Raw genomic sequence first — 72089 nt, 5'->3', positions numbered from 1 at the left:
TTTGGTGGAGGATTCAGCCCTCTGGGTTTTTTTTTTTATCCCTATTATTTTTAATGTTTTTGTAATTTTTATGAATGTTTTTTTAAATTGTGCAAACAATAAAAATAGAAGAAAATAAAAAAAATTGGTTAACCCAAGGGCGACGTCAGTATAACGTGCCGGTGAGTCACGCTGACCTGAGGACAACGCCAGGGGGGCGTATAAACATCAGGGGACTGTGTAACATGACCCGAGGAAAACCTGGTGGCTGTATAACGCAACCGAGGGTAACACCAACCCGAGGACAATGTAGGGGGCTGTATCATGTGGTGGAGAAGAAGGCAGCCGATGGGGGTTAGATCAGTGTCAGATCAGCATAATTAAAAGGCAGGAACTGACAATACAAGTTAAGTTGGCAATGGGACCCAAATTATGACCACAAAGCCTATATAAAAATAACTGAACGAACCCAAATGAGTGCTAAATTGGGAGACGCAGAGGTACATAAATATATATATATATATATTTATATATATATATATATATATATATATTATACATATTATATATTCATTCATTCATCTTCAACCGCTTGTCCCTGTCGGGGTCGCGGGGGGCTGGAGCCCATCCCAGCTGACATCGGGCATGAGGCGGGGTACACCCTGGACAGGACGCCTGTCTATCACAGGGCACATAGAGACGTACAGAGACAGACAACCACTCACACCTACGGGCAATTTTAGAGTAATCAATTAAGCGATGGTGGTATAGTGGTGAGCATATTATTTATATAATATATATATTATATATTATTTATATAATATACTCTCTTTATTTGAGAGAGTTGTCACCAGTAGCCCTCATGTTGTTCCCTTTTGGTCTAATTTTATTGATAACCTGAACTGGGGAAATATCTGGAACCTTCCTTACAAATACCTCCTTACCAAAAAAGTAAGAGAAGTCTCTTTCAAAGTCATCCATAGGTATTACCCTGCTAAGCAATATCTTCTGAGGTTTAAGCTTGACATATGTGTTAATGTTACGCCCCTGAAAGTGGGGAGAAATAATCACGAGAGTGATGGTCTGCTTATTTCTCAGCAATAACTTTTAGTTGTGAGAAAAAGACCGCAAGTTCTCCTGGTATGTGGGCGGAGACAGAAGCAAACGATCTCCGGATCTCAGATTGAGACTGCCTTACAGATCACAGAGAACCTTTCACATCCTGGATAATACCATAACGAATAACAAATCTGACAATATAACAAGAAATACTTTTTAAATGTTTTAACCCTTTCAAGATGTGACAGTTTTTATGTATTTTATCCACTTTTGTGGTAGTTTATCATAATGAACTGTATATGATATTTTTACGATCCCATCACAGCATTTTAAACATTGCAGATCAAGAACTTATTTAATGTTTTTTTTCTGTGCAAATAATGTATAAACTTTCAAAAAAACTCCTACAAAGTCTACAATGACCTTGACACAGAGACTATCTGCTATAGACTGGTAGTAGGACAAATGTAGGAGATTAAGCCTACTATTATCATGGCTAAAATATATCATTCGCTGAATTAATTATGAATTAACTCGACTCATTAAAATTCAGGATTTATTTTACCTCGAAGTACCTGTTAGTAATTTAAAGTAATTATTGATGGTTTAAATTTTATCAATCTCGTCTTGAACGCGTTAATTCGTACCACAGCCTTATCAGGGACCAACACTTTCTGTACAGAACGGAAGACTCTCACAACGACGTATGGTTATAAATGCGTCCCGGTGTTTGGCGGACCTTAGTTCTGGTTCTGTAGACTGGGTCAGCTGCGCGGTTGGCTCGGCGGGCTCGTCTGCTCCAGTCCCGGCTCTTCAGGTGGCCTGCCTCTGGAGGTTGTTTTTGGGTTGACAAAAATGTTCTGACCGGTTCTGAACTAGAGTTTGATGCAATTTGTCGACCGGACAAAAGGGAAAAGACGGCACGAGGGGTTTTACTATACTTAGGAAAAATAAAAACTTTGCGCGGTAAAAATAGATTAATAAACGAAAATACTTAAGTAAGAAAACAACGTCTCTTGCTAACTTTGGGTTAACAAAGTTAGACAAAAGAACAAAGGGAATGAAGAGGGGAGAAGAGATAAGTGCAGGAGGTGAAGTAACAGAGGGGGTCAGAGGTGCGAAGAGAGAAGATGCAGAAGACAGTTAAGGACACCTCTGTCTGTTCCTTTATCTCACAGTTGAACGAAGAGGTGGGGTCTTGGCAAAACCCAACCCTTTGACTCTGAGCGAATCAACTGCTTTTTACGCTGAAATTCTAAAAGGGAAGATTAAACTATCTTTGGTTGATTTTCCATTATTAAGCTTTCTGAAATCCAATTTAACCAAAATCTTTAGGCAGACAGTTTTAACAGATACATATACTGAGTGACGGGCCTTTTATTAAAACACAAAATATTTCAGGAATTAGACAGACAGCAACAGCCAGTTGAGATGAAACATCGAACTTTAACTGTTTTCCAAACTTCTACACAAAGTTCTGTTGTGTAGATTTTATTACTGAAAGTCCCTCTGTCTCCCAACAGAGACTGTCCTCCGGTTCAAATTGCGGTCAGATTTGACGTTGATTTAGGTTAAAAGGGGTCCTTCATCCTGGAGTTCTGGTATTTTTATTACCCTAGGAGTGTTTGAGGTTGTAAACCACCTTATCTCTTATTGAAACAAGCATACAAATGTTTTATCTACCGTTGTCTTCCTGTGACGCTGAGCAGACAACCAGACACAAAAACTCCTTAAACAGCACTTCCTCATTAGGTCCTACACAAAGGTCAAAGGTCACAGTTCAGATACATTCAATAATCCAGTTTCACAGTCCATGGGCTGTTCCTGGGCCATGGTATCAACTGCCCATAACAGTCTTTTCACTTAGTCTTGTCTAAACATTCCATCACAACAGTATGTGAAAAGTCTTTTGATGGTCTGTCTAAACAGTCTGCAAGCTGTAAACTCAAGCTTGTTGAAGTCCATACATAAAAGGTGGCTGAAAGTAGTATTGTATTTATTTGTTCCTTTCATGAAAATGCCTGTTCATTACATTGTAAACACAATGATAAATTCAATTCACAATTAAATTTACGTACATTTAAACATTTACATGAATGGAAAGGAGCAGATAAGAAGAATACAATTCTTATATTTGTCTGCCCCTTTTCAACAGACACAAACATGTGAACCTCCCCTCATTTCCCCTACCCTCGCACAGTTATCACAAAATTAAACCTATAGAACAGTTTATACAATATGTGCATCAAGCTAGTCCTCAAGTTTATATGATTCAATATGTTTAGTTAAATACAATCTTTTGAATTGAAAAATATTCAGACAACTTTTTAATTCATCCTCCTGGGAATTCCACAGTTTTACACCTTTAACAGATAAGCACATTTGTTTTAATGTTGTTCGTGCACGCTGATGTTTAAAGTCAAACTTCCTCATATAATTTGCATTCTCTGATGTAAAAAAAAACTACTTTTGTATGTCTTTTGGTAGAATTCTGTTTCTAGCTTTAAACATTACCAATAACGTCTGCAATTCTATGATGTTTTTGAGTTTCAACAATCCTGACTTAATGAACAGTGCATTTGTTTGCTCTCCAAATGCAGCTTTGTGTTTTATTCTGCTCTTTTCTGTAATACTATTAATGGCTTTATGTTAGTTTCATAGGTGCTAACCCACACTTCAGTACAATAATTGAAATAAGGCAGTATCATTGAGCAATATAACATTTGCAATACATGGCCAGGTAAAATATATTTGGATTTGTTCAAAATGAATAAGTTCTTTGATACTTTGTGTTTCACATAAGTTATATGTGATTTCCATTTTAAATTTTTATCCAAAACTATACCTAGGAATTTTATTTCATTCACTCTTTCAATGTTTGTGTTGTTAATGGATAAAGTGACTTCAGTTTTTCTTTTATTGCCAAATATCATGAACTTTGTTTTTATTAAATGTAAAGATAATTTGTTGTAATCAAACCATTTTTTTTAAGTTTTATCATTTCTTTTTTTTAATATTTTAGGCCAACTCTTTTAGATCGTTTCCAGAACAGAAAAAGTTTGTTTCATCTGCAAACAACACAAGGGTCCAACAATTGAACCTTGAGGAATTCCACTACTCCTCTTATTCCATATGAATACAATTTAGAAAGTAGAATAGAATGATCTATAGTGTCAAAAAATAATAATAATAAATAAATCGACAAAAACTCCTATCATATATTTCTTTTTATTAATTGCTGTTGAGATTTCTTCTACAATTTTTGAAATTGTATTTGAATTGAATATGAACAATTTTGAAAATTGAGAAAGCATTGATACTGGCCTATAATTATTGAAGTCATGCTGGTCTCCAATTTTAAAGAGAGGAATTACTTTAGCCATTTTCATACTCTCTGGAAATATTCCCGTTATAAATGATAAATTCTAAAAATAATGTAGTGCTTTGAGAATACAATCTATAGTAATTTTAATTATTTTCATGTCAATACCATCACTGTCCTTTGATATCTTGTTTTAAATTTTGTGAACAACAGCTAATATTTCTTTTTCTGTAACATCGGCTAAATACATTGATTGTAGAGTATTATTTTCTCCATTACAGTCACCTTTAAATGTTTTATCACATGTAATTTTGTTAGCTAGACTGTTAGCTAGACTGGGACCTAAATTGACGAAAAATGAGTTAAGTTAATTTACAATTTCCTCATGCTTATCAATGACCATGTTATCTTTTATGAAGAATTTGGGAATTTCTGCGAATTGTGTCCTTTTTCCTTTTACCTTACTCAGAATATTCCAAGTGGCCTTGATGTTATGTTTATTTTCATACAGAATTGTGGAATAGTATTCCTTTTTAGCATGTTGCAATATGGTTGTTAACTTATTTTTGTAGTCCTTATAGCGTTTTTCAGCCATTGGTGTTTTTGTTTGGATAAAGTTCTTCTACAGTTTATTTTTCTTTTTGTAAGCCATTTGTAATCCAATGTATAATTATTTCTAGATCTACATGGGAACTCTCGACAATGTTTATTGTAGAGATGTCTCATCATTCAGTTTTCTTTTATATAGTTGAGAAAATACTGTTGACTTGTTTGGTAATTGAAGGTTAAATATTGCAAAAATAGGCAAATGGTCGCTTGTGTCATTAATTACTAAGCCACAATTTGTGTAATTTTCCAAACAATTAGTAAATAAATTATCAATCAGAGTTGCACTAGTTGTAGTTATTCTACTAGGCTTTGTGATCATTGGATAGAGCCCTTTACCATATAATGTGTCTAGAAAATCTGATGTTTGTGAATGTGAGTTACTTTTTAAAAGATCAATATTGAAATCTCCACAAATCACCAATGTTTTATTGTAGTTTAGATGACTTATGCCCTCAAAACTATCTCTAAAAGTTTCTATTTTGGATCCCGGCTTCCTGTACACACATGCAAAAACTCTGTTTCTGCTTTTTTCTAACTCTATTTCAACTGAAACACTTTCCATCAAACTATCAATTACTATGGTCATACGTTTAACTGGTTTACATTTTAAGCCATTGTCAACATAGAGCTACTCCACCTCCAATTGTCGCTGCTCTACTGTTGAAATATGAATCATATCCTTCAATATTCAAATCTACCTCCTTCCCTTTATTAATCCACGTCTCTGAAAGGGATCAACTTAAATTTGCCTTTAAATGTGTCCAAAAAGTGCTTAATTTTTGTGAAGTTCTTTGGCAGACTTCTACAATTAAAATGAATTAGAGAAAATGTATCTTGAGTTGGTATATCACTCAGTTGATCTTCAGTGTAATATATACAAGAATCCTTCAAATCCTTAAACAAATGAGACTCTGGGTCCACATCTTTATCAAAATCATATGTTCTTTGAAATCAAAATTTGAAAAAGATTCACTCACTAATGAATCATTATTGTGCAATAATAACATGTTCCACCCTAAATATACATATTTTATTTTAGTATAGTTCTGTTCTCCACCCATCTGTTTATACTGTTTATACTGTTCCCATCTGTCTATACTGTTCCCACCTGTTTATACCGTTCACATTATTAAATTGTTTATACTATATTGTGTGTTTATTGCTTATATTATACTTTGCTTATTGTTTTATTATATATTATTTTTGCTAAAAATGTACCAAGGGGGAGTAGCACTCGAATTTCGTTGTATGCAAATGCAATGACAATAAAGGCTATTCTATTCTATTCTATTAATTTGTAGTGTAGATTATGTCAAGACTTGTTCTGTCAGTATCCTCCTCTCTTCCTTTTTGTGTGAGTTTGTCTCCCTCTGTCTGTGTTTCCCTGCATGTGTTCTTCCCTCTTGTCTCTGTCACATAGGTCCGGTGGGCGTTCCCCCAAAGCTGCAGCCTGTTACGCTGATCACCTGAACCACGACATATACCTTTAGCTGACAGGCATGCAGCGCCGGACCGTTGTAGATCCTTTACTGGTAAAACTATTCCCCCCCCGGATTGGCATCCCCTTTCTTGTTAAATATACTAATCGTGTTTGTTTTCTGTTTCTCCGTAGTTTCCTGTGTTCCTCTTTTCCATCCGTCTCCCTGATCTTCCGTCGTCTCCTCGTTCCTGTTTTTCCCTCGACCGTCTTGTCATTTGAATTACCTGTTTAGTTTGTAGTGTTTTGCTTTTGTCTGTTTATTATCATTAAACATTTGTTTGTACTTTTACTTCGTGTCCGTGTCTGCATTGGGTCCACCATTTTTGTATGTTATTTCTGTACCATTCATGACAGATTATATGCCATGGAGAATCTCTCCAAGTCTTGTAGTTTTCTGACCACAGTCACTTTAGAATGTTCAGGTGGCCCATTTAGCCAAATGAACACCTTTCCGTTTCTTGTCCAAGTGGCTTGAATTGTAGTTTGCTTTTTCAGCACTCGGCTAGTTCAAGCAGTTTCTGCATTTTTTTGGTTAAGTGCTCATTTAGGTAAATCCCGGTGCCTTTAAGTTCCTTTAGGATTACCTCCTTTAGGATTTTCACCTTATGTTTTCGGTTCACAAATCTGACAATAATTGCTGGCTTTTTCTTTTTATCCTTGTTTGGAAGAGTATAACATGCTGAAATGTGTTGACTCTTCAGGTGAATAGCTTAGCTTTCCATGAATTTAATCACCTGTTGCTCGAGGGTCTGCAACTCCTCAGATGGTGCATCTTCACCTTGTTGGGCCAGCAGCCCGGGCATAGATCTTATGCCTGGTATCGAGCCCAGTTATCACAAGTTCTTCTGCTCTGGAATACTGCTCCAAATCATCCACCCTCTGTTCCAGGAGCTCAATCCTTTGGTCTTTTTGTCTGATGATAGCCTTAAGCTCCCGAATCTCCCCCATGAGGCATGCCAGTGCATTCTGTTGCTTTACCACTTCACTGATATCTCTTGACATAAAGTTTAGAGACTCTTTAATAACTGCCATTTCCCTTGCAAGTTGGGACGCGGACATCTTACTTTGGATATATATCAAGGGAAGAAACGTCACTGTAGCTTGTCCTTTTGTCACTCAATAGTTGACAGTTTTTTCAACAGTTGTGTCAACAATATCCATGAAAACAAATGCAGATAGGCAAAGCTCAAACTTTAATACCTTGATTTATGTTGTATATGTAACCATATTGTGGTGGTTTGATGGATTGTATCAGGCCTTTAGGCAGAGAAAAAAAGTATGGCTGTAATGGCGGCATCCAAGGGTTCAGTCCTGGGGCAGGGTAGACAGATAACAGCCGTGGTGGTGGATGGATGCTGTAGCATGAGGGGGTACCAAGTTGATCGTAGGTCTGTTCTGGCAATGTCCCTACACCATCACTTTTTGGAATGATCTGTCCTGTTACATTACTGATAAACATGTCTCGGATTTTTCATTGTTCTAGAAAGATGTACTGTTTGGATTCCATGACAAAAGTAAAAAACAAAAGGAAATATACCTAATTAATCTGTTGATCATGAAAATATATTCACAAAGCCAAATTTAGTAACTCTACACCCTCTTTTTATTGCTTTTGGTGAGGAAACTGAACAGTACATCAAAACCCTCTGACTCAAAAAAAAAAAATCTGCTAAAACCATTCAGACATGCTCTGTTTGATCTATTTATTTGAAATACTCCCTGGCTCTGCTCTTGATTAGTATAGATATATGTATTGAGTCCAAAATCATATGTAATGTCTCATATTTTAATTTCTAGTAGGCTTTTAATTTGAAACTGCACATCAGAATGTCTTGAAAACTTCCTGGGTGACGCTATGGGGGGCATGACCTATAACCCTGAAGTGGAATTAGTCTGATAACAGGGCGTTTCCTTTAAAATTGAAATACAAATACAAATGTACTATTTGTCATCATTTAAAAATTTGGTGGGCTTTTAATTTGAAACTACACATCAGAATGTCTTGAAACTTCCTGGGTGATCCGAGGGGGCCATGAACTATAATCCTGAAGGGAGATTAGTCAGTGATAACAGGACGTTTCCTTTATTATTGAACCCAAATTCATACGTAATGTCTCATATTTGAATTTCTAGTAGGCTTTTAATTTGTATCTGCACATCAGAATGTCTTGAAAACTTCCTGGGTGACGCTATGGGGGCCATGACCTATAACCCTGAAGTGGAATTAGTCTGTTAACAGTGCGTTTCCTTTAAAATTGAAATCCAAATACAAATGTACTATTTCTCATCATTTAAAAATTTGGTGGGCTTTTAATTTGAAACTACACATCAGAATGTCTTGAAACTTCCTGGGTGATCCGAGGGGGGCATGAACTATAATCCTGAAGGGAGATTAGTCAGTGATAACAAGGCGTTTCCTTTATTATTGAACCCAAATTCATACGTAATGTCTCATATTTTAATTTATGTAGGCTTTTAATTTGAAACTGGACATCAGAATGTCTTGAAACTTCCTGGGTGAAACTATGGGGTTAGGTTATATAGCCCTGATTTTGAATTATCGTCTGGAGGAAACATAGCATTGTCAGTGAAGTGCAGTGAGGGTTGGGGTTGGGGAGGCACTGACTCACAAGTCAGATTTACAAACATACAATAGGATGCCAACAGGATAGGATGCTGAAAACCATTTTAAAACACCAGTGCCACTGTATATTGCAGTATATCTTACCTTTACTTGTAAATGACTTCTTGCTTTGACTGAAAGTCCAGCTTTGAAAAATGTCTTAGTTTAGAAATCAAATCCTCCATTTTCAGGGGGAGAAATGACAGCTTGTCGCTAAGCTCTACAGCGTCGCACAGCACACTTGTGTTTACTTTTTGCACACAGGTCAGAGTTCACCGTGACCTGGCAGAAGCATAGACATATAAAGAGTAGACGCCGCATTGAACGTTGGGCCGCGAGAAATGCGGCCGCCATCTTGGACCGGTCATTCTCCCAGATCAGTTCTTTAGTGACTAGTTGAGCCTATGAGTTGAGCAGCAGAAGGAACAAGATGCCAGAGCACTGAGCAGCGTATTCCTGCTCTAATCTAATATTACAATATTACAATTCATAATCAGTACGGTACAGTACAATTTTAAACAATTATACATAAATCCATGCATTTTTTAATGTTATGGTGAGTCCCTCAGGCTGTGGCAGATAGATACATATTTAGCTGCCAGAGGAGCTGCTGTCCCTTATTTTATTATTATTATCTTGTCACAGTAGAGGCGTGGAGATTAGCCTCTGTGGGAATGTTAGTTAATTTACCCCCCGGCCAGATGTGTGTGTGCATGCCTGTGTAGATATGAAAGGAGAAGCAGGGAGGAGAGGGGTTGTCGTACATGTGGTCTAGTGTAAATGGATTGCACATTTCCAGCAGTAGGTCAGCGGAGGATGTGCTGTGGTTTCATGAGAGGAAGACACTTCAGAGACAGTTCATCTCAGGTCACCTCAGATATTCTCAGTTTTGTTTTTTTAAATCTTGAACATGACATTGAGATGAATTATGAGATCATTTTTCATGTCATATCACTTTTTTTTTTAAAGTTTAGACTATCAAAGTAGAAGTGGCAGAATCGGATCAATATCCTTTGCTGTTAAACTGTTTCATCAAACAGGAGCAACATGATGTGGGGTTTATTATAAAGAATGAATTAGAGATTTACGAGGCAAGCGTGAACATGTATTTCCACTCTGTGCCCGATATTCTCACAGCTGAACAAAATGTTCCATACATTTTGACTTGGTTCTCCACATCTCCACTTAAAGCAGGACGAACGTCACATGTTTGTAAAGCAGAACTGATGAGTCCAGGCTTTTTTAGTTCAGTTGTACCACAGAAGTTGAAACAGTCTGAAAAGAAAAAATCATAAATTTATTGAACTAAGGAAAAATCTTAAATCATTTGTATAATTTAAAATTGATATTACTGAACTATACTATGCCCCATGTTTTTGTTTGCACATTAAATACAATAACTACATAATTAAAATATGTAATAAAGAAGACATTCACATAATTAGACCTTGCCTAAAAACAAAGGACACAGTCATTTTAGATACTATACAAAGTACTCCTACAACATCACTGTCTTTACCAATTAGAGCTACACTCTAATTGGTAATTGTGCAAGAACAAAACAGTGTGAAAATGATCGATTTAACAAAATGTTATATATATTTTTATACCACACACACTCGCTCAAATGTGGACCCTCCCTCTCCTCTCCACTACCACGACTATTCGACTGGCAGAGCATGGATCATTTCTGAATATTTATAAACATATAGGGTTTGGCTCTTGTTTTTTTTAGTGCTTTAAATGAAAGTGTGTCTGTTTGATTTGTATTTAGATTTGTCCAAAATGTCATCTCTCTCTCTGACCTAATTGTATTGATACTCTTGATTTATATGTATTTTAATTTTCTCTGAGTGTGTGTGTGTGTGTGTGTGCGTGCGTGTGTGTGTGTGAGAGAAAGAGAGAGAGTGAGTGAGAGATTTATGTATTCATGTATAAAATATAGCCTATTAATACTCTATAAATGATTTCTATTGTTGTGTTTATATTTATAGTGTTTGTAAAACACCTATCATACATCACATATATCAGAATATTCTATTACTGTTAATCCCACTATGAATATTAAAATACGCTGAACCGTGTCCTGTCCTTACACTGAGTGGAGCGGGCGACCGGTCCAAGATGGCGGCCCCACCGCTCGTCAGCGCCAATAGGCCCAACGTTCGATGAGGCGTCTACTCTTTATGTCTATGGGCAGAAGGCTATCAGGCTGCTCACTATCGCCGCCTTCCTTGAGGCAGAGGTACTGTGGATTTATGTCATATCAATAAGATGTAAATATTACACACATACGTAAAATACATTACTGAACACCATGGAAAAGAAGACGTATACTTTTATTACATAAAAGTGTCCTCAACCATCATATTGGAAACATACACAGAAATGGGAACAAGCACGCGCCCTTTGCACGCGCTCAATCCAGTTTGTAAGTGATTGCGCAATCTGGAGGGAGGCACGGCTGTCCATGCCTCACCTCTCGTCTCCGAAGAGACTCCGTTTATTTAAGCAGGAAATACAAAAATTTCTGCGATTTTAACTATAGAAATGCTCAAAATACATTAAGAACCACACCAAAATCATAGTCCAGAGGACAAATATTAATACTTGTGTTATTTTATTATTTCGTTTCTTTTTCCTCTCATGATGACAGGGGAGGCACAGCCTCACCTGCCTCCCCTGACTGCACGTCACTGAGCATTGTTCAAAATTCAAATAAAGTCTATTGGCATTAGCTTACATTTGTCATTTAGTTGGGCTTTTATTTTGAAAGTACATAAAGTCCCCACATTTCCTTCAACAGTATTTTTTTTTAATGACCGTCTTTCGGTATGTTCCTGAGGAATGCTACAGCAAAAACCTGGACCGGCTGGCTTGACCCCAGTAGCCAGGAACTCTAGTAGTATTCCCCAACCTTCCAGCAGAAAAAAAAACTGGTGATGCTGGGCGCTTCGCGCTATTTCCATGCTCTCGCACTTGTAGAGCTCCCTTCAGGTGGTGTTAGCAGTTCACTGATGGTCTCTGGTATAGGCAACATCCATTTCCTGTCTTCCCCCCCAAAAAAGTAAATCTCATCGGATCTACATGATCCACGTAGGTGACCTGTTTTGGTTTCAAAACTGCCAATTTCGCTGAAAGGTGAGTGATTTTCATGCATGATGAAATGCTCATCAGTTTTCAGAAATGACTGATTCTAAAATCAATTATATTGTCTAATAAATTCTATTTTCTTATTCAGTATGTTCACATACTGTTGTTTTCCTGATCATAGATTTTTCACCCTTTCGTTTATTTTCTACTAAGTCTGAGTAGTATGCAGATCAGTTTGTACAGACTGGCCAAAATGAAAAATTATATTTATATTTTTATTTTTACATCATCTAAATTATAAAAGAATCTGACACTACTTTATCATGCAGGTATGTTTTTGAATTTAACATCTGATTTGGTTTTTAGAAATATTTCTCATTGTTTCTCCCTTTTACCATATTTAAGTGCTACTGTTACTACTGTAATCTTCTGAGGCTGTTAAATATGAGAACACAGTCTATAACATTTGGTTTCGGTTGAGACTCCAACTGCGCTCAGATAAATATTGATATGAACTGCAATTTAAGTATGAACTTCAAATTATCTTGAAGGTGCTGAACCATTACGCCTGTAGTGGCATAACCCAAGACTCAATTAATATTCTACTTTGTTGTTAAAAGTACAAACATGTACTGACAAAAGAGAAACACATGTCAACACTCAGGTTTATGTGGTTGAGCTGAAACAAAATCGCAACAATTCATTGACAACCATTGATGGGATGCATACTGTAAATAGTTGTAGCCTCCAAGTTAAATGCTGCAGGACATATCAACACACATTTGTGTGTAAACACTGTTTCCATAACTTTCACATTATCCATCTCAGAAATATGGCTTTATTTTCTCTACTTAGAAAAGTATGATTAAAAACAAAAGTATATACACAACTCTCATAATTACATATTGCAAGCGGTGTGTTACTCAATTACTTTATTGTTTACTTAAAGTAAATGGTACGGAGAAAGGTACATGTAAAAGGACTCAGTAGCCTACTTAATACGCCTTGTACACAAGCAACTTAGACGGCCTTCAGTTTTTCAGTTTTTTCAAATTTGATAAAACAAAGTTAGAAATCTTTAAGTGACAAAGAATACTAACATTGTCATTTGTTTTCTAGTACGAACACAGCTGTGGAAATTGAACGAAATACTGCTACATCTACATTTACAGTGATGCAATTGAATTTCAACTGGTGAAAGATTGAAGTGTCACTCAAAACCGTAATGAAGTGTCCATAAAACAGACTAGGAAATGTGCTTGTCATTTTCTGCAGTTATATCTCTTTCCTTGGGTGTATCATGTTTACTGTCCTTTTTCTCCTCCCTCTTTTCTCTGCTTCTACTCCTGTCCTGATGATCCCTGTCTTTATCTTTCTCCCTCTCCCTATCTCTGTCTCTGCCTTTCCCATGGTCTCTGTCCCTGTCTCTTTCCCTGCTTCGGGATCTGTCGCGTTTCCGGTCTCTCTCTCGTTCACGGTTTCTCCCTCTGTCACGGTCATATACCCTTCTGTCAGAATCCCTGGCTCTGTCTCTTTCCCTGTCTCTCCTCTTGTCTGTGTCTTGTTCCCCATGTCTCTCTCCCTCCTTCTCCCTGTGCCTCTCTCCCTCCCTCCCTCTGCTGCGGTCTCTTTCTCGGGTACGCTCTGGATTGCGGCCTCTTTCTCTGGTACGCTCTGGATCGCGGTCTCTTTGTCGGATACGTTCCGGATCACGGTCTCCTTCTTGGCTACACTCTGGATCATGGTCTCTTTCTCGGGTATGCTCTGGTTCCCTAGTACGCTCCGGTTCTCGGATACGCCCTGGTTCTCGGATACGCCCTGGTTCTCGATCTCTTTCTCTGGTTCGCTCCGGATCGCGGCCTCTTTCTCGGTTACTTTCGGGATCACAATCCCTTTCTCTAGCTCTATCCCACTCTCGCTCTCTGCTCCACCGCTTGCTCTGGCCCCTGTCCCATGGCGACCTGCCGGCGTGCGGAACTTCCCGCTCTCTTTCCCTCCGACGGTCCTCGGACAGCTCCCTCGGTCTCTCTTCAGAGGGTTGTGAGGGACCAGGAGCAGTGTCTTTGTGCCCTACCTCAAAAAGACTAAACCAATCTCTGCTGCGGGATCCCCAGTCCTTTCGGATGGTGCTGCTCCTCCTCATTTCAGGAGAGTGGCGGCGCCAGCGGTCATCCCGGTTAATGTCTAGACTGTGAGCTCCCATGCGACTTGGAGGACCTATGGGAGCCTCTGGGGGAGTCGGCAGTAGTGGCCCACTGTGGCGAACAGGTCTAACCTCATCAGAGTGCCTATCAGAGCGGTAACCTACAAAAGGCTGAGATTGATGGAGTCTATTCTCCTGAAGGGGAGGAGCTCGGTGCTCATCAAAAGATCCTCGATGTGATGGTGAGGAGTATGGTCTTGAGCTCCCATACTGGTTATGTGGATTGAAGTGCTGTCCGCTCAACTCGCTACTGGAAGGCGGGCCTCTTCTGTCCTCGTAATGTGGAGGTCCAGGGCATGCTGGACCAAGCAGGGGACCCTGAATATGCAGAAGGTTTGGATTCTGGTCCACATTTAACTTGAAGGAGTTAAGATTATCTTTATTATACTGTTCTGCTGGGGCTCGAGTTTGGTCTACCATTGGGGGTTGAGCCACATGGTCACCATATTGCGATGGTGGGCGACCCCTGGGCCCTGGGAAGTGGGACGGAGGAGGAAATCTGTTTTCAAAATGACCAGGAGGTGGAGGAGGACCTCTGTTTGCAGTGAAATTAAACGGTGGTGGACAAGTGAATCTTGGTGGAGGTAAACTGTTTTGACCATCAAAAGTAGGAGATGGAGGAAGGCCTGGAGGGAGGCCTTGCTGTCCAATATGCTGTGGGGGGATGGAGGGATCAAGCATTTGAGGAGCAGGACCTCTCTGGGCTATTGGAGGGAATGGTGGTGGTCCTCTGGGTGACATGATATTCTGGGGAGGGGGTCCAGGAGGAGGCTGCTGATGTGGTGGTGGCTGGGTGCCTGGCCACTGGTTCTGATAGGGAGGGTATGCAGTTGGAGCAGGACCATATTGCTGGCTGCTGTCAGCCTGCATGGGGAGAGGACCACGTATCAGGTGAGGAACATGGATGGGTGGAGGGGGTCTCTGCATAGGAGGGGGGCCTGACATTTGAGGAAAACCCTGCATAGGTGGTGGCATTGCCATCTGCGGGGGCCTCATTACCAGGTTTTGTCCCTGCACCAGATGGGGCGGGGGGAAGATGGATGGGGGAGGAATGTCGGCAGGATCAAGAAAGCTTGATGCTGACCTGTAATGCGGCATGTGAGGGGACTGAGTGTCAACCATTGTTGAGCTCTGAGTAAGTACTGGGATTGTCGAAGTTATTGTGGAGGTGTTTGCAGGCTCATTATAATAACTTTTGGTTGGTAGAGCTAGGCTGTTCTCATATTCTGAGTCCTCACCAGCTTTTAAAATACTTGCAGCATTTGGCCAAATACTGTACTTGTCCATCTCGGTTTCTGGCTTGATTGGCTCAGTTTTCACTTCTTTCTCACCCGTGTAGTAGACCTCCATATCAGGTTCCACCTCCTCGCCCAATAATGGAATTGCTACCTCCACCTCGACTGACTCCATGAAGGGCAGTGTTTCGCTTTTCATTTCCTCATGAGGCTGTGATGAGTCGGGGCCTTGTGAGGAATCTGGGAGTTCAATTAAATTTGACGGCTGAGGCTCTTGAACCGCAGTTTGTGAGGAAAGGGTAGAATCCAATATAGTACATGTCTCCTCTTGTTCCTCAGTTGGTTTCCTGCCGGCCGCAGCCTGGCAATGATCCCTGCTCTGTCTGGGATCTCTCTTCAGGGTGATTAAGGGAGCAACTGATGAAGACTTCACTAGTTCCTCAACCTTTTTGCCAAGCTGCAGTAGCTGAGTATTGGCCAAAAGGCATTTGGTAGGTTGTGTTAAGAGTGTGTCTGGAAGTGTCGATGAGGCACCAAATGTCGCTGTCGATAGGATTGGCTGTGCTCCCTGTTTCTGGAATGTCTGATCCCCAATCTGTTTAAGGCTCTCCAAGATATTTTGTGAATCAGTTACAACCTTAGCTTTCCCTGGTACCACAGTTTTGACCTCATCAAAAAATGAGTCATCCTCCGGGTCATATGCCACATCACCTTCATTTGCAACCACCTCAGGCTGCTTAGAGATTTCAGGTTTACTTAGTACCTCAACAGGTTTCTTAGGCACATTATAACCCCTACTAGGGTCATACTCTTCTTCTGGATCATACAGCCGGTCATGTTCATCCTCCTCCACCTGTTTCTCTTTAGAAATCTGTGCAAACTGCTGCACAATAGGGTCTTGCATTGTAGAGGGCAGGACAGAGATTTCCCCACCTTGATCACACGGAGAGTTGGAAGCTTCTGAGTCATGCTTTTTCTTCCCAAAAAGAGTGTTGAGGATGGTCTGAAGAGGTGTGGCAGCTACTGCAGAGGAAGCAACAGAACTGGATAGGGATGGGGAGTCCTTGCCGGTGGTAGTGGATTTGGCTTTAGCTTTGACAGAGGACAAGAAGGAAAGGACTGAGGAGGAGGCCACAGCGCTGCTAGAGGTCTCTGAGAAGCTGGGTGGAGGTGACCATGGAGGTGACCCTGGAGGAGTGGGGCTGAAGGGGACTTCAAGACTCTGACGTGTGCTTCTCTCTGCTCTGACTGAAGGAGATGGCTTTGTAAGGCCAGTGTCATCTGCATCTTTGGTTTGAGTCTTGGACAGTTTTTCCTCAGTTTCCAGTGGAGCAGCAGCACGCTTTCGGTCCTTCTGGCAGATCAACAGTCCTAAGAGGAGGTTGGGACGACCTGGTTCAAGCCCTGCGAGATGCACAAAAAAGGAATCTTAGAAAACATTTGCATGTGAACTAATAAGTAAAAATTCACAAAATAGACTGACATTTCTTTCTGCTGCTATTAAGATATTTTATTATTTCTGACTTATGCAAGCCAAAAAACAGGTGAAATGAGAGCCTCTGAAATCGATTCATACATTAAGAACAAGTAGCACAGAACGCTTTCTCAGATATGAAACCAAAGTTATCGCAACTCCAAAGTGTATTTTTTATTTTTTTTTACAACTGATGATGGCAGAACTGTGCAAGTTTTCTTGTTTATAGTTTGGTTTAGTTACAGTAGGCTTGTGTTGATAATTTAACTGATTTGAAGATGTCCTGCCAGATATAAATCAGGAGTCAAAATAAATCAAATTATAAAACACTCCATTCACTGACAACACTAGCCTGCACCCTAAAATTTCCAACAGATAATTGCAAGAAAAACTTGATTGATTTGATCTACACTTATTATTAATCCACAATTGGGTGCATCAATCGGCTCCAGCCCCCTGCGACCCCGACAGGGACAAGCGGTTGAAGATGAATGAATGAATGAATTAAGATGTCATTTTTTTTGTGTGAATCAGAATCAGAAATACTTAATAATCCCCGGGGGGAAATTATTTTTGTTACAAAACTCCAGCTATACAAACTATACTATACTAAACATCTATTAGAAAAGACTCAGATTTGAATGTACAGAAATGAATATTTACAGTAGTGAAGAATATACAAGATCAAAGATTGTCTGTGGTTGAGTCCGAATTACCGAGAGGAGGTGACAGGCTCTCCAAGGGATGCATTGTATAGTTTAACAACCACAGGCAGGAAAGATTTCCTGTGGTGCATCTGGGTGCGATGAGTCTCCTGCTGAAGGTTCCTCTCTGCTGGGCCAGTGTGTCGTAGAGAGGGTGGGAGACATTGTCCAGGATAGACCGGAGCCTGGACAGCATCCTCCTCTCTGCCACGGTCGTCAGGGTGTCCAGCTGCTCCAGTCATCAGTTTGTTCAGTCTGTTGGTGTCTGCGACCTTCAGCCCACTGCCCCAGCATGTGACAGCGAAAGAGATCGCACTGGCCACAACAGACTCATAAAACATCCTCAGCATCATCAGGCAGATGTTAAAGGACCTCAGCCTCCTCAGGAAAAAGAGTCGACTTTGGCCCTTTTTGTAGACAGCCTCTGCGTTTCTAGTCCAGTTCAACGTATTATTGAAGTACACACCCAGGTACTTATACTCCTCTACAGTGTCCACAGGGACCCCCTGGATTGAGACAGGGGTCACAGGTATTTTCACCCTCCTCAGATCCACTACGAGCTCCTTTGTTTTAGTAATGTTGAGCTGTGGGTGATTCAGCTCACTCCAAGTGAAAAAGTTGCCCAGAACAGTCCTGTATTCACTTTCATCCCCCTTTCCAATGCAGCCTGCTGAGTCATCAGAAAACTTCTGAAGGTGGCAGAACTCAGTGCAATAGTTGAAGTCTGAGGTGAAGAGGGTGAAGAGAAAGGGAGAGGACAGTCCCCTGTGGGGCCCCAGTGTTGCTGACCACCCTGTCAGACACACAGTTCTGTAGGCGTACATACTGTAGTCTGCCCATCAGGTAATCCACATGCAGGACACGATGGGGGCCTCCCCCTGCATCGCAACCATCTTCAAACCAAGTAGAGACGGATGGTGTTGAATGCACTGGAGAACTCAAACAACATGACTCTTATTTACCCAGATGACTGTAGACTCTGTTCAGCAGGTAGGTGATGCAGTCCTTAACTCCCAGGCGGGGCTGGTAAGCGAACTGTAGCGGATAGGTGAGGGGCCTGACCATAGGCCTTAGCTGCTCCAGGACGAGTCTCTCCATGGTCTCCATGATGTGGGATGTCAGGGCCACCGGTCTGTAGTCCTGAGGGCCACTGGGACGCGGCGTCTTTGGTGCAGGCACGAGGCAGGACGTCTTCCACAGCACAGGGACCCTCTGGAGGTGCAGGCTCAGGCTGAAGACTTGACTCAGTTTTCCACACAGCTGGAGGGCACAGGCTTTAAGCACCCTGGGAAATAGCCTGCAACTTTGCCAGAGTGGAGTCTCGTCAGCTGTCTACTCACCAGGTCAGGCGTGAAGGACACTGTAGAGGTGTCCATCGGGGGAGGGCTGAGGTCGTCAGGTTGTGGAGGACATGATGTTGAGCAGGGGGGAGGGGTGGACTATGTAGGTGTGAAGTGAGGTGGTGAGGGGCAGTCAAAGGGTCCGTAAGGAGGAGGAGTAGGGGGAGGTAAAGTGGCATTAGTTGAGGTGCCGGCAGCAGCAGAGTCCTGTGGGGGATGGGCCGCCGTATCAAACCTATTGAAAAATAGGTTCAGTTCGTTGAGCTGGTCCACACAGTCCTCCAACCCCGTGCTACCTGTCTTCTGGAATCCGGTGATGGTTCTCATGCCACTCCACACATCCCTGATCCCTGTTGTTTCCCTGGAGTTTGTTCTCCAGCCTTCTCCTATAATTGTCTTCAGCCTCCCTGATTTTGAGTCTGAGTACCCCTTGCACTCTCCTCACCTCATCACGGTTGCAATCTCTTAATGCTCTCTTCTTGTCATTCAGGATGGCCTTAATGTCCTTGGTGATCCTTGTGTTTGTTGTTGGCGTAGCAGGTTACAGTCCGAGCTGGGACATTGCAGTCCGCAAAAAAAATGAATGTAGTCCGTGATGCACTCAGTGAGCCCAATGGTGTCCTCCCTGTGCGGCTCACAAAGTGCAGGCCAGTCAGTCATTTCAAAGTAGCCCTGCACTGTCTCATAAGCCTCCTCAGACCACCTCCTCACAGTCCTTGTGGTCGTAGGCTTCCTCTTCACCAGAGGCAAATAGCAGGGTTTGAGGTGAACAAGGTTATGATCTGACCTGCCCAGAGGGGGGAGAGAAGAGATGTATGCATCCTTAATGTTAGCATACATCAGGTCCAGAGTCCTCTCCTCTCTGGTAGGACAGCTCACGTACTGTTTCATAACTCTATCCAAGGTGATGTGGTTAAAGTCTCCTGGCATGATGATGAGGGCACTGGAGTATTGAGTCTGGAGATGGTGGTGTGTATGATGCTGCAGGCAGATGCCGGGTTTGCAGAGGGAGGGATGTACAGAACAACAGTGATGACGTGGGATTTCTCTAGGCAGATGGTATGGACGGAGTCCAACGGCCAGCAGTTCAACATACGGGCTACAGAGCTGTTCCTTGGATTACAGGATTACACCATCTGCTGTTTGCTAGAACGGCAAGCCCCCCTCCTTTTCCTCTTCCCGCTCTCGGTGCAATCCCGGTCAGCCCGAATGGTGTGTAAGCCATCGACAGAGATGTTCTGGTCCGTATTGTCCTTTTGCCGCCACGCTCCACGTTAGTGCAGTCAGTTCATCCATTTTGTTGTAGAGGGACCTTACATTTGTGCGTGTGCTTTTCTCCAGAGTTCAGGTGGAATCTCAGCTGGTCTTGCCACTATGCCAGCCGGCATTAGCGAGATCAGCTGTTCTCCGGAGTACACAAAGGAAGCGTGACCCGGTGGAAGCGGCATTGTTAAAAACAACACAAAAAGAAACATGAAAACAAGCGAAAGTAACCTCATTGTAGAGGGCAGAACTTCACAGAAGTTAGGGTGAATAAACAAAATGAACAAAGGAGAATAAAAGTTAAGAAAGTTTTTAAAAAGCAAACTCAAACACCGGAGCAGTAACGGGCAGCATGCAACTTTTGCGCATGCGCACTAATGAGTTAAGCTACTAAAAGAAAAAAAACTAAAAAAAACATTTTCTTAGGCACAATTTGCAGGATCAATCCAAGATGTACACCCTTTTTACTTACCACAGCTACAATAGCAATGTGGGTATTGTTAACGGTATAATCACTGGTTGTAAAGTTTACATCAAGGGCCGATTATTCATTAAGGGGATGTTAGGAATATTTTCGGTTTATCCCAGTGGCGCAGCATGTTAACCATATGAACACCAGCGTGTTATAAAATGGTTGACAGGCTATGTCATAGCAATGTACTGTTTACACAGTTGTTTAACTATGTTTATGTAGGAGCCAAGTCTTAAACAAAAGGTTGAGATTGGACTCAAATGGTACCAATCTGCTATGCAAACTTCCTTTATTAGAAATATGTGATACAAAGTCAGATACACAGCCTAGAACACAGCAGCTGTTAAATTCACAGACGTGTTTTCTTGGGCAGATTAATCAAGGAGTGTAAGTGCCCCCTACAGTACAAACTCATGAATCAACAAGCTCATTTTAACCTGAGTCCAACAACAAAGATTTCATTAAATATAATGAAACAAAGACAAAAAAACAAACAAACTCACAGCAAAAACATTTAAATAAATACAACCATGTCACCACCAAGTTAATTGTGTATCCCTGTAACTGCTTACCTGGCCCATCAAATGGCAAGAGTTTGGAGGGTAATGGGTCCTTTGAGCCCAGTGGAATGAGATAGAGGTCTTTGATGCGACGGTTGTTGTTAGCCACAACACCAAACCTTTTCCTGCTGCTAAAGTAAGAGAACAGAGATACATATGCTATCTCCTCTTCCTCTGTGGCTGGGTGGAAACGGATCAGACAGAGTTCCTGCCAACACAGAGAGAGCAAAAACACGGTATACAAGTGATGCATGGTTTTAAAAATAAAGATGTTAAGCACTTTTACATTTCTCTCCAAACAAACCTTGGAGAGTGAGGTTCTCAGTTTTCCGACATAGTCCCACACTGTGTTTGGAGATATCCGTCCTCCTACATGAATGGTGCCTGGCAAATCCTGCATTGACAATAAGTATGATGCTCTTGTTTCTATGCATGCTCAAAGGTTTGGCATTCAAGTTTGAAACGAAACATCAGCCTAATCACCAGGCAAAATTGCTAACCTCTTTAAGGTGTTTAAAGGATCCTGACACCAGATAAGCCTTGGTCACAGACTTGGCAACAGCCTGCATGTTGATAAATCCTTTCCAAATTTTCTCTTGACCATGGAGGAAGATCGCTGTCTCACCCTCAGCAGGAGGTTCAGATGTACTGTAAAAAAAAAAAAACAGTCGTCCTTTAACAAATGTTAGTACACAACTAATTTCTAAAAGCGTGATGAGATTAAGCACCTTGTTTTCGCTAGTTTGGATGCAGCTACTGAAGATGGTGGAGCTGGGGGCATCGGCATTGGTGCCTTGGGAACAACATCTGCTGGAACACTAACAGGAGCTGGGAGTGTTTCTGCTGAGTTGTTGATGGGTTTTTCTGGAGTAGGGTAGGTGACAGTCACACCGGAGCTGTGCCTGGCCATGCGTGGGTCTCTGCGGGTGATGGTGACAGAAGACACGCTGGAGGTGATTGGTGTGGGTGCCTGGGCTTGAGGTGCCAGCATATTGAGGTCCAGCTGTGGCTGTGATTCTAGGACAGCTGGCTCCATGTTAGACTGAAAGAATGGAGGGGCCGCGTGTTGGTATGCTAAGGGGTCTTGGTGCTGGTAAGCTGTGGGGACCTGCGTTTGGCTGGCAGGAGAGACATCCCCTGACCTAAACGGATACAGTTCTTGTCTGTAAGGCTTAGTTTTAGGCTTCTTAGCTGCAGGGTCATCGTCTGTCTTCTGACCTAGAGGGCAAAACTAAAAGAGTTATCTAATGTAAAACAAATTATGTTAAATTCACTGGATGAATATTAACCTGACACTTCCTTCTTCTGTGTCTCATTTACCTGTGCATATTTTACAGTTGAGGTCAAATAGGTGAGTCCTGTGTTCAGAGGTGGTGTCTTTGAGCATGGTACTGAAAATGTCTGGCATGCTGCTGCCACTGTTCCCTTCTACAGCAGATGGCTGGGCCAGACCTGAAGGAATGGAGCAAGACTCATCTTGGTCCTGTTAACACAGAAAAGAGGAGCTCCGTCAGCTCTTATGAGAATGGTTATCATCTGTTCCAGTTCACCTAACAACTAGAATTCTGGATAACTATCATGTAAAACACTGTATTTTGTGCAAAGTAGATACAAGAAGATTTAATGCCTTACGATGAAGAAAGACAAAGCTTCAGAAAGAAAAAAAAATCAGCATTGAAACACAAGACAGTTGGCAAGATAACTAACTCACGATACCTCTGCTACTGTATTTAATTTGCCGGATTTGTGTTGCAGTTTGTTATTAAGCACTTCATGCAAAGGTAAGAAAAAAAAGAAAGACATCATGCCACCACTCTACAGCAGAAGCCATGCGAGTAGATGACGTGGTGGCAGAGATACATACATCTGTATCGGATGTTGACAGAGCATCATCCATATCCATGCTATGTGAGTCTTGTCTGTTGCCCAGTTTGGAATGTCCAGAATGGGACCTTGAACTGGGGGACTGGGCCTGCAGGAGACAACCATATACGCTCTTTGAACGTCAAGTTGACATGCGCTTGGCGTTTAGCTTAAGGAAAGTAACATTAACCTCTGGAGCATCTGACTTCTTCCACTCCGATATCTCTTTGGAAGACAACTCTTCCGCACTTAGTCTCACCAGTCTGAAGGGACTAACCTCACCACCCACCACCCTGTAAAACAAGCCCTGAGGGAAACATACCACACAGTAATTTAACATCTCAACATGACAGACATCAGATAAACACAGAAACTCAGATGTGTACGTGACAGATAAATAAGGGCATGTATGTTTGTGATGACTCACTTTGTTCTTAGGATCTTTCAGGTTGAACATGAGGGACTTGTATTTGTTCTTGTACTTGCCGTCAGTGCTAAGACAAATGTTGAACATTTCCTTTTCAATGGCAACTGCCAGCCTAGCCACTTCAATCTCAGGCATTTTCAGATCATCACTGTTGCTGACCCTGATGGAAAAGAAACACAACAAATATAGTTGACTGATGCTTCAAGTAATGTAACCAAAGACATACAGAAATAATCTTGGAAATAAAAAAAGGCATTTTAAACTAGGTTTTGTTTGACTCCTACCTTTTAAAGATGATGTCTGTCAGCGAGCAGCGAATGTTCGTTCTCATCTGGTTGTTGGGTGGTGGCAACATGGGGGACACAGGGGGCGCCGAGGCTGCTGGATGTGGAAGTCTGGAGGATGAGGAGTGGCTGGAAGGAGCTGAAGAAACTGGAGATGATGGGACTCTAGAGGATGAGGATGCGTTACTATGGGATGGAGAATCTTTTTGTTGTGGCTGCTTCTTAGGAATGGTAAAGTTGGACTTTATGACTCTCAGTGCTCCCGTGACATGAATTGGACCTGGGGGGAAGCGAGACGGTGTATGGACGGGAGTCAGACCTGACTTCTTTGATTTTGCTGCAGTTTTACTCTGAGGTGTTGCAGGCTTCTTGGACGAAGCAGTCTGAATTGAAGGCTTCTTGCCCTTCGGGGAAACCTTGGCTGCTTTCGGAGCTGGGGACTTATTCCTTCCTTTGACTTTGGTTGCAGGCGCTTGGGGAGGTTTCTCAGGAGTAGAGGCTATTTCCTTCTCTTTCTGTTCCTTCTCACCCAGCTTCTCTTCTTTAGGGGGAGCTGGAAACCAAGGAAAAGATAAAACATTTTAACATATGCTATCATTTACAATCACAGCAGATACAACATGTAGCATTACAGTATTTTACAAACAGCAGATAATCAGGATTTAAGTTCTATAATTCCAACTACATCGCCAGTAGTTGGAATTCAGTCTCGGCCTGAAAAGCTCCACATTGTTGTGAGATACAAGTTATAAACTTTAAAGCTGAAATAAACAACCTGCAATCATAAAAAGTTAAACAACAAAAAAACAAACCAAAATGTCATTCCCACAATTCGTTTTCACAAGGAAGACATTACAATGAACATTCGGAAATAAACACAAAGTCGACAGCTGGGCCCTTTTTATTTCTATCAGTGGATGACAGATACATTGTGCTGTCCATTTGAGGAAAAAGTATTTTCTTTCCAAACATTATTTAGCAGCAATGACCTTTGTACTCCCTCATAAAACAGCTTGATTCACAGCACCCAAAGATCCAACTAAGAGGGAGAACTGATGCCTTACTCTTGTGCAAACCCTTACTGAAAATAAATTTCTACAAGGTTTTTGCTCTTGAATGTGAGTGAAGCATATTCAACTGGATAGAGACTGGCTAACTGTTTTCTTATACTGCCTACTAAAGCAGAAATCCTTCATTACACTGAATGCATGATGTTGACCAGGAGAAAAGGAAATTGAGAATGAAGTTCTAATTTACCTCAGACTGTTGATTCAAACTCATTCATCTCATGCGCTCAGCTACAAACATGAACCATAACCAGCTGACAAGGCCAAGAGCCCCTGGCCCCAAAAGAAACTATCAAATCTTGTAAGTGGTTCTGTCATTTAACTAAATGCTGCAGACGCACACAAATAATTCGTCTTTAACTATTTACATAAAATTATGGAGAAAAAAGGTATAGCATCAACCGCCTAGACAAACGGTTCATCTGCAGATGCCAATGCATTATCCATGAACAAGTTGCATGTTAAGGCTGCATTAGTAAAAGCATCGAGTGCCCTTGAACACAATTATACACCCACTAAAATGTATATAAACCCCAACAATACTGTACAGAAAAGTGGTAATGATACCCAGTCAACCATCTTCTGACTATGAAAGAACAAATCAATAAGCCATAACCTTGGCCTGTTAATCACACAACAATCAGTGGTCATACTGATCAGCTGACCTTACATTTACTTAAGATCCTAATTGTGCTTTCAATTACACCTTATAAAAGGTGAAACAAACTGTCCACATTTCATTGCAACAACTGTTCCTTTTAATGTAGATCAGATCTAATAGGGTGCAAAATGTGTGAAAAACTTGAGCACAGGTCTCCTTCTCTCACTCCTCTGGATTTGTGCTCAGCCCAGGTCTTTAGCTTCTTTCTTCTGCTGTGGACCCTTCTGAACGTCACTGCAATATCTCCAAGTGGTCTGGTCTGTGGCAGAGCTTCCTTCTTTTCCAGCTGTTCAGCATCTGGGGGTTCTTGAGTGTCACAACTCCATTGTGTGTGTAGACTTAGTTGTATATGCTTGTTTGAGCTGAACTGGTCAGGATATCCTACGGCAAGCCAACACTGCTCACATAATCAGTCAAGCCATCCTAAAATCTGTTATATCACCTTTTATTTCAAAGCCAGTTTTCCCACAGGCATCATATTCAATATGAATCGACAACTTTGAAGTCAGCCTGTTACCCACAAAATGAAGGGCAGAAAAATAAAACACGGAGTTGTGCTTAACAGCACTTATCTTCAGCTCAATATACGTTGAGTTAGCTTCACTGAGGCACATTAACAAGAGGAATTCGGAGTCACCCACCTGTTGGAGAAAGGGAGGGAAGGACCTTTTTTATGGGTCACTAGCTGAGGCGATGAACTCAGGAAGTAGACGTGTGAGCATCATTTGAAATCACACTCCACACACACAAAAACCAGTCCATTCATCAAATCCATACATCTCAAGGTAAAGCATCCAAGCTCAGAGTTTAAGATTGCCCTGCTTTTAACTCGAACACAGGATCCTGTTTTCATCTACAACCCTGCATTTTAACTTTGAGGTATTCAAAAGAGCTCCAGCAATTGTGTTGCACTTTCAAAAAACTTGAGGGACTCGAGTCGTATTAAATAGGGAGCAGTTAAATTTGATACAACAGAGGCCAATATATCCTGACTTTGAGTCCATAGCATGGGTCATGATCTCTCTCACACACACACACACACACACACACACACACACACACACACACACACACACACACACACACACACACACACACACACACACACACACACACACACACACACACACACACACACACACACACACACACACACACACACACACACACACACACACACACACACACACACACACACAGTGCCCCTTTTCGTCGTCGTCGTCATCGTCATCATCATCATCATCATCATCTTGGTCATCACTGTGGTCTTCCTCGCTGTCTGACTCCTGCCGGGTCTTCTTCTGCGTCTTCTTCCCACCAGCGATGCTCCTCTGGGTGGACGGGAAGAAACACATTCAGACCTTTTAGTAACAGTACTGGGCAAGAACTGTTTGATAACATCACAGTAATAATTAAGAAATGTTTAACTGAAGCCATATTGGCTTTTAAAAATAGATCCCTTTGATGAGGTTCTGCCAAATGCCAAAATCTGTTCATGGTACACAAAACTGTCTTCAGTCTGCTCTCAACTTTTCTCCTTTTTTAAAAACACTCAACACATTGGCCCTCATTTATCAAACGAACGTACGGCAGAAAAACGTGCATACGACCATTTCCAAACTTCGGCATTTATCAATTTGGACGTGAGCAGGAGCTACAATCAATTCTCACGTCAGGTCTGAGATTGTGTACGCAAATTTGAGCCTGTGGGTTTGCAGTGAAGAACAGCAAAATCCGGCTGAAAATAATTAACAAACCTCAGCTGTCATTAAGCATAAGCAGTCACATATTAAGAACAGATCAAAACGGATTCTTAAAACGAATAAAATAAAAATAAAAATTGTGGTTGGAGCAATTGATTGTACTCATGTGCGTCTGAAGGCACGATCCATGAATGATTACGCATTCATCAATCGCAAAAACTACCACTCGATAAATGTACAGGTGATTTGTGATGCCAAGTTATCGCTTTTAAACGATGCCCGTGTGTGCCCACGATTTCAAAATAAATTTCAAAACAGCTCGGCTCCAGCCCCCCGCGACCCCGACAGGGACAAGCGTGAAGATTGAAGATGAATGAATGAATGAATGAATGAATGTGTTGGCGCACGGCTGCAGGAAGGCGCACTGCAGAGCCAAAGTCATCTCCTCGGTTGTTGGCTACCCTCGATAAATTGCATTAAATCAAACAAGGTATCAGATGATTAACATCTTGGTATGGTTCTTCTAGATGACAAAGGTATCCTCTTACGGAATACCTAATAACCCCACTGGTAAACCCCGCTACAGAGCAGGAGTGCAGGTTCAGCAGTGCGCACACACGCACACGGGTCACAGTGGAGCGCTGCTTCGGGTTGACTGCCTCCGTTATTCTTTTCCATACAGCGTTTTTATGGGCCCCTTTTATTCCACTCCTAAGACTGCCAAAAAGCACATTTTTATTTTGCTCCATCTCGGATGTCAGGATGCCGATCTGTCTGTCGGAAAAGTTTCTTTTCGTACCAGTGTTTCTCCTCTGCATGTTTGACCTCAGTGGGCGAGGCCTCCGAACCAGGAATATTTAAGGGCCTAACATGTTAATGACGATCGAATTCAGCCGCCGCATTTATCAAGGCCCGCTCATTCGTACGCTGAGATTGGTCAGATACGAATGTTTCCTAAATCACACGTGGGTCCTGTTGTACGACCAATTCTGCGCTCAGATCTGCGCCCGTTTTCACGCAAGATTGATAAATGAGGGCCATTGAGTGCATAGTACAATTCAAAGGAAATTAATAGCATTTCTGCATACCTTTCACATTGTTCTGAATGTGGCAACTAAGCTTCTGTAAACCTGGACATATTCATACAGAAATTTACGCTAAGCACAAAATTATACTTGGCAGGTCTGCTTTACTGGTATAGGCTAACAAGCCAAAGTTAACTTCACACATTGCCTTCAGGGACCTGTTTTACAAGTTCAACTTTTTCAGGCTTTCTTCAAGTAGTAGCTCTTCAATTTTGAACCATATAAAAATCGTTTCCATGAATGTACACATCACTTTTTAATAACTTTAACACAAGGGTAGGACTATTGACTCCTCTGGGGATGATTGTTGTTGAAGAAGTAAAATTAGGTCAATATTAGGCTAATCAAAGATACAGAGCGTAAGCACATAACCTATACAAAACAGCAATAACAGTAAAATCAAGAATGTGGTTGAATTATTAAAAAGACTTATGCACAGTAGTGTTGATATTTCTAAGCCCACAGTTTAGTTATCTTTTACCCTCTGTAGTTCCACTATTAACTATTACTAACTACAATAACTAACAAATATAAGAATAACAATAAATTATGATAATATTAATGATTAAGGACATGAAAAAAGGCAGACAGTGTGAGTGCATGAATATTTTTAGGAGCCATATTAGTCGTGTTTCCACTAGGGCTGAAACAATTTATCGAGTTACTCCATTACAAAAATGCATAGAGGCAAAATCTCTACCTCGATGATTTGTTTAGTTCTTATCTCGTGCTTTATGCAGCCTGTTCCACACAGGGATCATTGTTCCACACGGACCGGTTTTGCAGATGCACACCACTACATCCGTAAAAGGCTCAGATCATTTCACACTTAAAAAAAAAAGCCCAAACGGTGCAATGTGTTCACTGTTAACTAGAATTGTTATACCACAACAGCACAACATTGATGTTTCAGCATCTGCGCTTAAAGCATCCAGTTATGAGCGCCGCTGTTCCGGTTTAATGAGGGCTGTTGCCGTATTGACGCATAAACAGGAAGAGAAGGCGTAGCGTAAGCTGTCCTCGTGAATGTCTCTTAGTTTTTCACGAATGTTAAACATAACGTTCCCTACCTGATCCGTCTTTATACTTTTGTTTGGGTAAATGTGTCAGTGGCGTTTTGTACGTTGCTTGTTACGGTAAAAGGGAAGGGAGCAATACGCTCTTCCTGATAATTCTGTGAATGTTCTCATTTGTCCAGGTCATCGTTATCCCCAAAGCAATTTCAGTCAAAAGCAACTGGACTTGTTTATTTGTCTAGGAAGACGTTTCACCTCTCAGCCAAGAGGCTTCATCAGTTCGTGTACGCATCTGACCAGGCTGGGACTGGTCCAACTAACTGGTGTGGAGATCCAGGTATTTAACCTCTCACAAGGCCGATGGTGTCACTGGAACCCTTTGTGCTCCAAGTGCCAACGACCGTCGTTAGAGTGGCAGTCGTTGGTGGGAAGTTGATTTCAACTTTGTTAGAGCTCTACTGGGTTACAACGACAGTCATTGGAAATTGGAGATAAGTGGTTTCTTAGACCCCCTCCTCTGTTTAGTGATGGTTTCTCTCCCTCGCCCTCTCAAATGGCCCTTAACTTGCTGTGTTTCCATTACAAAAAAAGGGGGGAGGGGATTTACGAGAATAGGTTTTCCTTTGCCGGTGATGAGCTGATCAGTGATACAGCGGGGTGTTCTTCCTCAAGAGAAATACAGAATAGTTGTAGGTTGATTTACGGATGGCCCATATTATTCACAACGTCAACTTGTGTAGAAGTAACATGAAAGTAAACAGAGGCACTTGCGGTGTGTGTGTAAAAATAACACAATGATGATAAATGTTACGAGTCTCAATTTTAAAAATGTCAGGAAACTACCACACGTCAAACCGCTGAGAGCTAAATCCAATCAGCAATTGGGTATATCTCAGGGGACAAAAGAGGCCCTGCTCTGCGCCATTTTCTACTCTGTCAAAGCGACTCCCATGCAAATTAGGGGCGTTTTTGGCGAGATAGACCCGCCTCATTCTGGGTAGTCAACCATAGTGGAAACGCACCTTTCATTACAAAAAAAAATAAATAAATAAGTAGAATCCGCAGGATTTTCCTTAAAAACAAACTAGTATTGACAGACTCTGCCCTTTGTATGGATTTTCATTTCCCTGTTTGGGATGTTTCTGGGCATTAGCCTTTGGATACATAAATCGCAAATATAATGAGGCAAAACGCAAAGTGTAAAAAGTTTGTTCTAAAACAAGAGTGAATCTGGGGATGGCTATCACACACTGGCAAGCCCTGATGAAAGAGGGTGGGCAGGAAGAGCAACCACGGCCACATAAGCATGTGCTTATGGTGTTGTTGAGCCAGAGCCAACTGCCAATGTCATGCTTACAAACTACAACACACAAATAAACCGGTTTTGTATAAAGATGAGTTTAAATTATTTAGTTATACAACCCATTGCATCTGGAAAACTATTTTCCCTTCATAAAGTCACCACATATTCTCTGGGTCTGTGAAACATCAGCAGTCCTACTGGGCTATGGCATATCTTATCACTGATGTCATAAATGCACACATGCAGTGCTCTTTTTCCATTTCACGATCCAGTGGGAATGATGACTCCATTGTTCCCAGGAGCTGATTCGTCAGTAGACAGGCCAATGGCTCACTTTGATCTGATCCATTGAACTTAATCTGCTCACTGCAGGATACCTACACAGGTGTATTGACTGTGATCCTACCTTGTTAAATGTGAGTCAGTGTCTTATTACGAAACAGCCTACAAATGTTTCTCCTTTCATCCAAACGCCCCGTCACTCCATGGCAGCGCGTCGCGGCGGTAACTGCACTTGATAACCTTAGACACTAGGGGGTAGCAGTGTGCTTGAAATCTGTTGACAGGATTTAAGGACAATACAGCCTCCGACCAAAAAGTGGGATGCAATGACATGACACTGAGTGGCGCTGTCTGTATTTCTGCATGTTGACTCTACAGGAAATAAGAAGCCGAAGAAGTAACGTGATGCTGACAGTGACAGCTACAGTTAACTGAAAATACCCGAAATCTGAGATAACCATGTCTTGCCATGTCTCTGGTGATTCAAAATCACAGGACTTGATGTTGACTGGTGGACTGATATTCATCATATTTATTCAGTTGATTCTCTGCTGTGGAGCTGAATCAACGGTAAGACGGGGCATGACCGTCCTGTTGTCTGTTGGTGTCATCATTGTTTACATGTGTTTTTAAATCTGTTTTCCACCAAAATGGGCACTTTAGTAGTGGTAATGTGGCACAGAGTAGATTAAATTTGCTCAGCTGTTTTTCTTTATAAAATATATTTCCAGATACAACTATATATCTACGTGTATTTGCTGAGTAGTCTAAATATACACACTACACATTTAATTTTCATAAAGATAAAGATTTAAAGATAAATACACACCATTGTTGGTAGGTTATATCAGCTGCTGAATTGCGCTGCGTTCTTCAGCTGGCCGTTTTGGCCGTTGGCCGGTATTGATCAGCCTGAGTAAAACTGGATATCTTTTTTAAAGTTACAATTTTTCACTGATCGGCTCAAAATAAAACATCTGCATGTCCTTTTTTAAAGCTTAAAACACTGTGACTCTGCAGACACCACAATGTGTAGTCTCAGTTTCAATAGCGAAATTTGTGAAATAAATTTATGGTCTCTCCTCAGCAGCACAGGTTCGACTCCGACCTGTGGCTCTGTGCTGCATCTTATTCTCGCTCCACTTGATATAGCCAACCTTAAAGTAGGAATTCACGAGTTCCAGGGTCAACTGTAACCATAGACTGAACAGGAATGATGAACGTAACATAAACCAGTGTCATTGAGCCGTGCTCCTGTATGTTAAACGCTAATTCACTGAAGAGGGAAACTTTGATGATTTTCAACCAGCTGACTCGAGTCAGCCAGTATACTTAAGTCGGCGGCTCCAATCACCTGCAGTGACACACACCCTGTAACTCTAGCACCAACTATTGTTCGGTTAGCAAAGAGCAACTGAAAGCTGTATTTCCAGATGTCAAATGTTCCAGTGAAGTGTGGAAACACAGTGAGAGAGGGTCAAAGTCCTGAGACTTTAACACAGACAACACCCAAAAACAAGTCACAGCTAATTTAACATACACAGTGCCATGGATACATATATCTTTACACATATCCTGATTGACGGGTGGCTGTGTAGCCCTGCCCTAAAGCTTCTGCTGCTTTATGATCTATTTTACTCTAAATGGGCTCATAATTTAATAAATGGCATATTGTATGGAAGAAGACTTGAAACTAGAGATTGAAACCATACACTTTATGAATAACGGTTTATGCCGCACACTCAGACCCGAACGCATGTCTGTCCACTTGGCAGTCATACACAACTTCTAAGAAGGGGCTTTGCATTGCTTTTACCGATATAACTCTCACATCTCACATCTTTTCTCATTGGGTGAAAAGCAAGAACTTTGACATTTCAAGTGGTCCAAGTTACCTTTGGTGTAAACTTGATTTTTTGAGCCTTGGCCTTGTCCTTCTGCTTGGGCTCTATGTCATCAGTGATGGACTTCATGGCCGCAGAAGCATGTCTCAGGATACAGTCGTTGCAACAGTACACAGAATCTTTCTGGGCATTATTCCCACAGCCAGGTCCGATACATTTGGGAAGGGAAGACTCCTCGACAGCTTTTTGCACAGGCTTCTCTTCTGGCACCTCCACTGTTGCTGCGCTTTTCACCTTGATGTTTGACGCCACTCTCTGCTCTGCTTTGGGTGCTGCCTTCTTTTCCACGGTGGGTGCCGATTTCTGGTCTGCTTTTGATTGGGCTGGCTGCTGTAGAGCCTGCTCCAAGTCAGTACACAAAAAAAAAACAGCTAGTGATGAACAATGTTATTTTGCATTGTGTTTTCTGAAATCATTAACTCATTCAAACTCATTAAGACTCTGGAGATACTTTTTGGATTCTAATGTGCATTATCTAAAACACAGGAACAGTTGGAGTCATTAATGATTAAAATTTACATTTCAACCACACATTTAAGCCCTTTGATAAATTATATTAATCCCACTACGGTGAAATTCACAATGTAAATTTAGATTTTTTTATTGACTCTATAGGGCTAGTGGAAACACGACTATTTGGAGCCAAGTAGAGCAAGTTACTAAGTAAGCCGATCTATAGAGTGCCACATACAAGTGCTTTTCTTTTTCCTATCTTCTCATTGTCTTAGCCAAGGTGCAGTCGAAAAAGATGCGTTTTTAGCCTGCGGCGGAAGATGTGTAGATTGTCTGCTAATAGCCAATCATGTCGTGAAAAACATCTAAACTATGGGATCACTTTGAAAAGAACAAGGATGACTGCCATGGTCAAATGCAAACTAAGCAAGAAAAAATGTGTCTATAAATCGTCCACAACAAACATGACCTCCTACCTTAAACATGTAAGTAACATTAGCCTAGCCTAGCTACCTGCCCATGGCGGCCCGTTCTGTCAGTCTCCTTGCTGATTTTTTTCTGACATATTCAGAATTAGAATCTGAATCATGTCTTAGGGCACACTCACATTGTCCATCTGTACCGTGCCCCGTGCTTTAGGGTACTTGTCTGTCCGTCCGTCCGTCCGTCCGTCCGTCCGTCCGTCCGTCCGTCCCCTCCCTCTCTCCCTCTCCCCCCCGCGGGCAAGGCCTGTTTGTACTCACACTGCCTGGGCCTCGCGTGAATGCTTCTTGCTGCCTATACGTCATCACGCCGTAACACGTCACACGCATTGATTGACGTCATCGCGATGCGTCGCTTTGTTTACAAATCTTTCCATGGACCTCACCTTTTTGTGCATCTTGTCCAACTGTTTTTGAATATTTTCATCCGACCAAATCTGCAGTAAACACTCCATCTCCGCATCACACCAACGTGACCCTTTCACCGCCATTGTTTTAAATGTCCGCGCATAGTCCGTCCTTTTTCCGCGCATAGCTGTGGCACGGTTGCACTCACACTGGTCAAACTAACTAGACTTTACCCGTGAAACCTGTTTGGGCACAATACAGATGGACAGTGTGAGTGCGACCTTAGTGCGCATGAGCGAAAGTTGCACGCTGCCCGTTACTGCCCCGGTCTTGAGTTTGCTTTTTTTAAAACTTTCTTAACTTTTATTCTTCTTTGTTTGTTTTGTTTCTTCACCCTAACTTCTGTAAAGTTCTGCCCTATACAATGAGGTTACTTTCGATAGTTTTCGTTTTCGGCCTATGGAGGGGAGAAGATTTAAGCAGTGTCTCCCCTCTGTTGTTATGGGAAATATACGGTCTCTGTACAACAAAATGGATGAACTGAGGACACTAACGCGGAGCCACCTGGAGTGACGTGAGTGTAATCTGATGTGTTTCACGGAGACATCGCTGCACGGGCCATCACGGACTAAAAACATCACAGTGGATGGCTTCCACACCATTCGGGCTGACCAGGATTGCACCGAGAGCGGTAAAAGGAAAGGAGGGGGGCTTGCCGTTTTAGTAAACAGCAGATAGTGTAATCCTGACCATATCACCGTTAAAGAGCAGCTCTGTAGCCCGGATGTTGGACCACTGGCCGCTGGACTCCGTTCATATCATCTGCCAAGAGAAATACTGCATGTCATCACTGTTGTTCTATACATCCCTCCCTCTGCAAACCCGACATCTGCCTGCAGCATCATACACACCACCATCTCAACACCCCAGTGCCCTCATCATCATGTTGGGCTGCTGCCAGCCCCTCAACTAATGCCACTTTAGTGCCCCCTACTCCACCTTACAGACCCTTTGACTGCTCCTCACTTCACACTAGGGCTGCAACAATTCATCGAGTTACTCGATTAACTCGATTATGAAAATTCCTCGAGGCAAAACATCTGCCTCGAAGCCTTGTTAAATTCCTATGACGCGCCTATGTGCAGGGATCTGATTGTTCCACACGGACCGTTTTTCAGGAAGCACTCCAGCGCGTCATACACGGTCATACATTCTGAATTTAGTTGGCGGCAGAGAAGACTCTGGTTGGCGCGATGGCGGAAAGTCAGACTCAGAATGTCCGTTAACGACAGATAGTATCTAAAGTTTGGGATCATTATATATTGAAAGAGGGAGAGAACAAGGTGCAGTGTGTTTACTGCAAAGCAGACCTGGCTTACCACTCCAGTACGACGTCAATGATTCAACATCTGTCTAGAAAACATCCACATGCTGTTTCACCAACAGTCGCTGAAACAAGGTAACGTAGCCTAAGCTTTTATATTGATGTTCGCTGATTTTAATAGCATACTGTATTTGTAGCGATGTCGTGATGCGGTTTGACTAGATATGATGTTTAGCTTTGATGTTAAGTAGCCTAGCTATTCTAAAACGGATAGTTTCGGTCCTTGATTGTGATTGACTGAATCGCGTTAGATGCCGTTGTATATAGCACGATAAACACACACATTGACCGCATTTCGTTATATAGTAATGCTCTAGCACAACTAGCTCAAAAGTTAGAGTGGCTGCGTCTTGTTGTTACATGTCAACCATTCATATGGAGGAAATATATTTCTTGGCGGAAGAATTATTATCTATGAATACATTGTTACTTTTTCGTCGCTGTGCCTTTGTTTCATGAAATCTTGCTAGATCGACGTCGTAACCGTTTTAGAAAACCAATAAGCCACTCGCGTCCGTGCAGCTAAGGGGGTTTTAGGCACTCCGCTTCGCGACGTGCCCAACAACGCCCCTTAGCTGTTCGACTATACAGAATAAAGCACGGCCTCTCGGGGCTTATTGCTTAAACGTATTCACGTTCAATTGCAAGAGAGTATAGCCTAAAAAAAGAAACCCTTCTTCACACACACACACACCCTCATCTTGACACACACACACACACACACACACACACACACACACACACACACACACACACACACACACACACACACACACACACACACACACACACACACACACACACACACACACACACACACACACACACACACACACACACACACACACACACACACACACACACACACACACACACACACACACACACACACACACACACACGTTGTTACAATGGGTAAGTAGCCTAATGGTGAATGCTGCAGGTGTAGAAATCTACATAAAGCAGATATTTACTTTAATGTCATGGCTAGATTACAGCATGCAACTTGTTGTGCATTAATAAATTAAATTGCTTTTGCTCTTTTTCTCCCTCTCAACACTTCCAACAGAGCATGGACAGTTTTGTTCGACCAGCGCAATCATGCACAGTTCAAGAGACTACCATTTTTACTGAGAGTATTTTGAACATGATTGTGACTGACATGAGGCCACTGTCCATGGTGGAGGACAAAGGATTCAGAGATATGATCTCTACCTTCAATTCAAAATACAACCTGCCATCAAGGACATATTTCACCCAATTGATGGAGAAGAAACACCAAGAAATCAAGGATAAATTGAAAGTGGTCCTAAAGGAAACCGAGTGTGTTGCCCTGACAACAGATATTTGGACCAGTGTGGCAACAGAGGCCTACCTCGGGGTGACATGCCACTTCTTGGGGGAAGATTGGGAGATGAAGTCCCTCTCCCTAACCACAATGCCCCTAGAAGAGAGACACACTGCAGCTAACATTGCAGACTGGCTAGAGGAGACAACTGCCACATTTCAGATTCCATTTGAAAAAGTAAAGGCAGTTGTTCATGACAATGGGGCCAATGTGGTGGCAGCAGCAAGAATTCTTAGAGAGAGGCATGGGTGGGCTTCTGTGAGATGTGCAGGGCATAGTTTAAATTTAGTTGTGCAGAGCACACTCAAAAACAATAAAACAATTGCTAGTTGTGTGGGTTCGGCTAGGTGCCTAGTGGAACACTTCAGAAGGAGTGAAGTGGCCTGCACTAAGCTCAAAGAAAAACAACAGCAGATGGGAAAGCCACCACTGATGTTGATACAGGATGTCAGTACCCGGTGGAACAGCACATATCACATGCTATCAAGACTCCTGGAACAGCAATGGCCCGTGACTGCAGCTCTCTCTGATCCAGCAGTCAATCCGAGAGGCAAACACCACTACCTGGATCTAAAGCCAGAGCAGTGGAACATCAGTGAGGAGTTGACACAGGTCCTTGGGCCATTTGAAGGAGCTACAGAGTTTCTCAGTGGAGAACAATATGTCACCCTCTCTGCCCTTCCACAGCTGGTCCAAAACCTTAAAAAGTCCACACTGACTGCAGAACTTGAAACTGCACCAGTGAGGGCATTTCAGGCTTCTGCTGCAGAGCAGATCACAGACAGGTGGCAAGAGCTGTATGAATTTCTACCTGATACTCCCAACCCTATCCTTCTGGCTGCTGCTTTGGACCCCAGGTTTAGAAAACTGAAGTTCTTGCCTAGTACTGAAGAGGTGTTTAAGGTCCAAACTACTATTCAATCAATGGCACTAGCTGCCAAAAAGGACTCAAAACAGACACATGTAAGGGTAGAGGAAGCCACTGCCACCACATCAGCTACACACACTACAGGTGGATCACATCAGAAAAGTATTCTGGGATTGTCATCAGAGGATGAAGATGACAGAGAGGATGAGGATGAGCAGATGAGCAGAGCAGTGCAGAAGGAGGTCTTGGAGTATTTTGGTGATCAGCCTATTTCCAAGAAGGAGAATCCACTGCAATGGTGGAGAATAAATCAAGCAAGATATCCAACCTTGGCACAGCTGGCAAAGTCTTTCTTGGGGATCCCAGCAACATCAACACCCTCAGAGCGCTTGTTCTCTGCTGCTGGGAACATTGCCTCAAAACGTAGGGCAAGCCTAAGTGCTGAACATGTGGATATGTTGACGTTTCTCCATTGCAACTATAAGTTGTTGTAGAATCTGATCTCTCTCTCTCTCTCTCTCTCTCACTCTCTCACACACACACACCACTCTCTCTACCTCATCTAGGTACATTTTCATGTTTGTTTTGAGATTACAGCTGAACAAGTCTTATTACAATTTATTTATTTTATTTATAATTGTTTTATTTACATTTATTTTTATAAATCGTACACATTGTGTACCTGTTTGGCTTGATAATGTTGTATTAAGCAAACAAGGCCAACTGGCCTTTACTATTTAAGTTTGTATTAAATGTTATCCATGTTTTATCCAAGTTGATTGAACTGTATTCTGTAATTAAATTCTCACTGGCTCTTAATAAATGAGCTTAGTTTTGGAGACAAATTTTTTTTATAAGAAATGCTTGATCATTTTACAGCCACATCATTTTCGTGATGCATTATTTGTTTTGGTTGTTTAAAAACGCATTTTTTTTTATCCGATTCATCGATTAATCGATCGATAAAGTGCTAGATTAATCGATTACAAAAAGAATCGATAGCTGCAGCCCTACTTCACACCTACCTATTCTACCCCTCCCGCCTGCTCTGCATCGTGTCCTCCACAACCTGATGACCTCAGCCCTCCCCCGACAGACACCTCTACAGTGTCCTTCACGCCTGACCTGGTGAGAAGGCTGACGAGACTCCACTCTGGCAAAGCTGCAGGTCCTGATAGTGTATTTCCCAGGGTGCTTAAAGCCTGTGCCCCCCAGCTGTGTGGAGTACTGAGTCAAGTCTTCAGCCTGAGCCTGCACCTCCAGAGGGTCCCTGTGCTGTGGAAGACGTCCTTCCTCGTGCCTGCACCAAAGACGCCACCTCCCAGTGGCCCTCAGGACTACAGACCGGTGGCCCTGACATCCCACATCATGAAGACCATGGAGAGACTCGTCCTGGAGCAGCTAAGGCCTATGGTCAGGCCCTTCACCAGCCCCGCCTGGGAGTTGAGAACTGCATCACCTACCTGCTGAACAGAGTCTACAGTCATCTGGACAAGCCTGCGAGCACTGTGAGAGTCATGTTCTTTGACTTCTCCAGTGCATTCAACACCATCCGTCCGGCTCTACTGGGTGAGAAGATGCCTGCGATGCAGGTGGAGGCCCTCATCATGTCCTGGATTGTAGATTACCTGATGGGCAGACCACAGTATGTACGCCTACAGAACTGTGTCAGACAGGGTGGTCAGCAACACTGGGGCCCCACAGGGGACTGTCCTCTCTCCCTTTCTCTTCACCCTCTTCAGACCATCAACAATCCTGTCCTGCCACCTTCAGAAGTTTTCTGATGACTCTGCAATAGTTGGCTACATTGGAAAGAGGGATGAAAGTGAATACAGGACTGTGGTGGGCAACTTCGTCACTTGGAGTGAGCTGAATCATCAGCTCAACGTGACTAAAACAAGGAAGCTCGTAGTGGATCTGAGGAGGGTGAAAACAACTGTGACCCCTGTATCCATCCAGGGGCTCCCTGTGGACGCTGTAGAGGAGTACAAGTACCTGGGGGTGTACTTCAATAATAAGTTGAACTGGACTAGAAACGCAGAGGCTGTCTACAAAAAGGGCCAAAGTCGACTCTACTTCCTGAAGAGGCTGAGGTCCTTTAACATCTGCCGGGCGATGTTAAGGATGTTTTATTAGTCTGTTGTGGCCAGTGTGATCTTCTTGGGCTGAAGGTCACAGACACCAACAGACTGAACAAACTGATCAGGAAGGCTGGTGACGTTCTTAGGGGATGAGCTGGTGACCCTGACGACCTTGGCAGAGAGGAGGGCGCTGTCCAGGCTCTGGTCTAACCTAGACAATGTCTCCCACCCTCTCTAAGACACACAGCAGAGGAGCACCTTCAGCAGAAGACTCCTCGCACCCAGATGCACCACCGAGCGCCATAGGAAATCTTTCCTGTCTGTGGCCATTAAACTATACAATGCATCCCTTGGAGAGCCTGTCACCTCCTTTCTGAATATCAGACTCAACCACAGACAATCTATGAACATGTACCCTCACCGGCCAATTTCTTATTAGGTACACCTGTCCAACTGCTCGTTAACACAAATTTCTAATCAGCCAATCGTTTGGCAGCAACTCAATGCATTTAGGCATGTAGACATGGTCAAGACGATCTGCTGCAGTTCAAACAGAGTGTCAGAATGTGGAAGAAAGGTGATTTAAGTGACTTTGAACGTGGCACGGTTGTTTGTGGCAGGCAGGCTGTTCTGAGAAATTCAGAAACTGCTGATTTACTGGGATTTTCACACACAACCATCTCTAGGGTTTGGTCCGAAAAAGATAAAATATCCAGTGAGCGGCAGTTCTGTGGGCGCCAATGCCTTGTTGATGCCAGAGATCAGAGGAGAATGGCCAGACTGGTTCAAGCTGACAGAAAGGAGACAGTAACTCAAGTAACCACTCGCTACAACCGAGGTATGCAGAAGACTATCTCTGAATGCACAACACGTCGAACCTTGAGGCGGATGGGCTACAGCAGCAGAAGACCACAATGGGTGCCAGTCCTGTCAGCTGGAAACTGTACAATTCGCACAGGCTCACCAAAATTGGACAATAGAAGATTGGAAAAACGTTGCCTGGTCAGATGAGTCTCGATTTCTGCTGCGACATTTGGATGGTAGGGTCAGTATTTGGCGTCAACAACATGAAAGCATGAATCCATCCTGCCTTGTATCAACAGTTCAGGCTGGTGATGGTGTAATGGTGTGGGGAATATTTTCTTGACACACTTTGGGCCCATTAGTTCAAATTGAGCATCGTTTCAACGCCACAGCCGACCTGAGTATTGTTGCTGTCCATCCCTTTATGACTACAGTGTACCCATCTTCTGATTGCTACTTCCAGCAGGAAAACGCGCCATGTCATAAAACGTGAATTATCCCAGACTGGTTTCTTGAACATGACATTGAGTTCACTGTACTCAAATGGCCTCCACAGTCACCAGATCTCAATCCAACGGAGCACCTTTGGGATGTGGTGGAACAGGAGATTCGCATTATGGATGTGCAGCTGACAAATCTGCAGCAACTGCGTGACGCTATCATGTCAGTATGGACCAAACTCTCTGGGGAATTTTGATTCAATTTCAATTCAATTTTATTTATAGTGCCAAATCATCACAAAAGTTATCTCAGGACACTTTACAGAGAAGACATAGACTACACTTTATGACTTATTTATGATTTACATAGACCCAACAATTCCTCCATTGAGTAAGGTGGCAACAAAAACCTTCCCTATAACAGGCAGGAACGTCAGACTGTTATAGGGATACGAATGCCACTTCGGCTCCGGAAAATATTGTTTTTAACTTAGTTTATCGTTTCCATATTTGGAATCACTCGTGCCCAGCTTTTATTGTATTTATTTCTTCAAACCATGGACTGAAGCTTTTAACCATCAGGCCTGTGGTTGCCTCTGATAACACCGGAGAAGAAAAACGCGGAAGTTGTGACGCAGAATTGCACTAGCTGGGCGCCAGTTCTTAAAGAACTTCTTCAACTCAGTGGGATCTAAAAACAACTGCTCGAATGGGCTGCCTGCCCAGGAGTGAAGAAGGTCTCCCTGGACATTCGGCTCCAGGGCCAGAATTAAACTCACCTCCCTGTGGTGGTTTCTGTGTCCCGGATTGACGGATCCCCAGCACAGGCTGCGATATGATGGCTTTATGCGCGTCCCGTCTCCCCATGCTCTCAAAACTGAGGGAGAACGTCTCTGGCCTGAAAGCTGACCTGATGGAGAAGAACAAAATCCTCCTGGATTTCTCCACCCGTCGCCTCGACTAAGGCAAAGCTCCTCGCCCCAGGTGAAGCTCCTCTCCCCAGGCAAAGCTCCTCGCCCATCTTAAGGCTTCCGGCGCTGGTAATTGGCCCATGACGGCCGCCAAAACACCACCCTGCCGTGGACTGGCTCCATCACCACCGGATCTCCAGCGCCAGCACTCACCGAGTCCCGCAGGCACCACCAGGGAACCAAGCCCAAGTCATCGGCACCTTACACCTCCTACCTTCGCCCCGCGGAGTGGCAGTGCTCAACCAGGGAGGACGGAGCGGTGGCTCCGGGTCTGGTGAGCTCAACTCCACTCAACCCGAGTGAACCCTGGTCAGTGGTAAACAGGGGCACTAAGGCTCGTCCATCTCTCCCATCTCTCCGCCTCCTGATCTACCACTGGATAAGACGTTTGACATCCTAAGCCCGCAGGATTTCCCTCCTCAGCCTTCGGATTTACCACTGGAAAAGAGGTTTGACGTCCTGAGCCCGCAGGATTTCCCTCCGCTGGGTGAGCGCTCCAGCTCGTCCCCGGGATCAGTCCATACAGCCGAGAGTGGCTCTCGCCGACCCAGGAGCCGGGGTCCGCTCGCCCAACCCGATCCCTCCCCTCCGTGCTGGTTGTAAGGACCTCGATGGTCAGGCACGTGAGGGTACACGACGGCCAGACCTTCTGCCATCCTGGAGTCCGCGTCAGGGAGGTTGAGTCCTCCGCCCTCCAGCTGTGTTCACAGCACAGCTTGGCCTCCACGCTGGTCCTGCAAGCCGGTACCAACGATTTAAAGAACCACCAGTCAGAGGTCCTCAAGCAGGACTTCAGATCCACGGTGGACCGCCTGCAAGACACGGGGAAGCGTTTTATTTCCGGCCCCATTCCCTTGCCACGTTTTGGTGATGTCATGTACAGCCGCCTCCACCAGCTGACAATTATATTTGTTGATCAAACCAGAAGAAACCGATCAGTTAGCTAAACTTCAAATGTGCATTAAGGAAATAAAAAGCTGGATAAACTGCAATTTTCTGATGTTAAACTCAGATAACACTGAAGTTATTGTACCGAAACTCAATACCTAAAGATATTGTTACTCTGGATAATGTTGTATTGTCCTCCAGCACCACAGTAAGGAATCTGGGTGTTCTTTTTGATCAGGATATGTCCTTCGATTCTCACATAAAACTAACGACAAGGAATGCATATTTTCACCTGCGTAATATTGCGAAAATTAGGAACATTGGCCCTCATTTATCAAACGAACGTACGGCAGAAAAACCATTTCCTGGCAAACGTCGGCATTTATCAATTTGGACGTGAGCGGGAGCTACGATCAAATCTCACGTCTGGTCTGAGATCGTGTACGCACATTTGAGCCTGTGTATTTGCGGTGCAGCACAGCAAAATCTTGTTGAAAATAATGAACAAACCTCAGCTGTCATTAAGCATAAGCAGTCACATATTAAGAACAGATCAAAACGGATTCTTAAAACGGATAAAATAAAAATAAAAATTGTGGTTGGAGCAATTGATTGTACTCATTTGCGTCTGAAGGCACGATCCATGAATGATTACGCATTCATCAATCGCAAAAACTACCACTCGATAAATGTACGGTGATTTGTGATGCCAAGCTATCGCTTTTAAACGTGGTGGCCAGGTGGCCGGGGACACACACGATTCTTTTAAATATCAAAACAGCTCGGCTCCAGCCCCCCGACATTGAATTAATGAATGAATGTGCTGGCGCGCGGCTGCAGCAAGACACACTGCAGAGCCAAAGTCATTTCCTCGGTAAGTGGCTACCATCGATAAATTGAATTAAATCAAACAAGGTATCAGATGATTAACATCTTGGTATGGTTCTTCTAGATGACAAAGGTTATCCTCTAACGGTATACCTAATAACCCCGCTGGCAAATCCTGCTACATAGCAAGAGCGCCGGTGTTGTGCCGTATTCAGCACCCCTGCCGTGAAATGCACCCCCTCGCATTATAGGTGATATTCTGGATCAGAAGGTTGTTGTTTCCACCTATAGGAGTAGTTTATATACAGCTAACCCACAACGGCCAGAACATTGGTTACTTACAGTCTTTAAACTATTTTAAAGAGTTTAAAATCACAACCTTGGATAATAGCGAACACAAAACAACACCTTTTTGTATGTTCTGTGGAAATATACTGCAGCCATAATTACAAAATGAATTAAATGGATCTTTTGAGCAAGTTGAATGTATTTGACTTAGCGTTTCCTAAATATAATCCCAGCTTTTCTTGCCATTCATAGGTTCAAAAGTGTGTGCTTTTAATTGGGTTACCTGTATACAAGATACTCCTATAGGTGGAAACAACAGCCTTCTGATCCAGAATTACACCTATTATGGGAGGGGGTGCATTTCACGGCAGGGGTGCTGAATACGGCACAACACCTGACCAACAGTGCGCACAGGCGCACTCGGGTCACAGTGGAGCGCTGCTTCGGGTTGACTGCCTCCGTTATTCTTTTCCATACAGCGTTTTTATGGGCCCCTTTTATTCCACTCTTAAGACTGCCAAAAAGCACATCTTTATTTTGCTCCATCTCGGATGTCAGGATGCCGATCTGTGTGTTGGAAAAGTTTCTTTTCGTACCAGTGTTTCTCCTCGCCATGTTTGACTTCAGTAGGCGAGGCCTCCGAACCAGGAATATTTAAGGGCGTAACATGTTAATGACGATCGAGTTCAGCCGCCGCATTTATCAAGGCCCGCTCATTCGTACGTTGACATTGGTCAGATACGAATGTTTCATAAATCACACGTGGGTCCTGTCATACGACCAATTCTGCGCTCAGATCTGCGCCCGTTTTCACGCAAGATTGATAAATGAGGCCCATTGTGTCTCAGAAACATGCAGAAAAACTAGTCCATGCATTTGTTACTTCTAGGCTGGACCATTGCAACTCATTATCAGGCTGCTCCAATAAGTCTTTTAAAAGTCTCCAGTTGGTCCAAAATGCTGCAGCTCGTGTACTAACTAAAACAAATCGAAGAGAAAATATTTCTCCTGTAATAGCGTCTTTGCACTGGCTACCTGTAAAATCTAGAATAGAATTTAAAATCCTTCTCCTTACCAACAAAGCTCTTATTGGTCAGGCTCTGTTGTATCTTAAAGAGCTCATAGTACCCTATTACCCGACTAGATCGTTTCGCTCTAGGAATGAGAAGTAGCCCTGCATTCTCAGAGTCTCCAAAAGTAGAATGGGAGGCAGAGCCTTCAGCTACCAAGCTCCTCTCCTGTGGAACCGACTCCCAAGTGTTATTCGAGAGGCAGACACTGTCCCCATATTTAAGAGTACGCTCAAAACTGATGATTGTGTCAGGACAGATAAATGTCCTCTTTGGAGCTGGGTCGTTCCGGCATTCCTGCCTGTTGTGGGGTTTTCGTTGCCATTGTACTCTGTTGGTGAGTTGTTGGGTCTGTGTGGATCGTGGATGGGTCATGGAGTGTTGTCTATGTCTGCTCTGTAAAGTGTCCTGAGATGACTTTTGTTTTTGTGATTTGGCACTTTAAATAAAATTGAATTGAATTATGGAGGACGGCCATCTGTCTTGACCGGTTGGGGAGAAAGAAGAGAAAGAGAGAAAAGACAGACAGATCGACAGAGAGAGACACAAACAGACAGTAGGACCGACAGAGAGAGACACAGACAGGCAGACCAACCGAGAGAGACACAGACAGGCCTAGAAAATTGCACTAAGATCTAGTAAAACAAGTACAAAGACAAGTCCTTTGTCTGAAGCTATTAGGTCGTTAGTAATTTTTACCAGTGCTGTCTCAGTGCTATACTAGCTCTAAATCCTAACTGGAAGTCCTCAAATAACTTATGTAAAACGTCACACAGCTAATTTTTCGAGGATTTTAGAGAGAAAAGGAAGGTTAGACGTAGGTCTATAGTTGGCTAGTACCTCAGGATCAAGTCTGGGCTTTTTAAGAGAAGAAGAGGTTTAATTACAGCTACTTTAAAAGACTGTGGTACATAACCTGCTGATAAAGACATGTTGATCATATCTAATACAGGAGTGCTAACTAAAGGTAACACTTCTTTAAGTAACCTAGTTGGAATAGAGTCTAGGAGACAAGTAGAAGATAGTAGAGGTTAATTTGTTAAGGTCAACTGTAGAAAAGCGGTCCAAGAATATATCAGGTCATACAGTTGTTTCTAAGGTTCCTGAGTTTGAAGAGAAAAAAAACAGATGTTTCCAGTACCTTGTTGAATCTATGCCACGAAGGATTAAAGCAGTTCTGAAGGCAAAAGGAGGTCCAACCCGGTACTAGCAAGGTGTACCTTATAAAGTGGCCGGTGAGTGTATATACTTACTATTGTAAATATTCATTTCTGTAAATTCAAATTTGAGTCTTTTCTAATATATGTTTAGTCTGTATAATATTTGTTTATATATGTTGTATATCTGGAGTTGTGTTACAAAAATAATGTCCCCCCCGAAGATAATTAAAGTATTTCTGATTCTGAAATTATTTGCGGCAGACTTATAGCGCACGGCTATGTGCACTTGTCAAATAATGGTTATTAATTGTGTTATTCAGGGTACGTCCAAACCAGAAATACTTTAATAATTAAAATTATTTTCGCTATAAAACTCCAGATATTCAAACAAATATTATACAGACAACATATTATCACAACAAAACTTTTACGAAATATATACAAGATCAAAAATACCGGTAACGACTTTTTTTTTTCTCCGTCGTTCTTAAAAAGTTTTCCGTCCACATGCAGAAACATCTGCATCCACACGAAACCAGTCAAACCAGCTAAAACGGCTGTAGTACACATGCCTGGATGTGTAACTGCCATAGAGATACACCAACAACAGAGTTGTTGTATAATCATATTACAAACACCGGAGAGTTTCTCGGCAAATCTGGCGACTTCCCAAATCCTCGTCCATCCTATAGCGAAATCTGTCGACTGTCTCTGGTGTTATTGGAGACTTTTGTGGCATTTTGGACACTGACGCACAAATCACTCTTTAGTTCATGTACTTAACAAGCAGTGGGTGCTGCTGTGAACCCTTTCACTTTCCCAAAGCACTCACAGGCGGGCACTGTTGCGCTACTTTTTGCGACCTTCTTGGCAACTTTATTTATAAAAAGCTACTAGCGACCAACATGTCTGTCACAAAGTATGTGATTTCGCCGTCCAGACGACAACGCCGCGGGGGCGTTCTCAAATCTTCTCACTCTGGGACCTGGTTACAAAAAAACACCTTTTTCTGGCTCCGGTAACGCCGGCTGCATGTGGATGGTTGGCCAAAACGATACAAGAAAATCCTTGGTCGAGGGTAGCCCTAATAAGTATTTTTTTATTAATACTTATAACTGACTGAAAGGTCAAAATTCGTAGCGGTTAAATGTTCCATTAACATCCTTTTTAACAATATTATATCAAAAATAATAAATTTAGATTATTGGGACAACTCTTGACATGTACTGTAAAGTACTGGCAAACAGAACAACAGGCGGAGCGAAGCAGATGACCATTAAATAGCTGGACTCAAAGCCTTTAAGTTGAGGTCAGTTGTAACCTACCTGCTGAAAGATTTTAATCTTCTTTTTCCCAGTTGGATTACTAGCTTTCTCTATCCTTCCTTTGATGCCCTGGTCCTCTGCTTTCTTTCCTTCAGCTCCAGTAGAGGAGGATGGACTTGCAGACACTGCCAGAGCAGCTGACAGACTGACGTCTGTTTTCTCGGCAGAGGTTGCAGCCGAAAAACCAAGAGCAGAAGTCGCCCCTTTGGGCTTTCCGATATCTGTACTTGCAGAGAGGATAGATGTGGCAGGTCTGACCACCTGGTTTTTCTTAGCGGTGCAGTTGGGACAAATGTAGTCTTCCCCATTTCTCTCCAGCAGGCGCCCACGGGCCTCAGTGATGCCCACACAGTCTCCATGGAACCACTCCTCACAGCGGTCACAGCATATCATGAACCTAGTGAGCACAGAACATTCATTGTGCCACATTTCTTTAAAGTAACGCTCAACAAGAACTCAACATATCATCAAACTGTGGTTGTAGCTACAAGCCTGACAACAAGGAGGGGGCATTCAATACATACAAATACGCAGAGTTTAAAGTAAAATAAAGAGCAAATGGTAATCTGTTCATTAAAATGTACGTAATTATTAACACTTTAAATAGACACTACTGTCATTGTGATTATAATAACACCAATAATGGCTCAAAAACACTGGATAAAAACCTTTTGTTGTGTTTCTGGCGACAGATGCAGTAAAGTGCATTGGGGTCATAACCTCCATCGTCAGAATCAATGGATGATGATGACTTGTCCTCTTCTGTCTGGGGCTTGCGTGTCATTCCAGAAGCTTGGGTAGGTTGAGGCTTGGTCTCCCACTTGATAGGAGTGGTGATCTTGTTGGCAGGAGCAGGACCTTTAACAGGGGTACCGTTCTTATTGACTGCTCTCTTTTTGTTGATGTATGTTCTTATTGGTCCACGTTTGACCAACACTGCTGCAGGCCTGTTTGTGCTGTCCTCGTCAATGTCTTTATCAGTCTCCTTCTCTGTTTCCACTTTGTCATTTTCGTCTCCATGCTCCTCAAGGGGCTCTTTCATGTCAGTGTCCGGCTCTTGTTGAGGCTGTACTGTATTAGTGCTCCCTACATCTTCAGGACTTGGATGACTCTCCACATGCTGGTCCTTCTTGGCATTGTCTCTACTGTCCTCCTCATTGTCAGAGCTCCCCTCATCTTTGACTGTCATTCCACTGCCTCCTCTAGTCTGTCTGCCACCTACAATTTTCCTTTGGGCCTGCTTCATTGTGCCACTTCTCGTGCTCCTCACTGGGGACTCTACCTTGTCCTCTACTGCCTTTGTTTCAGCATTACCATCAAAGCTAGCCTCTGAGGCGGTCTCAGCATCAGTAGGGGTTTGGAAAGGAGGTTCTCCACTTTCCAGACAAGGAGGGGCGCTCTTTCGTGACCCTCTTTTGGCAGTCAAGAGGAATTCCTCTAGTTTGTCAGTACGCTTGGGCTGCCTGCCACTGCGACGTACAGGACAGCGGTCATAAGGGCGGCCGGTTGCTGCCTCCACTGGCATCTCTCTCTTTGCAACAGTGGACCGTCGGAAACTCCAAGTCTTCTTTAGTTCGCCTTCATTGGAAGACTTATCTGGCTCCTCTAGCATCTCTATGGCCACATTCTCAATTTCAGTTTGAAACTGTTCTTTCTGCTCTCTATGCTTTTTTCCAAAACCTGTGGACAAACAATAAAAGGAAGCTATGGGCAAAAAAGAAAAAGATTGCATGCAATCACATAGACAAGAAACTACAAAATATGTTGTGATCAAGCATACATATGAATCAAAACAAATTTGAAAATGATTGCTTGACTTGGATATGACCCTAAATTGACCAATTTGCATTTTCAATCATATAAAGATCACAACCACAATTGTGCCCACTATTACTAAAACTCCCCCAACCCACATTGTGAGGGGAAAAGAAGCTCAGCCAAGGTACCTTGAGAGCAGCTATCCATATGGTCCTCGCTCTGCTCTGACTTAGGAGCTAGAGAGTGTTCAGGGCTCACCTTCTCCTCCATAGATAGAGTCAATCACTTCTTTTAAACAGAATTTCTACAGTCAAGAGAAGAGCACAGGAGACCAACTATGAGGCATCCATGTTTTTATTGATTAGGCAGTGAGGATTGCTTAATTTCAGTAAATAAAAAGTTTACATATACTTAATTCAAGAGCTGTGATTATGGCTGCGGCCATGTCTACTACAGGTTGGAGCAGGTTTCTTGCTGGTGTTACCAGAGTGCAGATGGTGTATGATGAAGCAAATTAATAATATACTAAACACTAACAACTGTTTAGTTCACCATTGACTGTATTCCATCCTATGTTCTATGTTGCAGCATACAGTACTAGTTTAAACTAATCTTTTTAATGGCCGCTCTACTGAGGACATGCCATGATACTTTTTTTTGCATACCATCATCAAAAAGTAGCCAAACAACTTTGTTAGGGAGAGGTGCAACGGCGAGAAACACAGTCATATCTTGAATAAGGAATATTTCACCTGGCCACAACACTGACCAATATTAAGTATTTGCAGATATATTGTAAGTACATATGTCGTCCAATAAGTATTGCTAGGCAGAAATGCCAAATATCTCTCTCTCTCTCTCTCTCTCTGAGGTCTACCTCACACATGAACGGGGCTATTCTGTTTTTAGACAGCTAAGGTTGGCGAGGTGGTGGAGAGGGGAGTGGTTTTCAGAGACACCTTCAATCCCGTTTCCCCTCTCGTCAACCCGGCCACAAAAATTATGATCTCGAACGCTCCCCCATTCATCAAAAATGAATTGCTGGGGAAGGGAGCTGTCTAAATATGGACAAATAGTTTCACCAATCAGGATGGTTTCGCTGAGGTGTAAATCCCCTAAATTAAAACACGTTGTGTGTCATAGGAGACAGGTTTACTGGATCGTAAAAGAAAGAAACACTGATCTGAGCCTGTCTTTTACGTTTAAAATAGATGGTTTTAATTATGTGGTTTTCGTTTCATCAGAGACGATGACATGTTTTGGTTGTGGGGGCGAGGGGCAATTGGTCCAATCCTGCCCGAAAGACTGCGGAGCGCAGCGGGCTGCTGCAGGTGGAGATCCGCCCGTTGCTGCTGCTGCTGCGGCTCCGGGGGGAGATCCGCCCGTTGCTGCTGCTCCGAGGGGCGATCCGCCCTGTTGCTGCTGCTGCCGCTCCGGCGGGTGATCCGCCCGCGGATGTCACCCCTGCCCCGGTTACCGTGTGGGTCACCCCCGTTGTTCGCCGCAAGGCCGGTTATTTCTGCTCCGGTGGGGCCGTCCGTCATGGAGAATCCTCCCGCGGCGCCGGTCCCCGTGGTTGCGAACAATGAAGCCATAAACAGTAGTTTGACTGAGAACAATAATATGTTTCAGGAAATGATGGAGGAGGATATGTCAGAAGACGATCCCCTCAAAATGTCTCAAAAAAGAAAGAACATTGAAAGTGAAAAAATTAACAGCAAGGTAAAGAAAACAAATTCCCAGAGGTCCAATGAGTCAGAGAGTGATTTTCTCCTGACTCAGGCTGGACTCTCAGTCTCACTACTCTCCAGAGAAAATCAAAGCCTTCCTGGAGCAAACTAAAGGAGCCAGGCTGCCTAATGTAGGTGAGTTCTTTCCTGACCTGCACCTATTTATTAGTTCAACCAAGCCGCTCACCAGGAAGAGCTATGGAGAGGAAGTTTTAACAAGAAACAAGAAATATTCAGATTAAAAAAGTTAATACTGAAGGTAAGAGCTCAAATCGTAAATGATGAAGATGATTGTTAGATGTTTTTACCTTTTACTGACTGCTCTTCTTACTATTGTTCTTTGTTTTATCCATGTGTGATTTTAACATCAGCACCTTAAACTAAAAGAATTGACAGCACTGTAGACTATGAAAGTGACTGGAAAAGGGCTTTTAAAGGGGAGGTGGTTTTAAGTCACAGGTCCAGTCTGAGTGGAGGAGTGGGGATTTTATTTGCTCAGAGCTTTTTACCTTTTTCTTTTACTATTGATGAAGTCGTTCCAGGTGTTTTATTGAAAGTTAAAGCTGTCTTTGAAAACGTAAAACTGTTTTTAAATGTCTACACTCTCACTAAAGCAGTGGACAGGGTAGCGTTTTTAAACATTTTAAGTGACTGTGTTAAGAACTGTGAGGATGATGGTTTTATGTTTTTAGGGGGGGATTTTAATTGCACAATGGATCCAGCCCTAGACAGGAACCATCCTTAACCACACCCTCCTTCATCTCACACACTCAGACAACTGATGGAGAACCATGAGCTGAGTGATGTGTGGAGGGTTTTTAACAGTCAGCACAGACAGTACACCTGGAGCTACAGCAGGGAGGGGGTTTTATCTCTGGCCAGACTGGACCGCTTTTATTGTTTTAAACACCATTTTAATATTTTTAAGAGGTGTTTTATTCAGCCTGTGGGTTTTAGTGATTCTATTTTAGTCTCCTGTCATGTTTTTACCAAAAACATCCGTTTTAAGAGCGCCTATTGGCATTTTAACACAGCCCTTTTAGATGACCAGACTTTTAGAACTGCTTTTAAGTTTTTTTGAGAGTCCCACAGAGAGAGCAGGCCTGCCTTCACTAACATACAACAGTGGTGGGACTTTGGTAAAACCCAGATAAAGCAGCTCTGCCAGCAGTTCACTCGTGGTGTCACTACAGACTTAACCCGGTCCATGAAAGATCTGGAGTCGCAGGTGGTGGAGCTGCAGACCGTAGCAGACTCCACAGCAAACCGAGGGCTTTTAGACTCCCTCAAGTCAAAAAAGTCGGCCATAGCCAACCTGCTGGGCATCTCAGCACAGGGGGCTCTGGTCAGGTCTAGGTTCATGAACATCACACAGATGGACACCCCATCTCGCTTCTTCTTGGGGCTGGAGCGTAAAAAAATGGACAAAGGAAGACCATTCATTCTTTACGAACGGGTAGCTGCTTCCAAGTCTCAGACTCATCTGAGATTAGGAAGTATGCTGCCGAGTTTTACAGAAAACTTTTTAAGAGTGAGTGGACACATAATCCAAATGTGCACAGCAGCTTCCTCAGCGGCCTCCCTCAGGTCAGCGAGGCTGACAGTTGGCAGCAGAAGTGAGGCTGCAGGAGCTCCACACTGCCACCATGAGCCTGCAGAGCTCCAGGCATGGACGGCCTTCCTGCAGACTTTTACAAGTCCTTCTGGTCCACCATAGAGCAGATCTGGTCCAGCAGATCTGCTCTATGGTCTAGAGGTTATGAATGAAAGCCTAAAGACCGGCAGACTACCTCTGAGCTGCAGGAGGGCCACAATGACCCTGCTGCCTAAAAAGGGAGACCTGCAGAAACTTAAAAACTGGAGGCCGGTCTCATTGCTGTGCACAGATTATAAGATCCTGTCCAAAGCTCTGGCCCTTAGACTGAAAGAGGTGATGGCGTCCATCATCCACCCTGACCAGACCTACTGTGTGCCCGGCAGGCTCATCAGTGACAACGTCATTTTAATTTGAGACGTTTTGGAGCTCTCCAGTTCATTGGGTATAGAGACTGGTCTGATTTCAATAGAGATACCAAGAAAAGGCTTTTGACCGGGTTGAACACCAGTACCTGTGGCAGACTCTGGCTGCTTTTGGGTTCAACCCTGGCTTCATAGCTATGGTCCGGGTTCTCTATAGTGACACTGCGAGCATTCTGAAAATTAACAGCGGGCTGGGCGCACCATTTGAGATCCAGAGAGGGGTAAGGCAGGGCTGCTCTCTGTCTGGGATGTTATAGTCAGTAGCCATCGAGCCTCTGCTTCACAAACTCAGAGCTAAACTTACAGGTGTGTGTTTCCCCCAGTGTCCCGTGGCTTTTAAACTGTCTGTGTACGCGGATGATCTTGTTGTTTTAGTTAAGTCACAAAAAGATATTGACTTTCTAATTGACACTGTAAAAGACTTTGGTTTTATTTCATCCGCTCGAGTGAACTGGGGGAAAAGCGAGGCTCGGATGGCTGGGGGAGAGCTGGGGGGTCGGCTCAGGCTGCCTGGTGGCCTACAATTGAAAAAAGGAGGTTTCAGATACCTTGGAGTCTTCCTGGGGGATGAGACCAACAAAAATAAAAACTGGGACAATGTCCTGGAACAGGTTAAAGGTCGGCTGGAGAAGTGGAGGTGGCTCCTCCCAAAAATGTCATATAGAGGCCGAACCTTAATAGCCAACAACCTGGTCTCATCCTCCTTGTGGCACCGGCTGGCCTGCGTCGATCCTCCAGTCTCTATCCTGTTAAAAATTAATTCGGTTTTAGTTGATTTTATTTGGGACAAGTTGCACTGGGTCCCACAGAGTGTCCTTTTTTTACCTAAAGAAGAGGGGGGGCAAGACCTGGTCCATCTGCAGCAGGGGAGCTGCTTTTCCGCCTCCAGTTTATTCAAAGACGGGCCAAAGAACACTCTGTGGAGACCCCTGTCCCGCTGCATTCTGCAGGGTTTTAAAGGCCTTGGTCATGATTTTAATTTGTTTTTAATGAACATACCAAACATGAGCACATCTCCTTTGCCTGCTTTTTATAAAAGTGTTGAACCTGTGTGGAACCTGCTGAAGAAAGAGAGGAGGGATAAAGCGGACTCCCTGTACTGGATCCTCCAGGAGCCAGTCCTGTGGGGGACCCGTCTGGACCTTCCCAGCTGGGCAGGTCAGAATCTAACTACAAGACTGCAGACTGCGGAGGTTGTTACTCTGGGGCAGGTGGTGGCGCTGACTGGGCCCCGGATGGATGACCCCTCTAGATTCGCTGCCCAGCTGGGACTGACATCAGTGAGGGTCACACAAAGACTCCTACAACACTGGAAACAGAGACTCACAGGACACGACCGCCTGCTTTTAAACTCCTCTTTTAATCCAACAGTGAATGATGACGATCCCTTTCCTGCCATTTTCCTGGCACCGGATTTTAAAGACTGCTCTGGGATTTTAATGGAACACACACCGCCCGCACCACTGGATGGTACCACAGGAAAATCTTCTACAGAATACTGGTGAAAGCAATAAACAAAACAAAACTGGACAAAAGACCTGACACTCCATGGAGGAGATATCTGCAACTGGCTCCTGCAGCCAGACCGGAGTGGAGGTCCTTCTACAAGCCTCCACTCTCCAAAAGACATGCAGACATTCACTGGAGAGTCCTCCATGGAGTCATAGCAGTGAACTCCACTATAGTTTGTGTCCACTATAAACCCTGCAGTAGAGGACAAGTGTCCCTACTGCGACCAAAGAGAGACTGTGTTTCACTGTTTTTATGAGTGTCTTCGTCTTTTACCCTTGTTTCTACCAAATGTGGGGAGGTTTTTACCAAACAGCTTTTTATTCTGTGTTTTAAATACACACGACAACACAAGAACAAATGACAGCTTTTAAACTTTGTTTTAGGGCAGGCCAAGATGGCGGTGTATTTCAGCCGAAGGAGAAAGGTGGAGGATGGTTTTATTGTTGAACCTGTCACTGTGTATATTAATATGATGAAGTCCAGACTCCTCATTGATTTTAAGTATTTTAACGCAGCAGTTCTACTGAGGCTACAGTTAGCTGTAACCTGATAGTTCTACTGAGGCTACAGTTAGCTGTAACCTGATAGTTCTACTGAGGCTACAGTTAGCTGTAACCTGATAGTTCTACTGAGGCTACAGTTAGCTAAAACAGTTAGTTATATTAATTTAACATTAAATAAGCATTAAAATATTCATACTTAAGTAAAACAGGAGTTCAGCAATGTAAAGATTACATTTTCATGACAAAACCTTTTCCTGTCTCTTTCGGTCCCCATTTTACCCACGACCACCCCCCATCCAGGCCGGGCTCACCATTAAGGGCACATTCACTGTCCATCCGTACCGTGCCCCGTGCTTTAGGGTACTTGTCCCCCCCCCCCCCCCCCCCCCCCCCCCGCGGGCCAGGCCCGTTTTTAAACACACTGCCTGGGCCTCGGTGAATGCTTCTTGCTGCCTATACGCCATCACGCCGTAACACGTCACACACATTGATGACGTCATCTCGATACAAATCTTTCCATAGACCTCGGAGTTAACAGTTAAGTAAACACTCCACCTCCGCATCACACCAACGTGAACCTTTCGCCGCCATCTTTTTAAATGTCCGCGCATGGTCCGTCCTCCTTTTTTTCTATGTCCGAACAGGCGCACATAAATTGACGTCGGAACCGCCGTAGGCCTCCTGCTCGTGCGCACGCTCGTGCATGTGCAAACGTGCTTTACAAAAGCCCACCTCTCCCAAACGGGCCGTGGACGGCAAACGGGCCGTGGACCACTTACACTGGTCAAACAAACTAGACTTTAGCCGTGAAACTTCCTGGGGCACGGTACGGATTGACAGCGTGCATTGCGAGTGCACCCTAACACACCTTTCCTGACTTTCGGGCCCCAGTTTACTTTTGCCCATCACCCATCCGGACAGAGCTCACAATAACACACCTTTATCTGACCTTTTCAGGCCCCACTTTACTTTTACCCATCCCCCACCATCTACGTTCACAGTGACTCAGCAGAACACAAGGACAACAACGGCAGCTGCAGCACATGGAGAGGCAGGAGAAGAAAGGTGGAGGTTGAGCGAACAAAGTAACACTACATTTAACAAACTGCTTAAATAATTTAGTATTTATTAAGTACTGTAGCAAACGTGTTTACAGACAAAATATCACATATTATTATATTGGCATTGTTTGCTAATGCTAACGTGACCTAGCTTGTCACTGCAGTGTCTCTGACAATAGTGTTTGCAAACTGTACAGTTTTAGCTGATATTTCAGTTATCATCTGCCTCATCAGAGGGTGTGGATGGAGGGGGCGGCGGGGATGTGACGGAGCCGCAGGGCGGTGAGAAGGACAGGAGATTTAACTCACAGCGCATGTATCAGTCAAATATTCAGCAGTGGAAACAGACATATCAACATTTAACAAACCACTTTATTCACTACTATTTATTTTTGGAGTTTCTTTAACATCAGGCTTCAGGTACAGTGTCGGCACGTCAGCGGTCATTGGACTCATTATGTTGAGATACTAAGACATATTGAGATAAACTGACCGAAAAGGGGGGCGAGAGAGAGAGGCGGAGACATGCAGCAAAGGGCCGCAGGTCGGAGTCGAACCCGCAGCCTCGGGGACCTTCAGCCTCTTTATATGGGGTGACTGCTCTAACCACTCAGCCACAGGCCACCCCATACATTCTGATGCCATATATATGCCTTATAAATGCCATAATGGTTAGACTACACGCTAGGCCTTGAAATGTGGACGGGTTTCCTGATACACATACAGTACATACCATATGTGTATCAGACACCACGTATAATCCCACTACGCCCTTCTTTACATGTGGCAGTCATTACATTTGCAAGGACATTAAAGGATATTCCAGCATTGTGGCTGCCTGTTGTATTAGTCGTAGTAGGGTGTACAAAAATATTTTGAGTTAGCCTTCTGCAACCTATAAAATGCGTACCTGAATTTCTTTAATATGTAATTAGATTACACAACAGCTTTTTATGGAAATATTATGCATGTGAATGTATCTGAGTTTAATATGTTTGCTACTCAGGAGGACTAACTATGGCCACTTATTTGTATAGCCACATCATATGCATACAGTATATAGTTCAATGCTGCAATTTAAGGTTTAATAATAATAAAAAATAACCAATTTTGCATAACTTTACTATTTATATTTTACATTTCTTAACTTAAAAATCACAGATGTTAATGTTTGCTGAATTATTTGGAATTTACTGGAAAGGCTGAAAATCAAGTAAACCAATTGCCTAAAACTACATTCATTATGGCTCAACACAGTTTAAGAATTGTTAGTACTGATTGTGATTGGTGAATTATTTCTGTTAAGTCTTACTGAAAATTATGGAAACTATACTTCACTTAAGATTTTCCAAAAAAAACTTGCATTCTTTAATTAATTTGAGAGCACAAAAAAAATAAATGTCCAATGTCTGTACCTGCAGTGATGAGTAACAGTTGATCTTCAAACAAAACAAGGCCTCAATCATCAGTCTAGGTACAAGGCTAAAGGATCTGCCAGAAAGAGAAAAACACAAGTTAGGCACAAAGTACTCCACTCCTGCTAAGATGCAACAAGATTGAAGAATTGTTTAGAGTATTAACAATGTCATGTTGATTTTCTGGAAATTAAAGGCGCTTATTAGATGGGATAATTATATAACTATATATGATCAACATACAACCACACCAAATAAAAGTGATTTTCATTTAACTTAATGCCGCAATGATGCTGTTACTTTGCATAACACTCAATGACGAGTGTTCTGTAAAGTAACAGCAAATTGATAAAATAATCAGATGTGACTTGTGAGTGAAAGTGAGTGAATAATCTAAATATTTTAACAGTTGAAAACATTAGTATACAATTATGTCTAAATGAATCCATAATAATAATATCTACTTTTAAGTTGAGGTATTGCTGGGCCTTGCACCATGCACCGTCAACACTAAAGTCCAACCGGGTAATGTTTTTGGATTCTCCAATTGTGTGCCTGTGGTCACGAAGCTGTGCCGCATGAACGGTAGAAAAACTGTTCTGCCATGAGAGGTGGGAGGGTCTCGGGACGAAGATTAAATGTAAATATAAAAGACAAAGTAATGACGTCAACTTTGAAACATTAACAGATTCAGCGGTGACACGGTGATGCTTTGTTTGTAATTGTAATCACCGGAACAGGGTCGCTACACAGGGCCGTAATGCGCATAATATAGTACCTCTTAAATTCCAAACGCAGCCATGCATCATTATCGCACAAGTAACGTTATGCTGTCAGAACGTGACCTGAAAATTATGAAACCAGCCGGACAGGAGGAACCAGACGTCAACAACAGACGTTACCTCCCTTCTGCACACCCGGCGATGGGCGCACCGACAAACACCTTAACAACCACCTACCGTTAGCAAACGTAGCTAATCCACGAGCACAGTGGGGAAAAAATGTGTTGCGTTGTTGGGCGGGACACACTCCGTGACTCCATGAATAACATTAAGCATGCAGTTGCGCGTCTCGGCTGTTCTTTCTCGCTGTTTGTGCAAAACATGCACTTGTAACTTAGCTTAGAAGTATAGGTACTGCCAACACGAGCATGGGGGAGCTAACGGCAAGGCTAATGTAAGGTGGGTGGGACACCAAAAAAAAACATGTCTGAGCTTTGGGGTAATGCTGCCTTCACGTGCTATGGAAATGATGGTCTTTTCCACTTGTGAACTGGAAATTCCCAGTGCGTTGTGTTCAAGTGCGTTTGTCGTAGTTAAATGAAACATGGCGGACCCACAAATCCTGATCTGTTACTTTGGGAAAACCATTTTAAACTGCCTAATTCATCAGCTACGTCAAAAGAGGATTTATCAAAACACAAACGGTAAATGGTGTACTGTATTTTTTTTATAGGTCATGAATAGTAGATTCTTTAAAAGCACACAGGAGCAAGCTAATATTTATGTTTTAGCTTCATAAGCTTGGTCTTATCTGAAGCACACAATCTTCCCTACCAGTTCAAAAACAGTGTTGTTGTAATAAAGTAGACTCATGTGTCGCGCTCAGCCATGTTAAAAAGGTCAAAGGTTATCTCATCTTGGCAACTTGTGTATCAAAATATTCCATGAGTTTCCCAGTAGAAATTAGCACATTCATGGGCAAGTTTCATGTCGGATTTTGGTATTTGCCAATTTTCCTTAGGGCGTGAAGGCTCCACAAGACACATGCACTGTAACATCTCGTCTGTAATTGCCTCCTTCCATTAGCCTTGGCTAACGGCAAACTCAACATGTAGTATTTAGTTAGCCCTCAAAATAAAAGCACATAGCTTAAACTGTCGAAAGCCGAAATAGGGAAACCATTTTTTCGATACAACAAATCAACACGAATGTCCTGGGTCAAGTGGGTGTACTTCGGCTGTAACGTTACACAAGCTAACGGTTACAGTTAACGTAAGGCACATCCAATCACGTTAGCCGTTGCAACATTAACTTGTGCTGTAGAACTAGTGCAGCAGGTCAAAACAGTGACATTAAAAAAGAATCAACACCAAGTTCCATTAATATTACATTTTTGCTGTCTGGTCACCTACACGTTAGATACCGAATAAATACCGAAAATGTGCCTTCGGTCAGTCCACCATTTCCCAATCCTGCTGGAAATAACTGATTGCGGGTGACTGTTTACAGAACAAGCTTCTTGTGTATATATCGCCGCCACTGGTCAGGAGGGGGACTGAGTGGGCTGCAGAACACAGTGTCCACACACGTGGACTGGACAACACACACCAGCCATCTGTATTGTAAGACACAAAGCATCAACAGCAGTTTGCTGCAGATGTTTTACCAGTCTGTGGTCACCAGTATCCTCTTCTACACTGTGGTGTGCTGGGGGGCAGCATATCCAAGAAGGACACCTCCAGACTGGATAAACTGATCAGGCGGGCAGGCTCTGTGGTCGGCATGAAATTGGACTCACTGATGAATCTAATATCTTGAGGTGGAAATAATAATCAGACGGAGACCAACTTGTGCCATGAGACTGCCGTACTTTACTAGTGTCACGTTAAACAGGGTCCCCTGTGGAAACACACACACACCCTACACTGACCCAGGGCTCTCAAGTTTTGAAGTGAGTTCAGAGTGAGATTTTACCAGCGGCAGCTGGGATTTGGTTGAGGTGGGGATGAATGTCTGACAAATGTCGCATAAATTCATTCAAACAAAAATATTTATTGACATCAGATTAAACTTTGTGAGCATTTTATTGTTTGTGTGTGTGTGTGTGTGTGTGTGTGTGTGTGTGTGTGTGTGTGTGTGTGTGTGTGTGTGTGTGTGTGTGTGTGTGTGTGTGTGTGTGTGTGTGTGTGTGTGTGTGTGTGTGTGTGTGTGTGTGTGTTATTTTAGTGCATGTGTGCGTGTGTTTGTTTTTTATTGTACAGTGGGTACGGAAAGTATTCAGACCCCCTTAAATTTTTTACTCTTTGTTAAATTGCAGCCATGTGCTAAAATCATTTAAGTTCATTTTTTTTCCTTTTAATGTACACACAGCACCCCATATTGACAGAAAAACACAGAATTGTAGACATTTTTACAGATTTATTAAAAAAGAAAAACTGAAATATCACATGGACATAAGTATTCAGACCCTTTGCTGTGACACTTGTATATTTACCTCAGGTACTGTCCATTTCTTCTGATCATCCATGAGATGGTTCTACACCTTCATTGTAGTCCAGCTGTGTTTAATTCTAATGATTGGACTTGATTAAGGAAGCCACACACCTGTCTATATAAGACCTTACAGCTCACAGTGCATGTCAGAGCAGATGAGAATCATGAGGTCGAAGGAACTGCCTGAAGAGCTCAGAGACAGAATTGTGGCAAGGCACAGATCTGGCCATGGATACAAAAAAAATTCTGCTGCACTTAAAGTTCCCAAGAGCACAGTGGCCTCCATAATCCTTAAATGGAAGACGTATGGGATGACAAGAACTCTTCCAAGAGCTGGCCGTCCAACCAAACTGAGCAATCGGGGGAGAAGAGCCTTGGTGAGAGAGGTAAAGAAGAACCCAAAGATCACAGTGGCTGAACTCCAGAGATGCAGTGAGGAGATGGGAGAAAGTTCAAGAAAGTCAACCATCACTGCAGCCCTCCACCAGTCAGGGCTTTATGGCAGAGTGGCCCGACGGAAGCCTCTCCTCAGAGTAAGACACATGAAAGCCCGCATAGAATTTGCCAAAAAACACATGAAGGACTCCCAGACTATGATAAATAAGATTCTCTGGTCTGATGAGACAAAGATAGAACTTTTTGGCCTTAATTCTAAGCGGTATGTGTGGAGAAAACCAGGCACCGCTCATCACCTGCCCAACACCATCCCTACAGTCAAGTGTGGTGGTGGGAGCATCATGCTGTGGGGGTGTTTTGCAGCTGCAGGGACAGGACGACTGGTTGCAATTGAAGGAAAGATGAATGCGGCCAAGTACAGAGATATCCTGGACGAAAACCTTTTCCAGAGTGCTATGGACCTCAGACTGGGCCGACGGTTCACCTTCCAACAAGACAATGACCCTAAGCACACAGCTAAAATGACGAAGGAGTGGCTTCGGAACAACTCTGTGACTGTTCTTGAATGGCCCAGCCAGAGCCCTGACTTGAACCCAATTGAGCATCTCTGGAGAGACCTCAAAATGGCTGTCCACCAACGTTCACCATCCAACCTGACAGAACTGGAGAGGATCTGCAAGGAGGAATGGCAGAGGATCCCCAAATCCAGGTGTGAAAAACTAGTTGCATCATTCCCAAGAAGACTCACGGCTGTATTAGCTCAAAAGGGTGCTTCCACTCAATACTGAGCAAAGGGTCTGAATACTTATGTCCATGTGATATTTCAGTTTTTCTTTTTTAATAAATCTGTAAAAATGTCTACAATTCTGTGTTTTTCTGTCAATATGGGGTGCTGTGTGTACATTAATGAGGAAAAAAATGAACTTAAATGATTTTAGCACATGGCTGCAATTTAACAAAGAGTAAAAAATTTAAGGGGGTCTGAATACTTTCCGTACCCACTGTATGTGTTTGTGGCTTGCTTTGAGGCCTTTAGGACGGGGGTTGGTGGCTCCCACTCGAAACATTGTGGTTCCAAACCAGCCATTTTTACTGCCATGATTGATGACAGAGTGCCATCAAGTGCCAAACTTATTCTTGTTTTGGTCTTGTTTAGTCCAACCATGGAGAACACCCTCTCAGCGTCAGCGTTTGAATGTGGGAGCACAATCACTAATGCAGCTATCCTTCACAGCCTCCTAAACTGCCTCAAACCGGTCACCTTTGAAAAAAGAAAAAAAGAACCATGTGTGAAGAACAAATTAAGGATTTGTTTTGTGACCATGATCTAAACTGAACTTAATACTTAGTATTAAATATGTGAAATCCTGGGAAATGTGGAAACCCTTGCCTGTCTACAAAGTACAGGGCATCTTCCACCGTAAACTCAGCCCTCTGCTGGACATCAACAAATCTTGCATGTCTCAGAAGGGCCTCATTGAAGGGGAGGTTTTTGAGCCCATACTCCACTGCCCTGACCAGAAACGCTCGTGCTGCCTGCTGGAATAGCTCCACCTCCTGAGCTGTGATGTCTCCAGCCTCAAGAAACCTGTTGAGGGTGCCTCTAGTTGTGAAGCCAACATTTAGCTTTTCTCCTACCAGACAGAAAACAGAAAGAGATAAAGATAATAAAGTACACAAAACAATATCCCAGAAACAAAATCAGATTTTATTCACTAAATGCATAAGGGTAGACACAAAGGTATGTGACTAACTAGGTACTAGACAAACATACAGTGAGGGCACAGATTCTGCAAGATATGCACAATAAGTGCAAGTGATTCCTCTGTATGCATGCTATTTTACCCATAGACCCATAACAACTGTCTTCTCAAAAAGTATTGGAGGTCTATGAGACATTTATCTACTAATTTGAGACTTAATAGTATTACATGGTAGTTGATTTTGTGGGTCTTGGTAGGCGATGTCGTGAACTTCTCGGCCCTAGGTGTGCTGATGGCTTCATGAACCTTGCACACAGTTTTTTTGATGAACTTTGTCATCTGCAAATTTGTAGTTAATAAAAGACTAACATGAATTACTGAAAAGGGGACTTATCAGCCAATCAAAAATATGCAGACATATTTGGCAGCAGAGTAGGCCAACCCTTGCATTTTACCTCTCCGTGGAAGATGGAAGACCTTTCTCTCTGGAGAAGGAGGTTCAGTGTGGAGAACACTGGAAGCACTGCTTAAAAGAAGAGGAGGTAGACTTCTGTCATCAGGTTTGAAAATGCATCCCCCAGCCTTCTAATCCTTGGTTGATTCTGATCTGTAAATAAAAATAATATGTATGTATATGCATCCTGTAGGCCCACCACTCGCAGGAGGAACCACTTGGGTCGGGTGTGCTGCTGCACGGGTGGCAGTGAAGGTGAGGGGCCTCGACGGACCAGACACGGGCAGCAGAAGCTGGCTCTTGGGACGTGGAATGTCACCTCTCTGTCGGAGGAAGGAGCCGGAGCTTGTGCAGGAGGTGGAGCGCTACCAGTTAGATCTGATGGGGCTTACCTCCACACACAGTCTCGGTTCTGAATGGAGTCCTGCATGGGGCTCCGGTAGTGGACTCCATAGTTCTGCTGGGAGACTTCAGCGCCCACGTGGGCAATGATGGAGACACCTGGGGCCTCATGTACTAAGCGTGGATTTCTTACTAAAACATGGCGTACGCCAGAATCCAGAAACTGGCGTACGCACAAAAAAAATCAGATGTATCAAAGTGTGCGTACGCATGGATCCAAGCACTTTTCCTTTGTACATCCCAATCAACGTGGAATTGAGCGCACATGTAGAAGTGCTAAACTCCTCCCTGTCTACGCCCCCATTTAAATATGCAAATCATTGTAAATAGGGCCTGCAACGGGGATTCCCTCTCTGCACCATCAGATTTAAACGATGAGTAAAGGTAAGAAGCGCAACTTCAACGAGTCTAAGCTCGAAATTTTATTAAATGAAGTGGAGACCCGAAGAGCTGTGTTATTTGGTAGCCTCTTTTCAGGGATAAACACAAAGAAATAGAAATTTGAGTGGGAGTGTGTGAGGCAGTGAACGCCATGGGGTCTGAGCAGCCCACACCCACTGAATTAAAAAAAAAGGTCAGACGTGAAGGTGGAGGTGAAGCGGAGGATTTTGGCCCACCGCCAAGTATCACCGCAACGGGCGGGGGGACATGAGGGGAGGAACTGACCCCCTTTGCTTATTGTGGAGGACACAGCTCTAAGCGGAGTTGTGGGGGCCCATGAAGGCGACACAGATCATCCTCCCTCTGCACCGTGCGCCCTGGCGTCTCCACCAGCACCTCCACTGGCACCTCACACCCTGGCGTCTCCACTGGCTCCTCCAGCACCACGTGCCCCGGCGACTCCACGCCAGCTCCTGACGTCCGCCCGACTGGCCGTGTCCTTCCACAAGCTGTGCTAGAATCACAGGAGGAAATAGTGAGAGCAATCCGTGGCGTCAGTGATCATCTAGATCAATGGTCAATGCACTGGGAGATATTTGTCACGCAATAAATGCACTTACAAAGTAAATTGTGTCGTTGCCTCTTTACATCGTTGAAATCAGATGCTGCCCGGCCCGTATCGCTTTGCGGGGTGGGTTGAGGTTGACGAGTCCGGCACTCGGTTCATCTGGTGGGGGAGATGTGCTCTGGCAGTGGTATGCTATGGCGGTTTGCCAAGTTGTGCAGAACACCACAGGCCAGCATGATGCGGCACACCTTCTCAGGTGTGTACAGCAGCACCCCGCCCGACCTGTCTAGACAGCGCCAGCGCCCCTTCAATTTTTAAAGATATATATATATATATATAATCACACTACTGTTCGTGGGAAAACAAACAGGACAAAACAACTTCATTACAAGGATTGTAGACTGATCACACTTATATTAATAAATAATAATTCATTTAATTTGTATAGCGCTTTTCAAAGACCCAAAGTCGCTTACAGAGCAGGACAGGTAGTACATAGACGCACATGTAACAGGTAGCAAACAACAGAAGAGAAGGATGACAGGGAAACAAAGCAAAGGGGGCATGGGGTAATGCTGATACAGACAATCAGGGGGGGGGGGGGGTCGGGGGCTGAATGGGTGAGGAGAGCGGGGGGAGGGGGGGTCGGGGGGAGAGGACAGGAGTGAATGTAGTTATGGGTAGGGGAGGTTGTAGGCTTGTGAGAAAAGGAAGGTTTTTAGACGGGATTTAAATGTTGTGAGTGATGGAGAGTCGCGGATGGGCTGGGGGAGAGAGTTCCAGAGTCGGGGTGCAGTTCTCGAGAAGGCTCTGTGTCCGAAGGTTTTGAGTTTGGAAGGTGGCATGGTTAGAGTTAGGGAGGAGGAGGATCGGAGGGCTCGGGAGGGGCGGTGGGGGATAAGGAGGTCAGACAGGTAGGGTGGTGCCAGATGGTGGAGAGCTTTGAAGGTTAGGAGGAGTATTTTGAAGTCGATGCGTTTGTTTGATCGGGAGCCAGTGGAGGGTGTAGAGAATGGGGGTGATGTGTTCACGGGAGCGGGTGTGAGTGAGGAGTCGAGCAGCAGAGTTCTGGACCATTTGGAGTCTATGGAGGGAATGGGAGGTGATGCCAGTGAGGAGGGAATTGCAGTAATCGAGACGTGAGGAGATGAAGGCGTGGATGAGGGATTCAGCGACAGGGGGGGAGAGGCAGTGTCTGATTTTGGCGATGCGGCGGAGGTGGAAGTAGGAGGTCTTGAAAATGGAGCGGACGTGGGGATCAAAGGAGAGCATGGGGTCCAGGATAACACCAAGGTTGCGTGCGAGGGGGGAGGGAGAAATGATTGAGCTGTCAATGGTAAGTGAGATGGGTCCGGTTTTGTTTAAAGTGGATTTGGTGCCAATAGGGAGGAGTTCTGTTTTGTCACTGTTGAGTTTGAGGAAGTTCTGGGACAGCCATGTTTTTATTGCAGAAATGCAGGTTTCAATGTGGTTGAGTGGAAGATTTTTGGTTTGGTGCGGATGTAGATCTGGGTGTCGTCAGCATAGCAGTGGAACTCAAGGTTGAGTGAGCGGATGAGGTGACCAAGGGGGAATAGGTAGCAGATGAAGAGAAGGGGGCCAAGGACTGAGCCCTGAGGGACCCCCTGCGAAACAGGAGAGAGGGTGGATGTGTGGCCGGAGAGGGAGACGAACTGTTGCCTGTCGGTGAGGTAGGAGGTGAGCCAGTCGAGGGCAGTGCCCTCAACACCCTGCTGGCGCAGCCTTTCGAGGAGGATGGAATGATTGATAGTATCGAAGGCTGCGCTGAGGTCGAGTAGTAGCAGGATGTTGAGGGCACCGGAGTCTGCAGAGGTGAGGAGGTCATTGACAACTTTGACAAGGGCAGTTTCGTGCTGCCCTTGTGCTGTGAAGTGGGCGGAAACCGGATTGGAGGGTTCATAGAGGTTGTTAGACTGGAGGTGGGTGTGAAGTTGGGCGGCGACAATGCGTTCCAGAGTTTTGGAGAGGAACGGCAGGTTGGAGATAGGACGGTAGTTGGAGAGGTTAGCTGGATCAAGGGTGGGCTTTTTGAGGATGGGGGTGATGGAGGCAAGTTTGTAGGTGGAGGGAACGAGACCAAGGGACAGAGACTGGTTGAAGAGGGTGGTGAGGTGGGGGATGAGGACGGGGAGGCAGGCCTTGGTTAGAGCTGTTGGTAGGGGGTCGAGGAAGCAGGTGGTTGTTTTGGACGCAGAGATGATGTCCAAAATGTAGTAGAGGGGTCAATGGGGGAGAAGGCAGTGAGAGAAGGGGGGGCAGGTGGTCCGGGAGGGGGGAGGGGACTGGGATGGTGTTGGTGGAGGAGTTGCCAACAGTGGCAGTCAGGGAGCTGTTGATTTGGGAGATTTTATTGTTAAAGGCGAGGAGGAAAGAGTTGCAGATGTCGGGTGAGGAGGGAGGGTTACGGTTTGGCGGCCGGAGCAGTTTGTTGACGGTGGAGAACAGGATGCGGGGGTTCCTGTTGGTACTGTTGATGAAGGTGGAGAAGTGGGCGGATTTGGCAGCTTGGAGAGCATCACGGTAGGAGGAGATGTGGTGTTTGTAGGCTTCAGCGTGAACTGTGAGGTGGGTTCGTTTGAGGAGTCGTTCGATTTGTCGGCCGGTCTGTTTCATGGTGCGGAGTTCGGGGGTGTACCAGGGGGCAGAGTGGGTGAATGAGACAGAGGACGTTTTCCAGGGGGCAAGGGAGTCAAGTGAGTCAGAAAGGATGGAGTTGAGCATGGTGGCGTAGTCATCAGGGGAAGAGGGGGCAGAGTCGGGGGGGAAGGCAGAGGATATGAGCTGGGAGAGGGAGAGTGGGTTGACTGATTTGATGTTACGGTAGGAGATGGCACGCTTTTTGGGATTGTGGGGGGAGGGTAGAGGGGCGGAGAAGATGATGCATAGGTGATCAGAGAGGGGAAAGGGGAGGGGATGTGGGTTAGAGACGGGTAGGGAGGCAGAGCAGACGATGTCGAGGATGTGGCCTTTGGTATGGGTGGGGAAGTCAATATGTTGGGTTAGGTGGAAACAGTCAAGAAGAGAGAGGAAGTCAGATGTCAGTGGGGCGTTGGGCTGATCGATGTGGATGTTCAGGTCACCGGTAAGTAGGAGGCGGGGAGAGAGGGAGGACGCAATAGTGAGGAGGTCGGACAGATCAGAGAGAAAAGATGGGTGTGGCTTCGGGGGACGGTAGATTAGAACAGCAGTGATAGAGTTGGGAAGGGAGAAGGCAAGGTGTTCGAAGGATGAGATAGATGGGAGGTTGAGATTGAGTTCAGTGATGGTCAGGGATTGTTTATGGAGAACGGCAACGCCTCCCCCTCTGCCGGAAAGACGGGGTTTGGTGATGTAGCTGTAGTTGGGAGGAGTGGCTTGGTTGAGAGCATAGTAGTCCAGCGGCTGTTGCCAGGTTTCACAGAGGAGGAGTAGATCGAGGTTATTGTCCAGTAACAGTTCAGATATAACAGGTGATTTGTTGGAGAGGGAGCGACAGTTCAGTAGTGCAAGGGAGATGGATGGAGGAGCGGGGGAGGGGGAGTGGAGGTTGTTGAGGTTGGCAGTTCGGGAAGTGGGAGCGGGGGGGGGGGGGGGGCGAGAGTTAGTCCAGAATGAGGGGATAGGTGAGCCAGCGGGGAGGTGCTGGTTGCGGGGGGGGGGGGGGGGGGGCAGGGCCTCGGTGGATGAAGCGCCGATTGCGATGGATCCCAGCTTTGCTGGCTGCGGTGGCAGCAGCAGCAGGAAGGCGATGGTTGTTGTTGAGGCGGTGGAGGTCGGCAGCAGTGTAGGTGAGAGGGGGAGGAGTTGGTGGAGTGGAGGAAAGGGTCGAGAGAGTGTGAGGTAGCAGAAGTGGAGATCCAGGGTGTAGATGGGTCAGTATTGGTGAAAGGAGGCGAGGTAGGATGTTGGCAGTGGCTAGCATCTGGGTAGCTAGAAGCTGGTAGGCAGTGAGTTGTGTGGGCGCAGCAGTGAACCAGGGGTTGAAGTCGGTAGAATGGGTGGTGTTGGTTGCCGCAGAGGTGCGCCGGGGCTACTGAAGTGTGGCATTTCCAACTTTACGCACGCGTTTATTGAGACAAATACTGAACACAAGGAGACAAGATAGCTCTGCCATTCCCCTCAAAGCAATTTCAGTCAAAAACAACTGGACTGGTTGTTTGTCTAGGAAGACGTTTCACCTCTCATCCAAGAGGCTTCATCAGTTCATGTACGCATCTGACCAGGCTGGGACTGGTCCAACTAACTGGTGTGGAGATCCAGGTATTTAACCTCTCACAAGGCCGATGATGTCACTGACACCCTTTGTGCACCAAGTGCCCACGCCCATCGTTAGAGTGACAGTCGTTGGTGGGCAGTTGGTTTCGACTTCGTTAGTGCTCTATTGAGTCTGAACGACAGTCGTTGGGGTCACCCGGGCCATGTGTGAACAGTTGTCCTTTGAGGTTAGATTGTTGAATCTCCTGGGAAGGGATGAAAGGGCGGCATTGTAAATTGGAGATAAGTGGTGTCTCAGACCCCCTCCTCTGTTTAGCGATGGTTTCTCCACTTTTACATAGATGGCTTCTTTTACTCCTCTTTCAAACCATCTGTCCTCTCTGTCCAAGATTTGGACATTGCTGTCATCAAAGGAGTGGGCTTTCTCCTTGAGGTGTAAGTGGACAGCCGAGTCCAGGCCTGAGGAGTTAGCTCTCCTGTGTTGGGCCATGCGTTTATGTAGTGGTTGTTTTGTTTCTCCAATGTAAAGATCTTTGCATTCCTCGTTGCATTGGACAGCATAAACCAGGTTGCTTTTGTGGTGGTGTTGGTGTGGTATCGGAGAAACTCAGGAGGATTTTCAACAAACACTGCATCCCTGTGTATTTCAAACCCGGTAACACACTCAGACAGAGATCTTTGCATTCCTCGTTGCATTGGACAGCATAAACCAGGTTGCTTTTGTGGTGGTGTGGTGTTCTGTCCTTCGGATGTACCAGTCTCTGTCTGAGTGTGTTACCGGGTTTAGTCAAAACCAACTGCCCACCAACGACTGTCACTCTAACGATGGGCGTGGGCACTTGGAGCACAAAGGGTGTCAGTGACATCATCGGCCTTGTGAGAGGTTAAATACCTGGATCTCCACACCAGTTAGTTGGACCAGTCCCAGCCTGGTCAGATGCGTACATGAACTGATGAAGCCTCTTGGATGAGAGGTGAAACGTCTTCCTAGACAAACAACCAGTCCAGTTGTTTTTGACTGAAATTGCTTTGAGGATAACGATGACCTGGACGAATGAGAACATTCACAGGCTAGCTCTGCCATTCTTTTTTCACCAGGGAAAAAAACAAATACACATATTTGAATGCGCGTGTCCAAACCGGCATTGTGCTGGTTTAAATTCGGGGCTTACTTTTGATACATCTGAACGTTGGCATGGAAAATGGCGAAATCCACGTTTTTGTGCATACGCAACATTGATACATGAGGCCCCTGGAGAGGCGTGATTGGGAGGAACAGCCTCCCTGATCTAAATCCGAGTGGTCGTCAGTTATTAGACTTCTGTGCTAGTCACGGATAATCTATAACTAACACCATGTTCGAACATAAGGATGCTCATAAGTGTATGTGGTACCAGAGCACCCAAGGCCAAAGGGTGATAATCAATTTTGTGATCGTATCATCTGATCTGAGGCCGTATGTTTTGGACACTCGGGTGAAGAGAGGGGCAGAGCTGTCAGCTGATCACCATCTGGTGATGAGTTGGATCAGAGGATGGGGAAAGATTCTGGACAGACCAGGTAAACCCAAACGAGTAGTGCGGACTCATGTCCGTCTGAAGGCACCATCCATGAATGATTACGCATTCATCAATCGCAAAAACTACCACTCGATAAATGTACAGGTGATTTGTGATGCCAAGCTGTCGCTTTTAAACCTGGTGGCCAGGTGGCCATGGGGATTCTTTTATCGTTCCAGCCCCCCGTGACCCCGACAATGAATGAATGAATGAATGTGTTGGTGCGCGGCTGCAGCAAGACGCACTGCAGAGCCAAAGTCATCTCCTCGGTTCGTGGCTACCCTCGATAAATTGCATTAAATCAAACAAGGTATCAGATGATTCACATCTTGGTATGGTTCTTCTAGATGACAAAGTTATCCTCTTACGGAATACCTAATAACCCGCCGGTAGTAATATCACCTATAATGCGAGGGGGTGCATTTCACAGAAGGGGTGCTGAATACGGCACACCTGTCCAACAGTGCGCACAGGCGCACTCGGGTCACAGTGGAGCGCTGCCTCGGTTTGACTGCCTCCGTTATTCTCTTCCATACAGCGTTTTTATGGGCCCCGTTTATTCCACTCTTAAGACTGCCAAATAGCACGTCCTTATTTTGCTCCATCTCGGATGTCAGAATGCCGATCTGTGTGTCGGAAAAGGTTTCTTTTCTAACCAGCGTTCTTCCTCTCCATGTTTGACCTCAGTGGGCGAGGCCACCGAACCAGGAATATTTAGGGGCGTAACATGTTAAAGACGATCAAATTCAACCGCCGCATTTATCAAGGCCCGCTCATTCGTACGCTGAGATTGGTCAGATACGAATGTTTCATAAATCACACGTGGGTCCTTTCCTACGACCAATTATGCGCTCAGATCTGCACCCGTTTCCACGCAAGTTTGATAAATGAGGCCCATTGTGTCTCAGAAAGATGCAGAAAAACTAGTCCATGCATTTGTTACTTCTAGACTGGACTACTGCAACTCCTTATTATCAGGCTGCTCCAATAAGTCTGTTAAGAGTCTCCAGTTGGTCCAAAATGCTGCAGCTCATGTACTAACTAAAACAAATCGAAGAGAACATATTTCTCCTGTATTAGCTTCTTTGCACTGGCTACCTGTAAAATCTAGAATAGAATTTAAAATCCTTCTCCTTACCTACAAAGCTCTTATTGGTCATGCTCCGTCGTATCTTAAAGAGCTCATAGTACCGTATTACCAGACTAGATCGCTGCGCTCTGAGAATGCAGGGCTACTTCGTTCCTAGAGTATCCAAAAATAGAATGGGAGGCAGAGCCTTCAGCTACCAAGCTCCTCTCCTGTGGAACAAACTCCCAAGTGTTATTCGGGAGGCAGACACTGTCCCCATATTTAACAGTAAACTTTCTTTTTTGATAAAGCTTACAGCTAGGGCTTCCAATCCCTTAACAATGTTGTTATTTAAATGATTTTGTTCTGCTTAATGATGC

General features: G+C 44.0%; 1 protein-coding gene across 1 annotated transcript; it reads right to left on the bottom strand.

The window, feature by feature from the left end:
• Positions 1 to 12662: 12662 nt before the first annotated feature.
• Positions 12663 to 58922, bottom strand: LOC310966219 (death-inducer obliterator 1-like). The gene is made up of 17 exons (XM_083940073.1): positions 58707 to 58922; positions 57748 to 57823; positions 49696 to 49811; positions 48418 to 49429; positions 47750 to 48146; positions 33003 to 33350; positions 26980 to 27049; positions 23991 to 24573; positions 23707 to 23866; positions 23470 to 23586; positions 23281 to 23388; positions 22737 to 22899; positions 22145 to 22634; positions 21917 to 22064; positions 21721 to 21810; positions 21429 to 21624; positions 12663 to 17007 (listed from the first exon to the last, which is right to left on the bottom strand). The coding sequence occupies exons 3-17, from the start codon at positions 49775 to 49777 to the stop codon at positions 13412 to 13414; spliced, it is 7560 nt and encodes a 2519-aa protein (XP_083796199.1). The 5' UTR covers positions 49778 to 49811; positions 57748 to 57823; positions 58707 to 58922; the 3' UTR covers positions 12663 to 13411.
• Positions 58923 to 72089: the final 13167 nt, after the last annotated feature.

Source organism: Echiichthys vipera (assembly GCF_963691815.1).
Source record: "Echiichthys vipera genome assembly, chromosome: Y".
NCBI lineage: Eukaryota > Metazoa > Chordata > Actinopteri > Perciformes > Trachinidae > Echiichthys > Echiichthys vipera.
This window is presented reverse-complemented; position numbering and strand designations above follow the sequence as displayed.

Coding starts and splice junctions, on each gene's coding strand:
- LOC310966219 (XM_083940073.1), bottom strand. CDS start 49,777: ATGGAGGAGAAGGTGAGCCCTGAACACTCTCTAGCTCCTAAGTCAGAG. Junction 24,574..26,979: donor AGACAGCGAGGAAGACCACA/GTGATGACCAAG, acceptor ATAGCATATGTT/AAAATGTTTTATCTTTTCCT. Junction 21,625..21,720: donor TGAGAACCTCACTCTCCAAG/GTTTGTTTGGAG, acceptor CTGTGTTGGCAG/GAACTCTGTCTGATCCGTTT.